Source organism: Staurois parvus, unplaced genomic scaffold (genome assembly GCF_062004578.1).
Source record: "Staurois parvus isolate SC_StPar_1 unplaced genomic scaffold, SC_StPar_1.0 ptg001162l, whole genome shotgun sequence".
NCBI lineage: Eukaryota > Metazoa > Chordata > Amphibia > Anura > Ranidae > Staurois > Staurois parvus.
In genome coordinates, this window is record NW_028318958.1 from 5,347,046 (window position 1) to 5,419,134 (window position 72,089).

Genomic DNA, 72,089 nt, shown 5'->3' on the forward strand with positions numbered 1-72,089 from the left:
CAGTCATCTTGCTTACATTTACATTAAAGAGGCACTTGTAGGTCAGACAAATATAACATAACAGTTATAATGAAATAACCACAAATGTCTTTTCTGTGCTCACAGCATTATCAGTTTTATTCAACCCCCAAGTGACATTCAATCTTAGTACTTAGTACAGCATCCTTTTACAGTTATAACAGCTTTTAAACGTGAAGCATAGCTTGACACAAGTGTCTTGCAGCGATCTACGGGTATCTTCGCCCATTCTTCATGGGCAAAGGCCTCCAGTTCAGTCACATTCTTAGGCTTGCGCACTGCAACTGCTTTCTTTAAGTCCCACCAGAGGTTCTCAATCGGATTTAAGTCTGGTGACTGCGATGGCCACTCCAAAATGTTCCAGCCTTTCCTCTGCAACCATGCTCTAGTGGACTTGGAGGTATGCTTGGGATCATTGTCCTGTTGAAAGGTCCAACGTCTCCCAAGCCTCAGGTGTGTGACGGACTGCATCACGTTTCCATCCAATATCTCCTGGTACTGAAGAGAATTCATGGTACCTTGCACACGCTGAAGCTTCCCTGTACCTGCAGAAGCAAAACAGCCCCAAAGCATGATTGACCCTCCACCATGCTTCACAGTAGGCAAGGTGTTCTTTTCATCATAGGCCTTGTTCTTCCTCCTCCAAACATAGCGTTGATCCATGGGCCCAAACAGTTCTAATTTTGTTTCATCAGTCCACAGAACACTATCCCACAACTTTTGTGGTTTGTCCACATGGCTTTTGGCATACTGCAGTCGACTCTTCTTATTCTTTGGAGACAGCAAGGGGGTACGCCTGGGAGTTCTGGCACGGAGGCCTTCATTACGCAGTGTGCGTCTTATTGTCTGGGCTGAAACTTCTGTACCCACATCTGACAAATCTTTTCTCAGTTCCTCAGCAGTCACACGGGGACTTCTCTCCACTCTACGCTTCAGGTAGCGCACAGCAGTCGAAGTCAGCATCTTCTTTCTGCCACGACCAGGTAGCGTTTCAACAGTGCCCTTTGCCTTGAATTTGCGAATGATGCTTCCTAAGGTGTCTCTTGGTATGTTTAACATCTTTGCAATCTTCTTATAGCCATTGCCCTTCCTGTGAAGAGAAATCACCTCTTCTCTTGTCTTCCTGGACCATTCTCTTGCCTTCACCATGTTTGTAACCACACCAGTAAATGTCTAGAAGGAGCTGAGTATCACAGTCATTTTAAAGCTGCCTAATTGGTGCTTATTATGCTTGATTGCTGCTCGGTGACATCCACAGGTGTTTTCAATACCTGATGGAAAGCACCTGTATGAACCTCTGTTCTTCAGAGTGGTAGTCTTTAAGGGGTTGAATAATTGTGGCAATGAAGAAACCACATAAGAACCATTTACTACTGTATTACATAAACAATTGATGTCATTTTAGTTGCATTTGGGTAGTTACAACGTCCTTGTAGGATTTGATTCTGAATACAATTCCAAATGTACACTATAGTCCCTAAACCCCTTTACAGCATTGGGGGTTGAATAATTTTGGTCACAACTGTATTATCCCATTTAGGGTGCTTTTTAACTGTCAATGTACTTTAGAGGGAAATTAATTTTTAAGTGAACCTTTGTCCAAGATATACATATTAAAGCATTTACATATTCAAAATAAGCTGTTTAAAGCACTTTATGGGTCCATGCACACTTAAAAAAATAAAAAGCCAGTTACCTTGCCAGAAAACGTTGTAGAAACAGCGCTCATATTTAGCGTATTTGTGCTGGCATTTAGCAGCATTTGCATTTATAAGCATTTTGACAACAAAACATAAGGGGAATAAACGCCGGGCATCAGTGTTTAGGAGCATTTAGGAGCATTTAGCATTGTTTAGTATTTTTTTCTGCCAAAAAATGCTCTGAAAAAGGCAAACAGAAAGTTTTTTTTTTGCTTCTAAATGCCTCTAGACTACCTAATGTACATGGACACATAGGATAACATTGTGCATTGAAATTTAACTGGTTCCCAACCACGCTATAGCTGAAGGACGGCTACAGTGTGGTTGTGTAATCCTGGGACGACGTCCATGAACGTCATTCCAGGACACGCCCCCCTGCGCACGCCTAGCGGAGCGCACCTGGCCCCTCCGGTGATCGCTGTGTCCTACGGACACATCTGATCATGTGGTATGGTAAACTGCCAATCGCAACGGCTTTTTACCATGTGACCAGCTGTGTCCAATGACACAGCGATCATCGGGTAAATATAGTTGCCGGTTATCGGCTGCACTTTCATCACGCTGTCAGCGAAGAGATCAGCACTGATCATCAGTGACCTGATGATCAGTGCCCAGCAGTGCCACCCACCTGTGCCCAGCAGTGCTGCCCTCCTGTACCCATCAGTGCCACCCACCTGTGCCCAGCAGTGCCACCCACCTCCATCAGGGAAACCCACCTGTGCCCATCAGTGCCACACACCTGTGCCCATCAATGCCACACACCTGTGCCACTCAGCAGTACCACCCACCTGTGCCCATCAGTGCCACACAGTTGTGCCACTCAGTGCCACCCACCTGTTACACTCAGCAGTGCCACCCACCTGTGCCCTGCCATGCCACCCACCTCTGCCCAGCAGTGCTGCCCATCATTGCTGCCCAGCAGTGTCACCTATCAGTGCAGCATCATCAGTGACAGCTCATCAGTGCCGCCTATCAGTGCATCCTATCATGGCCGCCTATCAGTACCCACCAGTCCTGCCTATCTGTGCCACCTCATTAGTGCCCATCAGTGATGCCTATCCGTGCCCATCAGTGCTGCCTATCAGTGCAGCCTAATCAACGCAAATCAGTGAAGATGAAAAATTACCTGTTTGCAAAATTTTATAATAGAAAGAAAAACTTTTTTTTTCTAATTTTTTGCTCTTTTTTGTTTATAGCACAAAAAATAAAACACCCAATGGAGATTAAATACCACCAAAAGAAAGCTCTATTTGTATGAAAAAGTTATAAAAAAATTCATATGGGTACAGTGTTGCATGACCGCACAATTGTCATTCAAAGTGTGACAGCGCTGAAAGCTAAAAATTGGCCTGGGCAGGAAAGGGGTATAAGTTCCCAGCAGTCAAGTGGTTAAACAAGCTCTTGCCCTCCTCCCCCCCATAGCTTTAGACATTATGGGGAAATTAATCAGTTCAAAGCTTTCTTGGAAGCTCAGACGAATGAACATTAGAACATGCACACATCTTTTGGTATGTGGTTCGGTTGGTAATCTCAGCTGTAAAGGTTTAAGGTTAGGTTTAACCACATCCCCTCCAGAGGATTTACCCCCCTTCCTGACCAGGCCATTTTTTGCGTTACCGCACTGCGTTACTTTAACTGACCATTGCACAGTCATGCAATGCTGCACCCAAATGAAATGTACGTGCTTTTTTCCCACAAATTGAGCTTTCTTTCGGTGGTATTTGATCGCCTGTGTGTTTTAAATTTTTTGCGCTATAAAAAAACAATTTTGAGAAAAAAAATATTTTTGGGACTTTTTGCAATTAAACATGTCCAGTAAAAAAATAAAAAAAAATAATTTCATCATAAATTTAGGTGAAAATGTATTCTGCTACATATCTTTGCTACAAAAAAATCTCAATTCGTGTAAATTAATTGGTTTACGTGAAAGTTATAGCGTTTACAAATGGCGGTATAGATACTGGAATTTTTATATATTTTTTATTTTTCCTAGTAATAGCGGCGATCAGTAACTTATAGCAGGACTGTGGGACTGTGGCGGGCATTCTGACACTGAGGGGAACTGACTTGGTGTCACTGACAACAATACAGTAATCAGTGCCAAAAAAAAGCACTGACACTGTACTAAGGGCACTGGGCAGGAAGGGGTTAACATGAGGGGCAATCGAAGGGTTAGCTGTGTGCTGTTTTACTTGTGTCTGTGTCCATGTGCTTCACTGTAATCATACTGCTGTGCACAGTCATCCAAAGCAGTGTGCACGAGCTGACAGGGAGGAGAACTGTGTTGTTTACAAACAGTTCTCCTCCACGTCAGAGATGCTTGGCAATCATCGGGCGCCGGCGAGTAATCACCAGACGGGACCCAGTGATTGACAGCCGTGGGCGTGAATGGCAGCGTGGGCAAGGCGCTCCTACCCGGAGATGCAAAATCACTTATATATACAAGATTTTGCACACCCGTGATGCCCTGTAGCAGTATATCTGCTATAGGGTGGTCGGGAAGTGGTTAAATTGCGGCTTACAATCCTTTAAATGCAGTAGCTGTGTTATTTTTCTTTTTTATGCTTTTCTTTCCTTTATTTCCACCTGGTGATCTTGTCAGTAACACTCCTCCTGTCTCAAACCTGATACACATGATGATGAAAAAATCAGATGAAAAATACCTCTTTCAGAGTGATTGTCCGATAATCTGATCATTAGTACACATCTTTTGAGGGCTGATCACGACAGTTCATACAAAATTATCCAAAGGGACAAGCCTAAAGCTTTTCTCATATGATACCAGAACAAATTATTTTCGTTTAATAAGTACAATATCCATCCAAAGAAAATCAAGTAACCAAGACCGCACATGCTTGGAAAGAATACATTACAATACATTGCAATACATTATATCACTTCTGAAGTTCTACAAGAATTTCAGAACTTTAGTAACCTATTCATTTTAGACATGAGACTAGCATGCAAAAAAAAAAAAGGACGATCAACCATCCAATATTCTCATCATGCTTAGGAGGCTTAAGGGTGTCTCCACTCTGGATGGAGGAACAATGAAGACACCATTGGATAGCAACAATGTCAGTCTAGGGGGTGGTAGTGTTAGATGTGCAGAATTAGATGGATTTAACTAATAAATTAAAGCTGAACTCCAGCTTACCATTTTAACCACTTCAAGTCCGGAAACTTTCATTCCCTTCCTGTCCAGGCCAATTTTCAGCTTTCAGTGCTATCACACTTTAAATGACAATTGCGCGGCCATGCAACACTGTACCCATATTAATTTTTTAGCATTTTTTGAGATAGATAAAACTTTATTTTTGTGGTATTTATTCACCACGATATTTTTTTTGCTATATAAATGAAAAAGTCCAAAAATTTTGAAAAAGGTGTTTTTCTTATAAAATTTTGCAAATAAATAACCTTCTTCATAAACCTTGGCCAAAATGTATTCAGTTATCTTTTTAGTAAAACAAAAAAAAATAGTTTATAACCAAAAATTATAATTTTTCAAAACTTTTTTTTTTACATTTTTAGTTTTTTTTTATATTATTTATGTTTTTTTTACATACTGTCACCCTAGCAGTACAGTGTCACCATAGTGACAGTGTACTACTTGTGGGGGGTGGTGAAGATTTTTTTTTTTTACACTGATTGCTTTTACACCCATAAAGGCTGTGAAAGCAATCATTTCTCCTCTCTGACTGCATTCTTGCAGCCATTGAGAAATACTGTGAGAGATGTGATTGGTCACAGCTTCTCACATGGTACAATGCTGTTGTGAATAGCCTTGTACCATGTGACCTTTGTGATCATTTACAGATTTCACACATAGTAAGCAATGATGTCAGAAGTGACATCTTGCTTACTACTATTCATGTGATCACTGATTGGCCAATCAGTGATCACATGATCAGGACCTCACACAGAGGTCCCGGACAGAGTAGGCACCGGATCCCAGGGAGCAAGCACAGGCTGTAAATGCGGGCACCCTTTACAAACGGCAATGCGCTCCTGCACTGCTCCTGTCTGGCCATTAATGTACTTGGGCCAGACGGGAAGTGGTTAAGCAGTTAATGCACTAGTTTTTTCCTTTTGGGATAAAGATTTTACATAAATGAATAAAGCGCTCTGTCCAATGTTTTGCCATGAACTGCCAGTTTTGCTGGGAAGCTTGGTCATTTAAGGAAAGTTGAAAAATAACAGACTTACTGGCCTGCTGATTAGGTGACAGCTAAAAGGAAAAAGCCTAAAATAGGAAAACGAAAGAAGCCACCACATCTAAGGATTGGTAAGCTGCAATATATTACGTTTTTCTGTTGGAATTTAATGCCATTTTAAGCATTTTTTAAAAGTGAAATAATGACCAGTGTTCTAGAACATTTATTTTTAAATCTATTTTTAAGTGTAACTAACTTTTCCTAGTTGAGGACAATTCCACAGTTTTTACGGTAAAAAACAAAACACATCTGGAGTTTAAATTTCCTTTTTACCGAGTTTGAGGGATGTCCTCTTTTTATGCTGACCTTACAATGTACTGCTGGCCACAATAAACCTGTTTAACCATCATAAACTTGCAATACTTGCAATAGCAGACATATCCAAGTGCCTGGAAGTGCCTGTTATGACATGTGAGTGGCAGGTGAATATTTTTATACGACCGCAGGTTAACTTTAAGCCACTCTCGAGTTCTGAATTTTTCATGTGGGCCATCTATATATGTATGCTTCTTAAAGCAGACTAATACTATAAAGCTATGCTAACAATCTTACTATGATCCTCCTTCTATCCTGCTCCCTGGTCTCCTCCTCCCATGCACGACTGCAGGACTTCTCCAGGTCCTCCCCCATCCTCTGGAACTCACTGCCACAAACCATCAGACTGTCGCCTTCCCTATTCACATTCAGGCGCTCCCTCAAAACCCATCTCTTCAGGGAAGCCTACCCCACCCTCACCTAACGGCCATCCTCCCTCATTCCTCCCACCACTTCATCCCCCTCAGCCACTTCCTACTGTACCTTTACCCCCTCCCTCCTAGATTGTAAGCTCGTAAGAGTAGGGCCCTCTTACCCCTCGTACGTTGTTTGTTGTTGTTGTACTGTGCCATGTATTGTCCCCCCTATTGTACAGCGCTGAGCAAACCCTTTGGCGCTATATAAACTCGTAGTAATAATAATAATAATAATGATAGACAGATAAAGAATAATAGAAGAGACTCACCTATCCTGGAGAAAATGCTGCTCCAGGCCCTTTCAAGTGCTGGTCACATGACCAAAAATCTAGACTTTTTTGGGCTCTCTGTTGAGTTCATACTGGTTGATCCTCCTCTTCAACAGAGATCATGAGGCTATTTGCAGGGATCTCCACACATTCTGTTGAGGTGTGGACCTGTAAAGTCATCTATAGATGGATCAAAATCTGGCCTGTTCATCAGGCACTGGTAGAATTTTGTTCCATCTATGGTCATTCCTACTTGACAGAAGACATCTAAGGATCAGCTTTTGTTAAACTGGATGTTGGAAAATGTTCATTCAAACAGCAGCTGAAGCCAATTGTCTGCAGTGCGGATCAGGGTGTAGCACCCTCCTAGTCAGGCTGATAGGAAAATTTCGTCCACTTTAGTGGTGGTTAACCACTTCATTACCAAGCACTTTTACCCCCTTCCTGTCCAGGTAAATTTTCAGCTTTCAGCGCTGTTGCACTTTGAATGACAATTGCACAGTCATGCAACACTGTACCCAAAAAATTTGTATCATTTTTTTTAGACAGATAGAGCTTTCTTTTGGTGGTATTTCATTAACACTGGGTTGGTGTTCACTGATGAGCCTGCACTGATGGGTACTGATAGGCTGCACTGATGGGTGCTGATAAGTGGCACTGGAAGACACTGATGAGGCATCGCTGGTGAGGCGGCACTGATGGGCACTGATGAGGTGGCACTGATGTGGCTGCAATGATAGGTGGAACTGATGGGCATTGATTGGTGGCACCGATGGACACTGATAGGTGGCACTGGTAGGCGGCACTAAGGGGCAACACTCATGGGCACTGATGGTCACTGATTGGCAGCACTGATGGGCAACACTGATGGATGGCACTTATAGGTGGCACTGATGGGCACTGGTAGGTGGCACTGATGGGTACTGATAGGTGGCACTGATGGGCACTGATTAGCAGCATTGATGGGCACTGATTGGCACTGTCAGGGCTGCACTGATAATCAGTGTACATGTCCCCGTTTACACTTGCTACTGGCTCTACTCTCCTCACGCTGTGACAGCACTGAGGAAAGGAAAAGCTGATAACTGGCAAGTGTGTTCACACTGGGATCAGCTGTGATTGGACATAGCTATTCACATGGTAAAGGGACGCTGTGATTGTCCCATTACTGCAATGTGTGATCACAGAGCGTGCCGGGTGCACGCTGCAGTAAGCGGGCTGGGGGCATGGTTCTGGGAGGACATCCATATGTACCCTCCTAGAACTGGAGGACTGCACTATAGCTATCTTTTGAATGTAGCGTGGTCAGGAAGTGGTTAATTGGTTTGGTCTGATCGGGGTTTCTAAGTTGAGTTTGTTTGTTCCCCCTGCCTTCGGAAGAAGCTTTCAGAGCATAAGGAGGGAGATTCAAATGATTATCTAAATGTTTATCATGCACTAGCCAATCCCTGGAATGGGACATCCAGAAAGTGGCTGGGGAGGTAATAAATAGACAGGAGGCCTGAGAAGATTGTTCTTATCTCGTCAGGAAGTTTGGAGCTCAGCGGTTGCTGGGGAGGCAAACTTGCTGAATGACACCGTTTCAGAGTCCTGATCTGGAAAACGATTTTGTTAGATATGTGTGATTTGTTTCGTTACTAATCACAATTCAGACTAAATTTTTGTTATTTCGCAATTCGGATGTGTCCAGAATTTCAGAACCACAATATTGATGTATTTCAACTAATTCAAAATAAATAATTAGAAAAAAAATTGTTCAAATTCAAAATTAATTTGAATTTGAAAATTAATTTAAATGCAGAAATGTATTTTAATTTGAATTAGAAAATGAATTTGAAAATGAATGTAAATTCAAAATGGAAACATATTGCAATAAATAGAGTAATGTTTAAAGTTGAAATAAACTGATGATTCCTACCTAAGCTGCTTTATAGAATAGAATAAAATAGAACAGAATTGAATAAAAATGGATTAGAAGAGAATAGAATGAAAAAGAATAGAATAAAAAATAAATTAATAATACAGAACATAATAGAAAAGAAAAGAATATACTAGAATAGAAGTAGAAATGAATAGTATAGAAAATAATGAAATGAATAGAGTAGAATATAAAAAAAAAATTAAATAGCATAGAATAGAACAGAATAATATAGAACGAATACAGCAGTTTCTCAAAATTTCAAATTTCGTTTTAGATTTCTAAACTATTTGAAAATAAAGAATATATGAAACAAATCTGAATATATGAAACACATTTCAAAAACAAATCATTCTAAAATAACGAATGTGACAAAATGACATTAATAGCTTAACAAACTTAACAAAATAATCTGAAACTAATCAAATTTTTCCACCATGCATATCTACAATATTTGTTATCTCTCTACATGAAAGATCTACCTGTAGAGGCGGAGTGACAGACAGTTCCAAGGACGCTCTTACTTGGAACTGATAGCTGAGCAATGCAGAAGGGATTAGTGGCCAGAGAGTGCCCTGTGGTCTGCAGCTGGTGGTTCTTAAACATTCCTACTATCCCCTGCAACCTCCAGAAAGCTGCTCTTGGGAAACAAGAGAAAAGTTTGCCCCCTCTTGCTGTTGCTGAACATATTGGAGTATCCCGTGACACCAAACCCCATCCTCCTTTTAAAGTAAATCTTGAAAAGACATCCATTAGACTGAGATTTAATTGTCAGTGGGCTTGTTGACTGGTGGCTTCTGTACTACTATGGCCTCATGGCCATGTTTGGCATTTTTTTTGCCAAAGCCCCTGAACTCAACTCAATAAAAGCCTATATGTCCATGCAAACATAGGCTTTTACCAGAGTTGAACTTTCTCTGCCGAATTTTCTCTTACAGGTCCTCTTCAGCCTGTGACTGAGCAATGCAAAGAGAAACAGCACACTAATGAGCTCATGGTAGGAGGTGGGGATCTGATGTCACAGACTGCACAGTATAAACCAGGGAGCTGAGTGTATTCTGAGACCTGAGTGGAGGGAATAAACACACCTCCCTCTACACAGTTCCATAAGGGAACATGCATAGCTGAAGCTGTCAATCACCCTCTGTGTACTGGGGTGAGGGGGGTGGGGGTGGCAGCCTTCCAAAATTGTCTGGTGTTGGCATAGGATACCAGAAGTGACTCATGGAAATAGCAGAGGAATAAGAGAGCAGATAGAAATCACCTTTGGTGCTTTGGATAGATGTAGCTACATACTATAGAAGGATACTGTATGCTTTGTTCATTTTTCATTTCAGAGGTTTACAACCACTTTAATGATTACATAGCCGTAATTATTTGTGTCTTTTATATTTACTTCTAGTTCAGTTTTAAAGTGTTTATTATCCCAACCAGGGGCGGACTGACAACTCATGGGGCCCCCGGGCAATAGGGGATCATGGGACCCTGTGTCCTTGCCCAAACTCAAAAAAGCCTATGAAAAAGGTACCAGGGGCATCTCATGGGGCCCCCTACTGACCCCGGGCCCTCGGGCAGTGCCAGAGTTTCCAAATGGTCAGTCCGCCCCTGATCCCAACATTTCATGTTCTTGGTGTGTGCCTGCTGTACTTGCGTTAAAAAGTATCCTGTTCTCCTTGCATTGATTTCTTTGTGTGGAATATCTGGTGTTCCCTGCAAGTCCCACTGCTTTCATATTTCAAGCTGCCCGCACTAGGCAGGAGAGCACATCCTTCCCAGCGTGGTCAGTTTTCTGGCCGTGCTGGGAGAACAGTCTGCTTGTCCTCCAATGACTAGACTTGTGTTGACATGCACCTCTGCTAAGCCAATTTACTGGAAATTTCAGTGTACTGCTGTTTCTCCACCCCCAGCTCTCCAAACCACTTATGTAAGTGAGAACAGAGATTATGTGATGAAAAAAAAGAAATAAAAGGTGTTTATACTGTACATATATTTTTTTCTTAAACAAATATTTTATTTTTTGTTTCTATTTTAACCGCTTGCTGACCCTATAACTTATTTACATTTCGGCAGAACGGCCTCCCTGCACTGAATCACGTACCTAGTACATGATGCACGCTCTTGGGCAGGGGGTGCGCATGGCCTGGTTATGCTGAAATTTGTCACAGTAAATGCTGATCACCAGGTTCCGGCCAATGATTGACCGCCGGCACCCGGTCATTGGCTCTGAGCTTCAGGGAACACAGCTTTGTGTATGTAAATAACAAAGAGCTGTGTTCAGTGACAATGAATCTGAATGTTTGTTTATTCCAACTAAGCAGGGAATGAAAACAACTAGGTCCCAAGTAAAAGCAGCACACATTGCACACATAAACACTTGATCTCCCTAGATGTTAACCCCTTCCTGCCCAGTGTCATTAGTACAGTGACAGTACATATTATTAGCACTGATCACTGTAACGCTACTGGTGATGTTAGTCGCAGTTAGTCAGTTCCCTCCAGCATCAGTTAGTGTCAGATTGCCCGCCACACTCTCAGTCCCATTATAAGTCACTGATCACTGCTAATAGTAGCATAAAAAAAATAAAAATTTCATCATATATCCCATAGTTTGTAGATGCTCTAACTTTCACAAAAAAACAATTAATATACATGTATTCGAATTGTTTTTACCAAAGATGTAGCAGAATACATTTTGGCCAAATTTATAAAGAGATTTGATTTTTTAAATTTTTTGATTGAATGTTTTATAGTGGAAAGTAATTTTTTTTCCAGTCTTTGTCTGCCTTGTTTTAATTATATAAAACCCCTGTAGTGATTACATTAGATTCAACTTTATTGTCATTGTGCAAAGTACATGTACAGAGCCAATGAAATGCAGTTATCATCCAGCCAGAAGTGCATAAATGGCTCATTTACAATAAATAACAATATAACAAAAATCGGGGTATGGGATATACAGTAATACCATAATTGGTGCAATGAGTAGTGCATTATTGGATGAAATATTCAGTAATGCAATGGTGAATAAAATATACAGTAATGCAATACTGTCTAATGATTAGCTGTTCAATGCTTTAACAGCCACAGGGAAAAAAATATTTTTCAGTCTATTTGTACGGGCTCTGAGACACCTGTATCATTTGCCCCGATGGAAGGAGTATGAACAGTCCATGGTTAGGGTGAGAGACATCATTTATGATGCCCCTCGCCCTTTGTACACAGCGTTTTTTGCAAATGTCCTCCAAGGTGGAAAGCTGAATGCCAATTCGTTGGGCGGTTTTCACCACCCTCTAAAGGGTTTTGTGGTCTGAAGCAGTGCAGCTGCTGTACCACACTAAGATGCAACTTGTGACTATGCTCTCAATAGTACAATGATCACATACCACCAAAAGAAATCTCTATTTGTTTGAAAAAATGATAGAAATTTTGCTTGGGTACAGTATTGCATGATTGTGCAATTGCAAGTTAAAGTAGCTTAGTGCCATATAGTAAAACATTTCTTGGTCAGAAAGGGGGTAAAATCTTCCGGATGCCAAGTGGTTAAACTGAATAGGTTGTTTTAGAAAGTAACGGTTCACATATACTTTAATACATGTAAAGATACATTTGAGAGCCGCTTTAGTTTTGTATTTTGAGTGATGTTCTCTTTTGAGATCTCTGGAACTCTCTTGAGTCAAGCACAGGTTTCATAGGTTCAGACTGGCATCACTTGCCTTTCAAACAGCATTCTTATTGGAGGGAATACATTCTTGTGGTTACTTATGTGTTTTCTTTGCTTTTGTTATATAATTGCTTTGGAATGATAATCACTTTTGAAGGACCCATGGAGGCTGTACATAGAACCACCTTCTGCTGTGATGGGAACAGGCACATTAACATCTGCAAAGTATCAGTGAAATGTGTTTACATGAATACACCCATTGTAGGTCACCTCTCAGACATGCTGTATAATGGAACTATACAAGTGCTTTGCATGGCGAGTTACACATACAGGTCCACAAATAATGAAAAACGTGTGCATACCAGTCAAGGCGTGCACAGACATTATGGGTAAATGTAAACAACTCCTTACCTTCTTCTGCATGATGTGCTAGTAATGAGTGATTTTGCGCAAATAATGGTTTAATATACATTATATAGCTAATTGGGAGGCCAAACGGAAAAAAATACTAAAATGAAAGAAAAATTCTTGCTATTTGGATAGGAAAAAAAAAAGGAATGTGAGAAAGACTCTTGCTTTGCACGATTATTTTTTTTTTTTGCTTTATTCATATTAACCTATTATGCAGCACTTTAAAGCCCAACTCCGGGCTATTTTTTTAATTTAAAGTGGTTGTAAACCTCAGACATGAAATATGAACAAAGCATATCCCTATATAGTGTGTATTTATCTCAATTAAAATGTTACTAAACCCAGGACTCTGCATTCACTATTTCTGGTCTCCCACAGTACACAGAACATGGAAGTGCAATTATTTTAGTAAATATAAACTGCTAAATACCTTTTCGCATCAGTCTACTGACTTCTATCAGTGTCCGGCCGAGCACTGGTTGAAGCTTGTAGGAGGAGTTTTCATTCTTATGACTGTCCTATGAGGCTGCATAACCCCTGACTCTGTGTGGACAGTGCTGATTGGCCCTTTGCTGATCACATGCACATTCCCAAAGAAAAAAAAACTCTCTAGCCATACAAACTAAACCGAGCATGCAGAGGGACTTCTAAAGCTCTGTACTTTCAGCAGATGTACTAGGGAAAATAGAAGAAGGCGAGAATCAGAGAAGACAGGATCAGCCTTTTTACAAACTGTAAAGGATTAACCCCTTAAGTTCCCTTCTGAATATCAAAATCATGCATTACAGCATATACAGACTGATTTTACTGTTGTGGGTTTAGTAACACTTTAGGAGCACACAAGTGTCATTTCTATCTGCTGATTCATTCCTTTGCTACCAGCATGAAAAATTTCTTACACGTTTTCCTGACACCTGGAGAAAAATGGTGACAGGAGAGGGACCTCCAGCAGATTGACATCCTCAGCTCTGTTCCTGTGAGCTGTGTCTCTTCCCCCCAATCAGCTCTCAGAGCTCTCCTGACTGGTGTAATTTCAGGTCTCCACCCCTTCTTTCTAGAGCTGAGTGATCCTCTGTAAATCCTGCACTTTGGATGCAGGGGAAAGACAGCTATAGATAAACAGGTACAACTTATGTAGGATGATTTGTTCCATTTCTGTGTATCACCTGAGGCCAGTCACTTCACTGGGTATAAGTAAGGGTTTACAACCACGTTCATGTCTGTTTTATCATGGTTACTTAATAGTTTGTTTCGGGTTTATTTTTTGAGATGTGCAAAGAGAGACCACACAAACATTTGCAGATATATAACATTTAATTGGGTAATGTCAGATATAGTGATAGAAATAACTGTAATAATAACTAAAGAATATATAAAGGAACAGGTAGAATACAAATGCTCTCCCAAGGAGTCCCTGCACATCAATGGCTTAGAAGATGATCAGGGCAGACACATGCTTGTAGCAATTCTGTCGAGAGACTAACTATTCCACGTTTTGGCTGTAGTATATATAGGAGTAGCTGGTAACATTGACCAATCATAACCCCCTGGAAAACAACCTCACCTTTTAAGGAAGATAGCACACACCTGAAGGTCATTTAGTCAGTTCCTAATGACATTCCTATAGTATGAAGTCATCTAAGATAACTGGGCGTACAATGCATTTTTTGTATTGTTAGCCACAATAAAGAGCATTTCTCCATCACTGTTCCCCAGGTGCTAAAAAAAATGAAAAATATAGTTAAGACTGTAATGCTCTATAGTACCCCATAAACCATGAAAGATTAGCTGTCAGAGCCTGCATCTGAACCTGGGCCTTCTACGGTGAGTGACAATGTTTCTTCTTGCTGAACCACCTGGAATGCTGGACAGCTCTGTTGACAATTATGTGGATGATCCTACCTTGACCTTGTTTATCATGAACCTTGAACCCCTTCCTCCTCCCATGAATTTCCTGATATAAGCCATGTCTCTGCACTTCCTGTTTGCCAGATTATTGTGCTCTCCAGCCAGTATCGTGCTCCTTATCGTCTCTGTTTTTATTTATATTTTGCTACCATTCGTTATTGACCCTTGTCTTGTTCTCGACTATGCTTCTGCCTGATCCCAACCTCCAACTGCTCCTCACCAACCTTGGCTTGTTTACTGACCACGCTTCCATTTGATCCTTACCTGCTTTTCATGATCTGTTGGACCAATTTGTAATTGCTTATCTGGATGATATTCTTATCTTTTCCGATAATTGGGAGGAGCACCTCAAACATGTTTGTACGGTCTTTGAAAGATAAAGGAAGAATAGACTTTACATTAAATTAGAGAAATGCGAGTTTGAACAAACCCAGATCTAATTCTTAGGCTAATTAATTTCTCCAGAGGGAGTGAGCAAGGATCCCGAGAAGATCAAAGCAGTGGTAGATTGGTCAGCACCTGGAAATGTTAAGGAAATTCAATGTTTCGTCGGGTTTGCCAACTTCTACAGAAAATTTATAACACATTTTTCTAAGGTGATAGCTCCAATTACACAGCCAACAAAGAAAGGGGTACCCTTCGTGTGGACTCCTAAGGCACAGGCTGCATTTGGAAAGCTTAAAACTCTTTTCAATTCTGCACCAATTTTGGTAAATTCAGATCCTGAACTACTCTTTAAAGTGGAAGCGGATGCTTCTGACTCTGCCGTAGGAGCTATCCTGTCTCAGCAAAGTGATGAAAAAATGCAGCTTCATTCTTGTGCCTACTTCTCTCGTTTGATGTCCTCAGCCGAAAAGAATTACAACATTGGGAATAAAGAGTTACTGGCAATTAAGGAAGCCTTTTCTGAATGGAGGCATCTGCTAGATGGGGCTAATCATCCTGTAACTATTCTCACTGATCATAAAAATCTGGAATTAATTCGCTCAGCTAAGAGATTGTCTTCTAGACAAGCACGTTTGGTCTTTATTCTTTTCCAGATTAAATTTTATTATATCATATCGACCTGGATCGAGGAATGGTAAGGCTGATGCCTTATCAAGGATGCTGTCTGAACCTCCCCAGGAAGGCAACTCTGAATGTTCAATCCTAAATCAAAAGAACTTCCTAGGGGCCACAAGTACGAAGACATTCTTGAGTCTTCTCAAAGAAGGGTATGAGAATGACCCACTTCTCAATGATCCTCCTAAGGACATTAACCTTGATTACAAGAATGGCTTTTGGACTCAAGCAGATTGTCTCTATGTACCTGAGTCTGCTTGGGTCGAAGCCCTCAAATTCGTTCATGACTGTAAACTTGCAGGACATTTTTGGATTTCAAAAACAGATTAACTTTTGTCACGTTCCTTCTGGTGGCCTAGTTATAGGAAAGATATCAAACGCTATGTGGCCTCCTGTCTGACGTGCACACGCCATAAAACACCCCGAGCTTCTCCTTTGGGGTTGCTCCAGCCACTTCCTGTTCCATCAAGACCTTGGGGGTCAATTTCTATGGACTTTGTAGTCGGATTACCTCCCACAAAAGAAATGAGCACTATCTTGATAGTCGTCTTCCGTCTTACTAAGATGGCTCATTTTATACCTGTTAAAGGGATACCTTCTGCTGAACAAACTGTGGAGTTGATGGTTCAAGATGTTTTTAAACTACATGGAATTCCTGATAATATGGTATCTGACAAAGGAGTACAGTTTACATCAAAAGTTTTGAAAAGCTTATGTTCAGCTTTAGGGGTAACAGTTAACCTGTCCTCTGCTTTTCATCCTCAATCTAATGGTCAGACTGAGAGGGACAATCAAACTTTGGAGCAGTACCTTCGGTGTTTTGTCAGTTATCTTCCGGATGACTGGGTGGACTATCTTCCTACGGCAGAGTTTGCCTATAACAATGCTAAACATAGCTTCACCTCCCAAAGCCCTTTTTTCCTCAATACGGGGTATCAACCAGTTTTTATTCTTGATTTCCGTATCACAACTCAAATTCCTGCTGTTGCCAACAGATTAATTACATTGGAAGAGATTCAGGCGAAGTTGATCGAGACTTTGGGGGAGGCTCAGGCATGTTATAAAAAGGCTGCCGACAGACATAGCAGATCACTTCCTACCTTTCAGGTGGGCGACAAGGTTTGCTTATCTGCCAAAAATCTGAAGGGTCATGTTTCATCTGCAAAGTTGGACCAAAGGTTTGTGAGACCTTTCCAGATTTCTGCTTAGATCAACCCAGTCACTTTTCGCTTAAAACTTCCTCACAATATGAAGATTCACCCTGTTTTTCACGTATCGCTATTCAAACTATTTCATGAAAATCCTTTCTCTGGAAGAATTCTTCCACCTCCTCCACCTGTTAAAGTACAGGGTGAAGAAGCATATGTGGTGGAAAAGATTCTTGACTCTAGGATGTTTAGAGGAAAATTGCAATATCTTGTCCAATGGGAAGGATGTGGGCAAGAGGAGAATTCTTGGGAGCCTGAGGAAAATGTTCATGCTCCTAGATTAACAAAGAGAATTCCACCAGAGGTTTCCCCACAAGCCTGGTCCTAAAATGTCCTTGGGACGTCCTGTGAGGAGGGAAGTACTGTCAGAGCCTGGGTCCGAACCTGGGCCTTCTGTGATGAGTGGCTATGTTTCTTCTTGCTGAGCCACCTGGAATGCTGGACGGCTCCCATGAACTTCCTGATATAAGCCATGTCTCTGCACTTCCTGTTTGCCAGATTATTGTGCTCTACAGCCAGTATTGTGCTCCTTTATTATCCATATTTTGCTACCACTCGTTATTGACCCTTGGCTTGTTTTCGACTACGCTTCTGCCTGATCCCAACCTGCGACTGCTCCTTACCGACCTTTGCTTGTTTACTGACCACGCTTCCATTTGATTCTTACCTGCTTATACGCTACTGGACCTCCGGTTGCTCACCTCCTGGTGGGGTGATCCTGAGGACCGCGACTTGGTACTAACACGCAGCAAAATCCATCTCCACCATCAGGAACTCTGGTGAACACCGGTTGGTACTTAGACTCTGCACCTCGGGTGATCCCACTCCTCCACCACGGTGACCTGCCTGTGTACCTATCCTGCTGGTTTCAGGTGAGCCTTTCCACTGCTATAGCAACTGGTCTTTGAGCCTGACCCCTGATCGTGACATTAGCTAAAGGAACAGCACACCAGACACTGCCTGAACTTCAGCCTGAAATGCCCAATAAGGAGTCTAATAAGTCATTGCAATGAGTCATTTAGCTGTGCATGTAATATCAGCTTGAGCTATTGAGGTCTGTAAACATCAGAGGTTTTTTCCCGGCAAACTGTAAAGAAATAGATAAATACATGTAAAGGTGTGTCAAGAGTTACACCTGACTTAAAAAATATAAATATATAAAATTGTATATGGTTACTGTTGGTGCTACAGCTGGTACTTAATTTAGAACACACATACAGGTATTTATGGCACCTGTCCCTGTGACCTGTATTCACTTTTTGGCATACTTGGAAGAGACATATATATCATTTTGGGGTGATCCCTTCACTTATTTACAATATTTACAAGAAACATATATATATCACTTAGGGGCAATCCAGGACATGTGGCCCCCATCTCACCCACATGTGTATTATACACATATAACCATCTCCTATCTACATAGAACCAAGCTATTTAATGGTATTTGCCAACGATCCTCTTTGGGGTTTCCTCACAGGCTAGGAGAACCATATGTTCCCGAAGGGGACCTTTTTTTATCTTTTTTACATTTTTTTATGATTTGCTTTTGTTAATTTGGCTTTCAGTTTTTTGGCACACAGTCTAACTACTGTTTTACTTACTTGCCGATCCAGGGCTACCATCATTTGAGACTGAATCGTGACTGTAAAAAAACAGATGCGTGGTATTAGCAGTACCTACCTGTTGCTTTGACATATTGGGGTTTATTTACTAAAGCTGGAGAGTCCAAAATCAGACTCCCTTCTGCATAGAAACCAATCAGCTTCCAGGTTTCATTGCCAAAGCTTCATTGAACAAGCTGAGGTTAGAAGCTGATTGGTTTCTATGCAGAAGGGAGTCTGATTTTGGACTCTCCAGCTTTAGTAAATAAACCCCATTATGTTTACTAGTAAGTACAATATATTTGTGAGTTTTGCATATATGCTTGTATTTACTATTATATTATGACATTGTTCTTATTTAGATGGATCTAGCTTCTGAGAACTTTTGGAAGAGTTTTAGTAAAATTGGAGCACTCGGATTATGGTATAGCTGTGCATGATAGCCAATCAGCTTCTAACTTCAGCTTGTTTAATTAAGCTTTGACCATGAAACCTGGAAGCTGATTTGTGTCTATGCAGAGCTACAACAGATTTTTGCACTCTCCCTTAAAAGTAAATTTCCTCCATTGTGTTTTCTTTTTCACCCAGTCCTGAAGAAGTGGTTAAATCGTGAAACGTGTCAGAAAGTGGGCATTATGGTATATTGGTAGCAAATGGACTGATTCAATTAAGAGAAAATACATGTTTTTATAAAATTATTGCACACGTTTTATAAATCTAATAATTTCTGGTATGGAAATTGTAATATTAATATGTGAAAAAAACTGACTTTTGTCTACATATCTGGTATCCACTGTGTTGTTAATTTTTCCCTGTGGGCACACTTAACCGCTTTCTCAAAATCATGTGTGTGTGTGTGTATATATATATATATATATATATATATATGATTTTGCATTTCTGGGTAGCGGCCGCCATAGACGGATTCAGCTGTTGATCACCAGGTCCCAGCTGGTGACTCCCCCACGATCGTCAAATATCACTGATGGGGGAGAGGTCTGTATGTAAACAATACAGATCTCTCCCCTGTTAAAGCAGAGCCATACAAAGCAGTGTGCTTACACAGTAAAACACACAGCACACAGTAAAACACACACACAGCACACAGTTAACCCTTTGATCTCCCCAGATATTAACTCTTTCCTGCCCAGTGTGATTGGTACAGTGTCAGTGCTTTTTATTAGCACTGATTACTGTGTTAGTGTCACTGGGGATGTCAGTGACAGTTAGTCAGTTCCCCTCCAGTGTCAGAATGCCCGCCTCAGTCCCGCAGTCCCACTATAAGCCGCTAATTACCGCCATTACTAGTATTAAAAAAAATCCACTATATATACCGCCATTTGTAGAATCTAAAACTTTCACATAAACCAATTAATGTACACGTATTGGGATTTTTTTTAGCAAAGACAGAATACATTTTGGCTTAAATTTTTGATGAAATTTGATTTTTTTAAATTTTTTGTTTATAGTGCAAAGAATAAAAACCACAGAGGCAATCAAATACCACCAAAAGAAAGTTCCATTTGTGAGAAAAAAAGGACATACATTTCATTTGGGTGCAATGTTGCATGACCTCTCAATTGTCAGTTAAAATAACGCAGTGCAGTATCGCAAAAAATGGCCTGGTAAGCAAGGGGAATACGTCCTCTGGAGGGCGAGTGGTTAACGTGCAAAAAAAAAAGGTTTGTTATTCCTGACCATATTAAATGACAAAAGAAAATCTCTGGAATTCATAAAGACTGGCGCAGACAGATTTTGTTTCTCTCTCTGCACGCCAAAGAGAGTTGGTCCTTATTAGTTCCATTTGATGCAAGGCAATGTAAAAGTGGTGTATTTTAGAACTATTTGAATTTGGTGCACGAGTTGGTGTCAGAACCAAATGTGTCACAAATGCTTCATGAATTTGGAGTAATACATTACCAAGAAGGAATAATGCCAGAAAAGTGCCACAGCAGTCTTATTAAATACCCCCAGTATGTACAAAGCTACTATATTTACTCCTACAGACATTGTATATGAGTCTTCAGAGCTTCATCTGTGTATGTGCAATATAAAATATTAGGAAATGTTGTGGCATGCAACAAAAAAAGTTCTCAGAATAAGGGAAAGTATGCAGATTTGAGATGCCTTAAAGTATTTGCCCTCAAGAGGATTTACCACCCCCCTTCATGACCAGGCCATTTTTTGCATTATGGCGCTGCGTTACTTTAACTACATTTGCGCGGTCATGCAATGCTGCACCCAAATAAAATGTATGTCCTTTTTTTTCCCACGGATTGAGCATTCTTTCAGTGATATTTGATTGCCTGTGCGATTTTTATTTTTTGTGATTTAAAAAAAAAATTGCCTACAATCTTGAGAAAAAAAACAGTATTTTTGACTTTTTGCTATTAAACATGTCCAGTAAAAGAATTAAAAAAATCTAATTTCAGCATAAATTTAGGCCAAAATGTATTCTGCTACATGTCTTAGCAAAAAAAATTCCAATTAACTGGTAAATTAATTGGTTTACGTGAAAGTTATAGCATTTACAAATGGGGGTATACAGTGAGGAACAGAAGTATTTGAACACCCTGCGATTTTGCAAGTTCTCCCACTTAGAAATCACGGAGGGGTCTGAAATTCACATTGTAGATGCATTCCCACTCTGAGAGACAGAATTTAGAGAAAAATTCAGGAAATCACATTGTATGATTTTTAAACAATTTATTTGTCTTGCACTGCTGAACATAAGTATTTGAACACCTGAGAAACAGCAAGAATTCTGGCTGCGCCTGTTACTGTGGCTTTAAAAAGTCCACCTCTACTCCACTCATTAATCTAACTTAGTAGCACCTGTCTGAGCTCTTTAAAGACACCTGTCCACCCACAGTCAGTCAGACGCCAACTACTACCATGGGCAAGACCAAAGAGCTGTCAAAAGACACCAGAGACAAAATTGTGGACCTCCACAAGGCTGGAAAGGGCTACGGGGCAATTGCCAAGCAGCTTGGTGAAAATAGATCAACTGTTGGAGCAATTGTTAGAAAATGGAAGAGGCTAAAGATGACTGTCAGTCTCCCTCGGACTGGGGCTCCATGCAAGATCTCACCTCATGGGGTATCACTGATGATAAGAAAGGTGAGGAATCAACCCAGAACTACAAGGGAGAAGCTGGTCAATGACATGAAGAGAGCTGGGACCACAGTTTCAAAGGTCACTGTCGGTAGAACACTACGCCCTCATGGTTTCAAATCATGCATTGCACGGAAGGTTCCCCTGCTCAAGTCATCACATGTCCAGCCCATCTGAAGTTTGCCAATGACCATCTGGATGATCCAGAGGAGGCATGGGAGAAAGTCATGTGGTCAGATGAGACCAAAGTAGAACTTTTTGGTCTAAATTTCACTCGTGTTTAGAGGAAAAAGAAGGATGAGTTGCATCCCAAGAACACCATCCCTACTGTGAAGCATGGGAGTGGTAACATCATGCTTTGGGGGTGCTTTTCTGCGAAGGGGACAGGACGACTGCACTGTATTAAGGAGAGGATGAATGGGGCCATTTATTGTGAGATTTTGAGCAACAACCTCCTTCCCTCAGTCAGAGCATTGAAGATGGGTCGTGGCTGGGTCTTCCAACATGACAACGAAGCACACAGCCAGGATAACCAAGGAGTGGCTCCGTAAGAAGCATATCAAGGTTCTGGAGTGGCCTAGCCAGTCTCCAGGCCTAAATCCAATAGAACATCTTTGGAGGGAGCTGAAACTCCGTGTTGCTCAGTGACAGCCCCGAAACCTGACAGATCTAGAGGAGATCTGTGTGGAGGATTGGGCCAAAATCCCTGTTGCAGTGTGTGCAAACCTGGTCAAGAACTACAGGAAACGTTTGACCTCTGTAATTGCAAACAAAGGCTTCTGTACCAAATATTAACACTGATTTTCTCAGGTGTTCAAATACTTATGTTCAGCAGTGCAAGACAAATAAATTCTTTAAAAATCATACAATGTGACTTTCTGAATTTTTTTTTTAATTCTGTCTCTCAGAGTGGGAATGCACCTACAATGTGAATTTTAGACCCTTCCATGATTTCTAAGTGGGAGAACTTGCAAAATCGCAGTGTGTTCAAATACTTCTGTTCCTCACTATATACTGGTATTTTTTTTATTATTATCACTAGTAATGACGGCGATCAGCGGTACTGTGGGACTGCAGCGGGCATTCTGACACTGGGGGGAACTGACTTGGTGTCACTGACATCCCCAGTGACACCAATACAGTGATCAGTGCTAAAGAAAAGCACTGACACTGTACTAATGGCACTGGGCAGGACTGGGTTAACATGAGGGGTGTTCAAAGGGTTAACTGTGTGCTGTTTTACTATGTGTTGTGTCCGTGTGCTTCGCTGTAAGCACACTGCTTTGCATGGTTGTGCTGTGCTGTGCACAGCCATCCAAAGCAGTGTGCACAAGCTGACAGGGAGGAGAACTGTATTGTTTTCAAACAGTGCTCCTCCCCATCGGAGATGCTCGACTATCACCAGGTGCCAGTGAGTAATCACCAGCCAGGACCCAGTGATTGACAGCCAAGGCCACGAATGGCGGTGCGGGTAGGGCACGCACTCGGCTCACACGTGCCCCATACCCGGTAATGCAAAATCACATATATATACGTAATTGTGTGCACCCGTGCCGCCCTGTAGCAGTATTTCTGCTTTAGAGTGATTGTGAAGGGGTTAAAGGCAATTAAAAATAATAAACATGTTATACTTGCCTGCTGTGTGCAGTGGTTTTGCACAGAGCAGCCCCGATCCTCCTCTTCTCAGGTGCCCCATTGGTGCTCTGGGCCCCCGCTCTCCTGGAGAGTGTCCACAGAGCAAACAGCTTGCTATGGGGTTACCCAAGCAGGTTTGATCCTGAGCACACAGTCCATTCACACACAGAGTGCAGCTTGGCCCCACCCCTTCTGTCTCCTCATTGGCTCACTGGCTGTGAGTGACAGCAGAGGGAGCTAATGGCTCCCACTGCTGTCTCAACCAATGAGGACAGGTGCTCTCATGCACATTGTTGGATCGCGGTGGGGCTCAGGTAAGTATTAGTGCTGCACACAGAAGATTTTTTTAGAATAAATAAAGGTAAAATAACCTTGAGCCTTTGCGATTACTTTAAATTGTGCTATCTCAGCCTCTTGTATGTGTTATGTACAGGTATACTTTAATATCATCAGCCCATTGCTTGCTTCATGGTTGAGGGTTCTTCAAAGGAATATTAGGGTTGGGTGCTGTGATGTTTTCAGTTAGCTATGTACAACACCCTGTTGGCCCCTACCATTAGCCATGATCTGCCTGCATTGCATATTGAACCACATGCATCCAGTAATAAAGGTGTATATTTAAAATGTAATCAATATGTTTGTTGGAAAGGGTGGAAGGCAAAATATAAGCTAGATAAAATTTTGCTTTAAAAAAGATGCCAGGTTTAGAAGCATAAATTAAAATATAGAGGGGGGGGCTGGCAGGTCTGCAATCTCATGTTATTGAAGTAGTATGGCCAGCTTTGCTTTCCCATATGATGACCCTGGAGGCTGCATGCAGATGATAAGAGAAGAACATCACCATCACTACTAACACATAGAGAAAGACAGGCACAACAGAAAAAGCCAAGTTTACGTTTAATCCTGGGACATCTCTATTAATAAGTCAAGGCTTTGTACAACTTGAAGTTCCTCTTTAACAGCGTTGAGATTAGGGTTCTCTTCTGCCATGGGTTTGTGGCAAATCCCAGAGATTCACAAAGGTCACAAATAACAATGTTTTCAACCACTGGGGCCTGCTGACTTCATTTCCCAATGACTGAACAGTTCCAACATCTGATGGAATTGACCGTATACCCCGCATGACCGTTATCTGTGTTTCCAAGGCTTTCCTTGTAAGACTATCATGGGCCTAATATCTTAGAAGATAAGGTGATGGATGGGGTGGCTCATGGTGAAGAGACGAAGAGATAGCTAAGAAGTTAATCTCTCTCCCTCCACCCTTTTTTTTTTCTCTCCTGTCTTCTTCATTCCCTTACTCCTCTTCTACCTTTTGCCTCCTTCCCTTGTTTTAGTTAGTGATATCTTATGAGATAAGATGACAGATGGGGTAGCTCATGTCCAAGAGACAAAGAGATAGCTAAAGAGTTAATCTCTTTCCCCCACCCCTTTTTTTTCTCTCCGGTCTTCTTTTTTTCCTTCTTCTTCTTCTTCTTCTACCTTTTGGCCTCTTTCCCTTGTTTTAGTTATTGAATTCCTTCTCCCAATTTGAGATTATATTACCCATAACCCAACTTCACCCCCACAAAATACCCCCAACAGGAAGGGTTTGCTTGGTACCCATATCTTCCCTGAGACTCCCTTGGGCTTAGTCATATCTCCCCTTTTTTTTAAGCACGAGGCTCCAGATATCTTACTGTCTCTACTACTGCTCACCTGACCCTCTCGCAGGTTTTATTACTGTTAATAACTACCAGGGGCGGACTGACAACTCATGGGGCCCCCGGGCAATAGGGGATCATGGGGCCCCTGTGTCCTTGCCCAAACTCAAAAAAGCCTATGAAAAAGGTACCAGGGGCATCTCATGGGGCCCCCTACTGACCCCGGGCCCTCGGGCAGTTTCCATATGGTCAGTCCGCCCCTGATAACTACATACTTTTAGTATTGGCAGCTGGGAACAGTCACCATTCTGAGTCGTACCTTGTAAATGTGTCTCTCTATATAGAAATGTTTTGGCTAACTGTTTTCACAAAACTGCTGTAAGGTAAATGCTGTTCTTGTTCTTTTCTCAATAAAATGTTATTGGGAAATAAATAAAGTTTTGACCAAGATCTTTGCAGATTTACCACCTGAAATAGTGAACAACTCATAATGCAGTACATAGCCTTTGCCTCTAGTGAACTTAGTCACAAGAGCCAATAGTTTTAATAAATGGATAACCTGGCCCCCTTTGTATAAATGAGGGGGTTTAAAGCAGCCATATTGTCAGTGTGTGCTGGAATTGTCAAGGAGACTAAAAATTCTGTGTAGAGAGAGATGGTGGATTTTAATATTTGTATATATTTATATTTTAATTTTGGCATTGTTACATGTCCATCATGACCTGGCTTCCCATACCTTTTGTTTGACAATAGCTTACCTATTAACCCATCAAAAGGACAAAACTAAATAACAAGCAACTCCCTACCCCCTTCCCTTTCAGACTTTAGTGGGGATTGCTGCAAAGTTCACTAACTTGGTTTGAGAAACTGTTCACTAATTAAAACCAGGTAGCATCTTTTAGCCCTGCAGTTATTAAAGTGGTTATAAAGCCTAATCATTTTTTTTTTACCTTTAAAGTGGTTGTAAACCCTTACATATATCCAGTGAAGGGACCATCATCAGGTGATACACAGAGATTAAACAAATCCTCCTACATACGTTGTACCTGTTTATCTACAGTCATCCCTCCTCTACATTTGTTCAAAGTGCTGAATTTATAAAACCTGTCTGAGAGGTCAGAAAAAAAGGGGCAGAGAGCTGAAATTACACACTGAAGAGATAAGTGAGGAGAGGTCTGAGAGCTTATTGGAGGGAAGAGACACATCCCCTTCCACACAGCTAACAGGAACAGAGCTGATGCTGTCAATCTGCTGGAGGTCCTTCCCCTGTCACAATTTCTTCTTGGTGTCATGAAAACCTGTCAAAAATTATTCATGCTGATAGCAGAGGAACAGAACAGTAGAAATGACCCTTAGTGATTTTAATTGAGACAACTACACACTATAGAGAAATATGCTTGTTCATATTTCATGTGACTCAAGATAAATGCTTAAGAGTCCCTGCTTAGGCTGTCAAAATCCAATAAGTTGGATGTTGCTGACTAGTGAGTGTTCAGGCTGAGAAAAGGTCCATCCAGACCCAAAGCATGCATGTAAAACCAGCCTCCAAGGGCATGGTCTGGATGAAGCAAGCTGAGGCTGCTTTTACCTGCTAACCAGTCGAGCCAAGTGAGCTGTGTGATGGCCAGGCTATCTCTTTCTATTTCTGTAGCTTGTTCATATGTCATGTTTGAGGTTTACAACCACTTTAATGCATTCTATGCATTAAGGTAAAACATGTATAGGCATCAGTATACCCCCTTGCCCCCCCACCCCCCTCCCCTTTTACTTACTTGACCTCTCATTCAATCCAGCACTGTGCTGTTTGCAGTTCTTCTCTCTCCTCACTTCCTGGTCTCTCAGGCTTTTCTGAGGCAGCAAAGCCATTGGCTGTCAATCGAAGCTAGTGGCGAGGTAATGGGGGAGGGGTCAAGATCCACTATCTGTGTCTATACACAGATAGCGAGGCGCGGGAGTGAGCCTGCACAAGTACCCCCATAGGAGGCGGCTTCCTATGGGGGCGCTCGCCAGGGAGGAGGAGACAGGAGCACTCGTGGGGGACCCAAGAAGAGGAGGATCAGAGCTGATCTGTGCAATTCCACTGCAGAGAGTATGTATGTATAAACCTGTTTGTTTGGGGGTTTTTTTAATTACATTAGCAATCACTTTAGGTCCTGTAGAAGAATTGAATACACTCAACAGAAATTGTTAGCTGTACAGCTTAACAGAAATATATGCTATAAGTATCTGTATGTGAACATTCAAACATACTTTGACCACCCAATTCTTAATTTATTAGTTCCTGTTTGACGTCTAATTCTACCAAAACAGAAGTTTGGATTTGCAATATTAGTAACGTTTAAGTAACAAATACTACCTCTCACGGAAATATGTTGAAGTTTCCATGTTCCCCCTTCTTCAAGATAAATATACATTTCAAAATGTTTTTTACATATGAATTCAGGAGGGAATTTTGGATACCAGCCAGACTGATGGATTGGTGGCCAGACACAACTGGAATTTCAGATCTGGAATTTGCATATAGATAAATGTTGCTGACTTACACCCGGGCAGTTGGGCCCCAAGTCACTGGTGTATTTATTTCTATATTGTGCACTCCTACATGTTCAATGTCCCTGCAAATTTCCAAACCCTGAGAAGGATTTTCCCCCAAAGAGTATTTTACGCTGCTCTGTAGATCTGAGTTAGACATAATAATAATATACAGGTTTAATTAGATAAACTTGCTAGAACATTGTATGCAGATGGGAAGGTCAATCTAAAGTTAAACGCCAAACAAGCAGCGAAATACACAGTTGAAATACTTTTAAGAACCACCAAAAGGATTTGTAGTTGTGTTCAGTTAATCTTGTGATAAAGGCATCCTGACAGACCAATGGTCCTTGGTCTACACCAGGGTTTCTCAACCAGGATTCCTCCAGAGGTTGGGGTTCCTTGAGCAACAAGCAATATCCGCCTCTCAGATAGGTTCCTGCTGACACCATTGATATTTTTAGCTATCTATAAGGGGGTAATTCTTCTCAATGACCACAAGTGTAAGGAACATTCTTCCCACTGACCATCCCATGAATGCATCACGAGCTGTAGACTCAATCGTTTTTAGCAGGGGTTCCCCGAGACCAAAAAGTCATTTCAAGGGTTCTTCTGTGTTGAAAAGGTTGAGAAAGGCTGGTCTACACCAATGTTTATCAACCTTTTTTTCAGTCCAGGCACCCTTTAAAATTATGGGCAATCTTAAGGCACCCTTTAAAATTATGGACAGCCTTGAGGCACCCCATTCTAAAATGTAAAAAACTATTCTAATAGTTTTACATAATGCATCAACATTCATACAGGTACAGTAGGACACCCAACGATTCAGGTGGTTTATTCTTCCAAGTTAAATACACTTTCGCACACTGGTACTGACTAGTATTCCAGTGTTTTTCTCTATCACTCAGCTAATATGACCCCAGTGATGATGGAGAGAGGCAGGGGAGGGGCAAACAAGGATGATGTGCAGGTGCCCACTGTCCTTATCAACTGCTGATATCATTGGTTTTTGGGATGCCAGTGGCTAGAAGATCGTAATGGTGCACAATGAAAACCTGTGGCTTCGTGTAACTAAAAGGCAGGTGTAATCCACCTCTGGCTTGTATACAATTTTTGGGTAATTTTTAGGCATTGTGCCAAGGCACTCCTGAAGAAACTTCAAGGCACCCCATGGTGCCTGGTCACCCTGGTTAAAAAAGGCTGGTCTACACTGCTGCAGCACAGCACAATCGAGTTCCCTGTAAGGGAAGGGAGGACTGGGAACCTTTAGCCTGGTGGGAGCAACTACAACTAAGAGGCCATTTTTGCAGTAGGGATAGATTGCTCTTGGCTAAAAAAAAAATAAAGAGTACCGCAAAGAGTGTGCCACAGATTGTGGTGGACATAGTGAAAGGTGGCAGTTCCTATAAGATGGGGCTTATTGCGGCACACCTTTTCACATTTACCAGCATCAACTTCCTTTGCAGCTTTCAACATTTAGTGCTGGTTCACACTGAATCAGACTTTGAAATTGTGAGACTTCACTTGAAGTTGCACAATTTCAAAGCTGCATGTCAATGCAACTTCAAGTGTGACTTGGCTGACATGTGTGCAACTTCATGCACAGATGTCTATGCAAGTTGCACCTGAAATCACAAAAAATGTTTTTCAAATCAGTGCAGCACCGCAAAGTTGGAGTCACACCGATTTGAACTGTTCTGTTGCAGACAATAGGGTTCAACTTGTCATGCGATATGAAACTGTGAAATTCCATAACAAGTAGCACCGGTGTGACCCCACTTCATAGCGTCACAATGGGAGTCAAGGCTGGAAAATTTCCCTCTGACAGGCATTGTGATTACAGGTGTAAACAGGGAAGGGGGGTAGCTATATAATGCAGAAAGTGTCACAGACTGTGGGTTCTATTGAGATTGATGTCCAAGGGTGGCATCACAGTGTCCGGGTGTTGCCCGCTGGGCAAAGGGCAGCTAACCTGCAGGTTTAATTTGAAGCAAAGGTAGTTTCTACTCCATCTTTCACATCCAGGGGCGGACTGACCTTTTGGGCACTCGGGCACCACCCAAGGGCCCAGGGACAGTAGGGGGCCCCATGAGATTCCCCTAGTACAGTGATGGCGAACCTTTTTGAGCCCAAGTGCCCAAAACTGCAACACAAACCAACTTTTTTATTTCAAAGTGCCAACACTGCAATTAACCACTTGCCTACCTGGACGCATTGACAGACGGCACTGATCGGTGGCACTGCTGGGCATCATTGATGGGTGGCACTGATGGGCAGCACTGATGGGCGACACTGCTGGGCACTGACAGGTGGCACTGCTGGGCAGCACTGACAGGTGGCACTGCTGGGCAGCGCTGACAGGCGACACTGCTGGGCACTGATGGGTGACACTGCTGGGCACTGATGGATGACACTGCTGGGCATCATTGATGGGTGGCACTGATGGGCAGCACTGATGGGCGACACTGCTGGGCACTGACAGGTGGCACTGCTGGGCAGCACTGACAGGTGGCACTGCTGGGCAGCACTGACAGGCGACACTGCTGGGCACTGATGGGTGACACTGCTGGGCACTGATGGGTGACACTGCTGGGCACTGATGGATGGCACTGCTGGGCATCATTGATGGGTGGCACTGATGGGCAGCACTGATGGGCGATACTGCTGGGCACTGACATGTGGCACTGCTGGGCAGCACTGACAGGTGGCACTGCTGGGCAGCACTGACAGGCGACACTGCTGGGCACTGATGGATGGGACTGCTGGGCATCATTGATGGATGGCACTGATGGGCAGCACTGATGGGCGACACTGCTGGGCACTGACAGGCGACACTGCTGGGCACTGATGGATGACACTGCAAGCAATCTCACCTCTGGCAGCGTTGGTGTGGCTTCCAACCCAGCAGCTCATTCCCATCCACGCTGAACACGTTGCCCCTGGCCCCGGAGCAGTGTGGGAGCAGTGTGGGAGCCTCTTCCTCTCTTCCACGCCCATCCCCGGGTACATCACCCCTGGTGCCAGAGCCGCATTGGAGCCGTTTCCTCTCGTCCACGCCCACCCTGGCCCCAGAGACATGTGGGAAATGTAGTTTGATGGGGATCCAGTGTGGACGAGATCTGGATGGCCGGTCCATGCGCGCTCATCATCCTCTTCTTCCTGGCGTGCCCACTGAGATGGCTCTGCGTGCCATAGGTTCGCCATCACTGCCCTAGTACCTTTTTCATAGGCTTTTTTTGGGTGTGGTTTGAGTGTGGATGAGGACACAGTGGCCCCATGATCCCCTATTGCCCAGGGGCCCCATGAGTTGTCAGTCCGCCCCTGTTCACACCATATCCAAAGATAAAAAATAAATATGTTGATCATCTTTGATATTTTAAATCAGTGTATGACTGTATTAAGTGCTGGGATTTGTTCTACATTGTACTTGGATGTCAGTTTTATGGGCTTTTTCTCACTTATGAGCTTTTAGCAAAGTGTCTTTGTGTAATGTGTTAATCCATATGCTTCCAGGCAAACTTAAATGCCTTTATGTGCATTTTATTTTATTGTATTTTTTATAGGCAATTGAGAACCTTTAACATGGCCCACTCTATAAGGTATAGAACATTTTGTTTTTGGGCTGCTCTTTCACCTTTCTGATTTAAATGACCTGAGACTGATGAACAATGGTGGCCTCACACTGCCTGTTGTCCTGCTGGGCAAAGCGCAGCTAACCTGCAGGTTTTTTGCAGGTTAGCTGCACTTTGCCATAGGCTTCTATGATGTCCCGTGGTTTTGGTGCTGTTTCAGAAAGCATACCAAAACTGCAGGATCTCAGAAGTCTGTGTAAAAATGCAGCTAACCACACAAAAAAACAGGAGTTAGCTGCACTTTAGCAAAAATGCAGGGGGGCTATGTAAAGCCGCCCCTAAAGTGACTGTAAACCTCAGACATGAAATATGAACAAAGCATATAATGTGTATTTGTCACAATTAAGAGTCACTAAGAGTCATTTTTGTCTGCTGCTTTGTTCCTCTGCTATCATCATGAATCCCTTTTGACAAGTTTTCCTGACACCAAGAGAAAAATGGTGACATAGGAGGGACCTCCAGCAGATTGACAGTCTCAGCTCTGTTTCTGTGAGCCGTATGAAGGGGGGGTTATCCCTTCCCTTCAATCAGCTCTCAGAGCGCTCCTCACTGAGCTCTGTGATGTGTAATTTTAGCTCTCTGCCCCCTTTTTTCTGAAATCTCAGACAAGCTTTATAAATTCAGCACTTTGAACGGATGTAGGGAAGAGAACACTGCACATAGGCAGGTATAACCTATGTAGGAGGATTTTTTTCTTTCCTGTGTATCACCTGAGGCCAGTCACCTCACTGGCTATATGTAAGGGTTAACAATCACTTTAATAATGATACGTCTGCACTCAGGACCACTCCAGGAAATACTCCCTGTTCCCCAGGCCTGCTCCTCCCCCCCTTGCTGTTGCACTTTTAGCACATGTGTACAGCTGCAGTGCTTGATTGGCTCCTAGGCTGGCCCATCCCTATCCCAGCAGAAGTCTGCTGTGCAGGTGATTAACAACACATTCAGGTAATACATGTAAAGATAAAGGTAAAACTTAAATGTAAAGTTTAATTTGAAGCAAAGGTTTTTCTACTCTTTCTTTCACACCATATCCAAAACTAAAAGGTAAATGTGTTGAGCGGCTTTAATAGCGTCCATATTTTAGATCAGTGCATGCCTGCATTAAATGTTGTCATGTTTTTCTGTATTGTACTTGGAGTTCAGCTTTAGTGGCTATTTCTCACCTATGAGCTGTTAGCAATGTGGCTTTGTGTAATGTGTTAATCCATATGCTTTCAGCCAACCTCAAATGCCTTCATGTGCATTTTATTTTATTTCATTTTTTATAGGCAATTGAGAACCATGATCACTCTATAAGGTATAGAATATGTGGCTTCTGGGCTTCTCCTCACCTTTCTGATTTAAATGACCTGACAGTTAAATAGACTTTTAGCAACAGTTTATTTAAAGACCAGGGGTGACTCTAGGAACAATATATGGGGGGAGGGCACATAAGATACCACAGTCAAAACTGGGGGGGGACTAATAATTTTCACCACTAAATCAAACCACTGAAAAAAACTAAATCAGTATATATAAATAGGAGTACAAAATATGAGAGTAATGGTATGCAATGATACCTTTTTATTGTACTAACCTACGGTAACACTTAAAAGGCAAGCTTTCAAGAGTTTTCCTCTTTCTCAGGTATTGCTTCAGACATGAGAAAGAAAGGAATTTTTCAAAAGCTGTTCTGTATAGTTTAAAGCAATTTCAGCAAACACCGGGGCTGTGTAAATAATTTAATAACGTTAAAAATGTCACTAATGAAGACCAATGAACAGACCCTGAATACTAAGTACCATGTACCAATTTTACACAGCTGGCCACTTTCTGCCTACTTCAACTACTTTTTGTGTCTGGGTGAAGATGCCGGCTATGATGGGGGGGCTCTATTTTTTTTTCTTGGTGGGGGGGGAGCAGCCCTTACTTTATACCAGTGATAGCCAACTGCTGAGATTTCAGGGACTGCAGACATACTACAGAAGATGGTCAGAGACTGCAGACATACTAGAAGAGATGGTCAGAGACTACAAGCATACTACGAGAGATGATCAGAGACTGCAGACATACTACAGGAGATGGTCAGACTCAGAGACTATAGGCATACTACAAGAGATGGTCAGAGACTGCAGACATGATACAGGAGATGGTCAGAGATTGCAGACATGATACAGGAGATGGTCAGAGACTGCATACATACTACAGGAAATGATCAGAGACTTCGGACATACTACAGGAGATGGTCAGAGACTACAGCCATACTACAAGAGATGGTCAGAGACTGCAAACATAGTACAAGAGATGGTCAGAGACTGCAGACATACTACAGGAGATGGTCAGAGATTGTAGACATAATACAGTAGATGATCAGAGACTACAGGCATACTACAGGAGATGGTCAGAGACTGCATACTACTACAGGAGATGATTAGAGACTGCAGACATGATAGAGGAGATGGTCAGAGATTGCAGAGACACTACAGGAGATGGTCAAAGACTACCGGCATACTACAGGAGATGGTCAGAGACTGCAGACATGATACAGGAGATGGTCAGAGACTTCAGACAGTCTACAGGAGATGCTCAGAGACTGCAGATATACTACAGGAGATGGCCAGAGACTGCACACATACTACAGGAGATGGTCAAGGTCTGCAGACAGAATACAGGAGACGGAAACTGTGATTGAAATAATGAGCAGCGGTTACATTGTTGCAATCTGCCAAGTTTGTAATGCATAATGGACTCCATCTCAAAAAAAGTAATCCACCTTGATCTATCCAGTCTTTTACTGAAGGCACTGTAGGTGTCTTCCATATTTGGGGTATCAAGTTGCATGTTGTATTACGAGAATCCTATCATGTATGAGACAATTTTAAGAGGACATTCAAGATCTAAGCAACAGAGTGGGACGAATAGGGTAAAATATTGGAGAATTTGCCTCATCCTACAACAACTTACTTGACTCTTATACCAAAAAGGCGGATGAATTTCCTAGAATAAAGCTAAGGTGGCAGATCTTGCCATAATAACCTTAAAATCAGAGGTATCGCTGAGACTATGCAACCAGTCCATCTGCCAGCTTATGTTCACATTCTTTTTCTTAATGTCCTACCCATGGAATTGATGATTGATCGGTTTTACCGCACTCCTAAGCCCTCACTTCTATTTGACAATGTATCAAGGGACATGTTATCGAGAATCCACTTCATCATTAAAGAAAAAATTCTGGCATTATTTTACAAACCAGAAATCATCACGGAACAATAGTCTGTTCTACGAGTGTTTTCGGATCACTCCCAAAGTTCCCTTCATCAAAGAAGAAATTTGTTGCTGGCTAATAAAACCTTAAAAAATCCACAAAATTCTATATTGTTGGGGTCACCCAACTAAACTTATCATTACCCAAAATGGCACAACAGCTTCAAGGCTGGGAATTCTCTCCAATATGTTCAACCCTATGCCTCCTACTGCCATTACACCTGACTGGCAGGTGGTCACTCATAACTCATATTAATCAGTGCTCTCTCTGTGTCTGGAGCAATTCCACCCTAACTCCACAAACCAAAGAATATATGCGCAGAGCTTTCCACATTCATATCTTCCTCTGGATCCTCCTTTTTTACCGTTCTGTTCCTAATTTTCTATTTTGAGCTGTTTTTTAAGTTTTTGTCTCTCTCTATACCTGCAGCACAAGATTGCCTGTGGGACTCCATCTGTACATATGCCACACTGTCAACCTTTCCTAGCAGATTCCATCACCATCCAACAGCTGTGCCAGAGGATGTTCTTACTCTTTGGTTCTGGGTGAGCTCTCAGTACTTTTGTATTTGAAGTACATTTGAAATACATTTCCTCACTAAATGCCCAGGGACTGAACCACCTGGCTAATATGTTCTGTGTATGATGTGAAGCACGCCAACTTCAGCGTGATACCTTCTAGGTTCTAGAACCCCATTTGCAAGCTTCTGCTACCCCAAAATGTTCAACTATTCTTTTATCTAGCTGGCGTCTGCCCTGGTTATGAAGGGATGTTCTAATTATTAGAGATTTATCCTTTCCGCTGGTAGAGTCGATATTAGATCCAGATGGAAGGTACACAATCACAATCTACACCTTAAATGGACAATGGGGGGAATTTACAGATAGAATTGCTGCAGCTGTACTGAGTAACCATTCGGCTTCTAACTTCAGTTTGTTCAGTTAAAGTGGTTGTAATCCTCTAAAATGAAATATGAACAAAGCATATCTTTGTGTATTTGTCTCAATCCAGAGCACTAAAGAAAATGTATCTATGTTGCCTCATTTCTCTGTTATCTGCATGAGTTACCTTTTTAAGTTTTCCCGACACCAAGAGAAAAAAGGTGACAGGGAGGGATCTCCAGCATGCAGCCTGTGACTGACAGCCTCAGCTCTGTTCCTGCATGCTATGTGAAGGGGATGTGTCTCTTCCCTCCAATCAGCTCTAACTGCAGAGTGTAAATTTAGATCCCACCCTTCCTTCTTGCCTAAAGCTCAGACAAACTGTATATATTTTGCACTTTGAATGGATGTCGAGAAATGTGAGGGTGAGGAGTTAAGATCAGTAGGTTTTTTAGATGAAACATCTGCTATGGCGGAAGATTCGTTAACACAGAAAGGAATTTTGAAAAGAGTAGTAAGCCCAGGAATAGACGGAGGAAGAGGAAAAGGGAGTTTGAAAGAAATCCACAATATCAAGCAATTAGAGGGAATACGCACCCGGAGCCAGAGAGACCAGAAACAGTGAATTCAATGGAGTCCCCATTGGGGCCACATCAACTGGATTTGAAAGTTATCAACCTATCTGATTTCCAACTTTTCTCTACATTCAAATGCAAAATTGAAAAAATGCTAAATATTTCCTAATTGGCACCTGTGCCGAACAAGCAACCTCTAATGCAGCAGGGCAGCCTTTCAATAAATGACCTTGAAACTAGAGGAGAAAACTGTACTAGTCATGCCTAATAAAGTGATTTCCAGCTTTCATGGGGCTCCTACATGTATGGCACCATATTGCACTTACAATGGTCAAAATTGTCATACTTAAACTTCAGCTTTAATGCCTAAATTATTTGTGTGAAGCATTAGCTGTTGGCACCTTTACACCACCAGGCAGAACAATTCTTCCTGATCAAACTACTTATCACTTCCTGGAATGATGGACAGCACCGGAAGAAGAGGCTAACAAAAGGACTTAGATTACCTGCTGGTGCTGACGGAGGCAATGCTCGCCCAGCGTGAGTTATTGGCCCTTATACGGGCAGGACTGGCCTGTATATCCCACTGGACATTGGTCTAGTCAGGACCTTTACATGCTAGATATGCCTTATACTGTAGATATCATCCATCTGTGCATCATGGGCCCTGATTCTCAAGATTGTACAAATTGGTCTTGTTATTCTTGCATGGATTACTGTTGTATCTCCTTGTAACTTTTTTTCCTTTTAGCACCTGTTAATGAAGCCTATTTCAAGAGTTTCAGGTGTGTCAGTATTTTTTAGGTTCAGGTGCAGTTCAAGCTCAAGTCCAATGTTTCTATGGGTCAACACTGAGCAGGGCAGAAGGAATCAACAATCCTGTGACTCCTCCTGGGGTAGCCCTTCATGCACATATGGAAAAAAATGAGCTTAGGAACTGTTTTGTGCAGAGAAAAAAAGGGATTTACTAGAGCAAGGAAAATCAAAGCAAAAGTTTAACTTTAGTGCTTATTCTTTTTAATTTAGCCAGGGAAGATAAAACATGACTAGTTGCCACAGGCAACATTTCCACTTTGTTCTAATGTCTGTTACTCAGCTGTGGGTGCAAATGCAGCAATCCATTCCATTCAATTAAGTTTTACTTTGTTGTTGTTGGGGAGATCATTGAAAGATGATTGTTATATAATTCAGTGTTTCTTTGCCTTTTTTTCTGTCAAGGCACCCTTTAAAATTATGCACAATCTCAAGGCACACCATTCTAAAATGTAAAAAAACGAATAGTTTTACATAAAATGGTGTGCAGTGGCATCTGCACAAGTAGGACACCCAGTATTATAGGTGATTAATTCTTAAAAAGCAATGTACCTTTGCACACATTTAGTGACTAGTATTCCTGCTTTTCTCTTCTTCCTCAGTTTCTCTATCTCATTCAGCTAAGGTGACCCCAGTGCTGATGAAGGGGCAAAAGAATGTCCTCAGGAATCCATCATATCAATCTATGACATCATCAGTTGTTGGGACACCAGCAGCTGGCCTGCACAATGGCCAAGCTTGTCTTACTGCACATTAACCTCCCTAGCGGTATTCCCGAGTGTAGCTCGGGGTACAGTTTCAGTACCAAAAGCGGTAACCCCGAGCTACACTCGGTCTTACCATGCAGCGTTGTACAGGGATTCCCTGCAGCGCTTACCTTGTCGTTCGCTCCCGTGATGCGTCCCCTACAGCGTCCCCGGCCATCTCCTCCGGCCGATGCCGGCATCCGGCTTCCGTGTTCCGGTCCCTGTGACGTCAGGATGTACCGGCGGCAAATTTGAAAATTTAAAAAAAATTAAATTTTTTTTAAAAAGATTATTACATAGTAAAACATTACTGTTTAAAAGCATTTCACATACATTTTGTCCCTACTGCTTTGTCCTGTGCCCTGCCTGCATTTTGACTGTTCTTTCTGCCTGGAAACTTAGAAAAGTCAATGGCGTCCAAAAAGCAACCCTCTAGGTCAAATTTGGTTTTAGACCAGCTAGAGAACAACGATAGTAAATCAGAACCACTTGCAGAATTGAGTGATAATGATTCGTGGGGAAATTTGTCATCAGACACTGAAAACGATTCTGCAACTTTGCTAAGTGATGTGCGAACTTGGCGCTATATTTCAAATTTCAGTGTTTTTGGTTTGATTATATTATTGAATTAAATGTATTAATATTATATTATTATTTTTTATGAGTATTTATTAAATTATAATTTATGATTTCGTGTTTCAAGTTTTATCCTACCCGGGATGTTTACTAGACTCTTGTTCGGACAGATTTCAGTGAGTTATTCCAAAATTACAGGCCTACAATAAAAAAACTACATAATTCCATGCAAAAAAATGGTACCGCTTTCAGTACCAAAAATCTGAAATAATCATACCGCTAGGGAGTTTAAAACTCTGTGGCTTTGTGTAACAAAAAAGGCAGGCTTGGGAGGCGTTTCCGAGCTGTGGATCAAGATGACCACTTATAACAGGAGCTCAGGCCGCACGAGGGTAACAGCGCTTTCACAAGCCAGGATCCTGACACCCATGCTATGCGGAAATCCTCTCGCGGCAGCTCTACATCCCTCTCGTCGTTCTGACCAGTCCCTTGGGACACGGGGACACAGCAGAGTCTGCATATCCCTGAGCTCTTTTGCACTCAGCAGTGTAACATGACGATGGCCATCCCTCCTGCAAGGTCACAGGAGACACGCACACAGGAACCAGCTCCCACACCTGCTGCACAGGAAACACATTCCCCGCCTGGATCAACATCACAACGCCCGCTCAACCTTAATGACCTACAATCTATTGCTTCTGATATTAAGGACACCCTTTCAGCTGCTATCACAGATCTGTGCCATGACATAAAAGCAATAGTAGACAGAGTACAAGAAGTGGAAATGATCACTAGTCATCAGGAAACTCACATACACAAGCTGTTTCAAATGGCAGATGCTCATACTTTCCAGATGCGTGAATTGCACGGACACCTGGCATATTTGGACAATCGAGGTCGCCTCCCTGAAACTATTGACCAAGATCAGCTCTGCACTACTGCTACTCATATTTTCAATGGGCTTCTCGACAGACCCCATGACACCGTGATTGATATTGAGCGCATTCACCGTGCTTTACGACCAAAAGGTAGAGAGGTCGATCCACCACGAGATGTGATCTGCTACTTAAATAGCTTTCATTTGAAGGAGGAAATCTTGCAAAAAGCATGCAATAGAATACAGATTACTCATGATGGGGCGGAAGTTAAGATATATCAAGATCTGACCAACATAACTTTGCAACACATTAGAGATCTTTTCCTCCTGCTGGAAATTTTAAGATCACGCGGCATTCACTATAGATGGAAGTTTCCATTTGGCATATCGGCTACCTCACTTGGCTGCACTGCGCTGCTTCAGGTTCCTGAGGATCTCCTGCATTTTATTTGAAGTTCTGGACATACCATTTCCCCACATGCTGGAATGGTACATTGAATTCTGCTCTACCTCTGCTCAACAACCACCTCCTCAGGATGGCAGGATGGGCTTTCAGCTCTATAGACAATGATGTCAGCAATCATCCAGAACCGACTCCCCATCTCCAGATGACAGCAGGGGACACCTCATTCTGAGTCCTTCTAAATTTCTGGCCCACCGCAGACCATGGCAAGAGACATGAAGCTCCTTATTCAGCAACATTTCCAGCTTCAGCTAAGTTATATGGACAACCTTCTCAAGTTCTGTCCCTTTTGCTCTGCTTTTTTTTTTTGCTGTTCCCTCTCTCGAGTTGCCCCTTTATACATAGACACCTGCCTCCATCTCATACGCACTTCTTTTTCTTCTTCCATGCCTGGCCTGTTTCCAACCCTGAATAACCCTTTGTTATCATGGTTTACCTTAAGTAGGCTCCCATTTATGATTTCTCATGTCCTTATTGACCACGTACAGTTGTAACTTCTAACCTTTCAGCTGGTATTTTAATGTACTTTGGGTTTTTTAGCTATGTTACTATACTCAATTGGTCTTTTGGTATATTGCACATGTGGTATGACTTGAATTTATTTAACAGGAATGATCTAACCTATTATGCTACTTCCTAACATCCTCTACTCCCTATAATCAATCCGGACACATTTATGATTTCAAATCCTGTCAGGATTCCACCTTTACAACAATAACCCCCTGTCAGTGGCTTGCCATTTCCACATCTAGATGGACTCTCTAATTTTATTCACTATTAGACACACATCGCGAATGACACCCCCCTCCCAGCAGTGCTCTCTAACACAAACTCCTTGAACCCAAATTTCATCCACTGACCTTATCCGGACACTCTTGGTCCTACCTTTGGCAGGTCTGCAGGTACTTCCCTGCCCCAAAATGTATTCCATCCCCCCCCCCAACACAATCTCGATTTTCTTGCTCCCACCAGCACTGGGGTCACCTTAGCTGAATGAGATAGAGAAAACAAAGCAGGAAAAGGGAAAAAAAAAAGAAAACCCCCTGTCCCTCCCCCCCTTTTTGGAACTGCTCTGTGCCAGCTCTTAGTATATTGAATTGTCCTCTGGTCTACCACTCCTACCCATTACACTCATGGCTCCACTGACACAAAGGGATCTCTCGCCCACATTGAAAAGAGGCCTCAACATCCCAGAAAAGAGATACCAGTTATTCCTCTTAATAAAGAGGGTAAAAAGTTGATGTAATATTTCTCCAGGAGACATACAGTACATCCGTACCAATAATATCCCAAAGATGATGAACCCATACTACACTACCATGCACCATGCTACTACTCCACAGTTCAAAACCAAGGGTGTATCCATACTTATTTGAAGCATGTTCCCATCCACATTACAGACTCTTTGGTTGATAACAATGGCAGATATTTATTTTTGAAGTGTACACTCCACAATAGACCTATTACATTGGCAAACATCTATTGTCCAAATACAAAACAAGCTGCCTTTCTTAAATCTGTTGTAAATCAATTGATTCCCTTTCAGTCCAGCATCCTCATTCTCAGAGGCGACTTTAATATACAGTTGCACCCCTTGCTTGACACGTCTACTGGCACATCTGCATTGCCCTATAAGGCTCTTCGGTGTATTAAGCTTCAACTCAAAAATCTCCTAGTACATGACACTTGGTGCACCCTCCATCCTAATGTAAATAACTTTACCAATTTCTTGCCTGCACATAATTGTCACTCTAGGCTGGATTATCTCTTTATGTCACAATCGGACCTTTCTTTACTTATGAAAGCTACCACTGAACCTATGATAATTTCTGACCACAATCCAATCACAATTACGTTCACTTTCCTTTTGAACAAACTGCTCTCTTCCTCTTGGCAAATGGACACATCATTTGTCACTGATAAGTTACACACCTCTCATATACTTTCTTGTCTCCGCTCATATCTCACAGAAAATTCAGGCCCGAAATGTTCTCCTATCACCCTATGGGAAGCACATAAATGTGTTGTTAGAGGTGAAAACATTGCCTTGATGGCACACAGATGTAGGGATAGATAGGCACGCCTTGATACTCAAACTGATTCAGGAACTTGAAACAGCACACAGTCACAAGCTCAAAAGTCTCTACACAAACTACATGAAGCTCGAGCACATTTACTCAAGGAACTCAACCAAATCACTAAATGCAAGTACACCCTTACCAAGAATTTACTCTATGAGCAGGGCAACAAGCATGGCAAGCTCCTGGCGAGAGCAGCCACCACGATACATGCTATCAAGACCTCTGATGGCCACTCTCTAGTCACTACTGGTGATATCACACAACACTTTGCCCAATACACAAAAAATTATGTAGTGCTAATACCCAATTTGCAAGATATAAACCATACATATATAAGTGAAAAAATGAATATGAGCAACTGATATAGACATAAATGAATAAAATATAAATGAACATATGTGACATATGACAAAGTGTATAATGTGACTATATCTCATAGGCTCTGCCTATACGCTGTGAAATCTAAATATAAAGCATGATGTCTCAGGGATCAAGAATAAGTGAAAAAGGATACCGTGAAAAAACAAATACGTGAAGAAGAAAATGTACTCAATATTGACCCAAATGTGTGTGTGTGAATTGATCCTAATTGGATCTAATGGTGGTATACAGTTGCAAGAAAAAGTATGTGAACCCCTTGGGATTACGTGGAGTTTTGCATGAATTGGGCATAAAATGTGCTCTGAACGTCATCTAAGTCACAACAATAGAAGAACACAGTCTGCTGAACATAATACTACACAAACATTAGATGTTGCCATGGTTTATTGCACATAACATGTAAACATTCACAGTGCAGGGAGGAAAAAGTATGTGAGGCCCTAGCTTAATGACTTCTCCCAGAGCTAATTGGAGCCAGGAGTGAGCCAACCTTGACTCCAATCAGTGTGATGATATTGGATGTGTTGCTGACAGCTGTCCTGCCCTTAAAAAACACACACCTGTTTTGGGTTTACTGGTTTCAAGAAGCACTGTCTGATGTGAACCATGCCTCGCAGAAAAGAGCTCTCAGAAGACCTACGATCAAGAATTGTTGACTTGCATGAAGCTGGAAAGGGTTACAAAAGTATCTCCAAAAGTCTTGATGTTCATGTGTCCACGGTAAGACAGACTGTCTACAAATGGAGAAAGTTTAGCACTGTTGCTACTCTCCCTAGGCGTGGTCGTCCTGTAAAAATGACTGCAAGAGCACAGCGCAGAATGCTGCATGAGGTAAAGAAGAATCCCAGAGTGTCAGCTAAAGAGCTACAGAAATCTCTGGCACATGCTAACATTTTTGTTGACACATCTACAATAAGGAAAACATTAAACAAGAATGGAGTACATGGGAGGACACCACGGAGGAAGCCATTGCTGTCCCAAAAGAATATTGCAGCACGTTTGAAGTTTGCAAAAGAGCACCTGGATGTTCCACAGCACTACTGGCAAAATATACTGTGGACAGATGAAACCAAGATTGAGTTGTTTGGGAAGAACACACAACACTATGTGTGGAGAAAAAAAGGCACAGCACACCAACATCAAAACCTCATCCCCACTGTAAAACATGGCGGAGGGAGCATCTTGGTTTGGGGCTGCTTTGCTGCCTCAGGGCCTGGACGGATTGTTGTCATTGATGGGAAAATGAATTCCAGAGTTTATCAAGACATTTTGCAGGAAAACGTACGACCATCTTTCCGCCAACTGAAGCTCCGCAGAGGATGGGTGATGCAACAGGACAATGACCCAAAGCATACAAGTAATTCAACAAAACAATGGCTGCAACAGCACAGAATACGCCTTCTGGAGTGGCCCAGTCAGAGTCCTGACCTCAACCCGATTGAAATGCTGTGGCATGACCTTAAGAGAGCGATTCACACCAGACATCCCAAGAATATTGCTACACTGAAACAGTTTTGTGAAGAAGAGTGGTCCAAAATGACTCCAGATCGTTGTGCAGGTCTGATCTGCAACTACAGGAAACGTTTGGTTGAGGTTGTTGCTACCAAAGGAGGGTCAACCAGTTATTAAGTCCAAAGGTTCACATACTTTTTCCTCCCTGCACTGTGAATGTTTACATGTTATGTGCAATTAAATCATGGCAACATCTAATGTTTGTGTAGTATTATGTTCAGCAGACTGTGTTCTTCTATTGTTGTGACTTAGATGACGTTCAGAGCACATTTTATGCCCAATTCATGCAAACCTCCACGTAATCCCAAGGGGTTCACATACTTTTTCTTGCAACTGTAAATTATCCAAAATAGTCCGAATGGGACTAGTGCATAAAGTGTGCCCAAATTGACCCTAATTGGATCTAATGGTGATGGTAGAACATCCAAAAAGTCCAAATGGGACTAATGTATCCAGTGTGCCCAAATTGGGACAATCAAAAACGCATGTAATCACATACCAAATTATCCCAAAAAAATAACTATACACAAAACAGTGTAAGCAAACAACACACACATGACCGCATGAGTGACATTGCTTACAAAATGTCACTGACATGAATAACATATACTATCCAGAAAAAAAATGCATGTCACTAAAAATGCGTAAAATGCTAATAGACAAATAAAGTCCAGAATGGTGTGAAAACACCTATTATTCAAATATGACAGACACCCGTGAAAGTGGGTGATAGGTGTGTATGATGACAAGAGGGTATCCACAAATGGCTGCAATGCACGTTCACCTCCTTGACTCGACCCGCAAAAGGGCCAAAACACTTTTAGGATCACTACACTGGCTCCTCCATGCATGAGACTTCTCTGGAATCACGTCCCTCTGAAATAGCTTCCCTCTCCCCATAGTGGTCTCCCCTCAAGGACAGGCTTAGTAGTAGTAAACCTCCTCTCCAGGCAGATACGCAAGATGTGGCCAGTTATCTCCTTAATGTGAAAATTGTGACCCAGAATTGAGCATCTCCATGGGTGATGAGCTGTAACTTAACACACAGCTGGTGTAACCAATACTTTGCCCAATACTACACAGATCTATATAACCTACACCAAAATACCCCTTCTCTCACTGACTCTACCCACAGACAACACATTATTAATGATTTTCTAGCCCAAAACAGCTTGAGATCGATATCTACCAACGATGCTAAAACATTGAACAATCCAACTTAATTCAGCCCTAAAGCACACAAAACCGGGAAAAAGTCCAGGCCCTGATGGCTTAACTGCGAGCTTTTATAAGACTTTTGCTGATGTCCCTGCAGACCCTATTCTTAGGCATTTAATGACTTGGGCTTTCATCCGCAATACCTGCAAAACTCATTAGAAGCTCATATATCCGTAATACCTAAAGAAGGTAAAGATCCCACTCTAATTCCCAATTACAGACCTATCTCCCTCCTAAACGTCGATCTCAAGCTTTATGCCAAAATATTAGCAAATCATTTACTTCCACTCTTGCCGTCTCTTATATCGATGAACCAAGTAGACTTCACACCCAGAAGGGAAGCCAGAGATAATACTTTGAAAGCCCCAAACGTACATCATTGGCTGACCTCCTCCAATCAACAGGGTTTTTTTCTGTCCCTTGATGCGGAAAAGGTATTCAACAGAGTGGCTTGGGACTACATGCAAGCAACTCTGAAAGCATTTGGCATAAACAACAGCATGCCAAATTACATCCTTGCCTTATATTCCAAACCGACGGCCTGAATCTGAATTAATGGTCACCTGTCGGATGCCTTCTCCATTTCGAACGGCACCAGACAAGGTTGCCCTACATCTCTCCTTCTTTTTGTTCTTATCCTGGAACCTTTTTTGCGTGGACTAAGATCCAATACCAACATCTCCGGCATACAAGTCGCACGGCATATGCACAAGACTGCAGCATTTGCAGATGACATTCTTTTGTTTTTAATTGAACCTGAGTTATTAATTCCTAACCTACTGAAAGACTTTGCTCATTATAACTCCATTTCCAACTTGCAAATTAATTTTTCTAAATCATATGCCCTCAATATATCTTTACCCCAAACAGCAGTGGACGCATGTAAATTACGCTATCCATTTTCCTGGCAAGCAAAGTCAATCACGTACCTAGTTATATAACTTCCACAACACACATCAGACCTTTATGACCTGAACTACTTACCTGTTTTACGTGATAGTCAACACGATCTTCAGTCTTGGCATGGAGGCCTTTTCTCTTGGTTTGGTAGAGCAGCCATTATTAAGATGAACGTCCTACCCCGCCTTCTATATACAATGTTGGTGATCCCGATTAAATTATCAAAATCTTTATTGCATACAGAAGAGCTTGTATTGACTTTATTTGGGGCAAGAAACACCTTAGATTAAGCTATGACCTCCTTACTCTACCTTATACTCAATGGAGGCATCAGACTCCCAGATGTTTACAAATACTACTTAGCATGCCATTTGACATGCGTAGTAGACTGGAATTTACATGAGAACACAAACGCTTGGATCAAACTAGAAAAACTCTGGAGCCCACATCAACTACACATAGCCCCATGGCTACCGCAACCTCACTCCCTCCGAGAATTTAAAGACCACCCTTTTGTCGGCCCGTCCTTACACTGCTTCTACACGGCCTGCAGAACCTTTGCACTTTCCTCGTCTCCTGGATCTATCACCCCACTCCAATACAACCCCGATTTTTCACCTGGCCTATCCCCCAATTTTCTCTCCTATAGCTGGCCATATAAACGCATCGCTGCGTAACATTTTTTCCACAAAGGGATTCTGTTGACCTATGAACGGCTAAAGCTTAAACTGATCAATCAATCATTTCCTTTTTGGTATGTATGTCCAATTGCGGCTCTTTTTTCAGTACCTGAATACCCCCAGTGACTGGTCCAGATCAACACCACAACAACATATGATCTCTAAGATCTACTCCCTTCTGCACCCTAAAACTTCACCAAAGTCCAGTAGACCATGTCAGCAATGGGAACGACACCTGTCTCTAGATTTTTCCGAAGACGAATGGGAACGTGTCCTGTTTCATCTACACAAAGGATCTGTGAATGTGAGTACACAAGAAATAGGATACAAATTATTTTCAGCCTGGTACAGAACTCCTGAACTCCTTCACAAAATATCCCACTCTCTTTCCCCCTTTGCTGGAGATGCGGTTCTGCACTAAGCTCTCTATTGGATATTTAGTGGTTATGCCCCAAATTACAACCATTTTGGAAAAAGGTACATGATCTTACTGCTAAACTTAATATATACACTCTGGATTATACACATGCACAATATATCCTGCATCATTCATCCCTCCCTCGCTCTGTATACCATAAATCTCTAGCTATGCACTTAGTAAATGAGGCAAGATGCTACATTCCTTTAAGATGGAATTCAGAGCACCCCCCGACCATTGTGGAATGGTTCCAATGTGTCCGACACACAGCCAAAATGGAGGAGCTTATCAACATAGGGCATGACACTCCAACTAGATTTACTTGCACATGGGCTTGTTGGCTACATTATTTAGACTCAGCAGACTATCTGCAGGACCAATCTACACACAACTAGAGGGACAAGCGATGGACCACTTGATGTTCTGAACATCCTTTCCCCACAGGAGCAGGTGGATACCGCCCATTTCCACATTTCCATACTTCCATTTGTCCAATCTCATTCTCACCCCTAAAGATAGATCAGTTCTTGCTGCATACTGAAAAAGTTGGATCATGTTCTTACTTTAACTGTTCCCCTTGACAGGGGATTTACACCTTTAATGTTGTTTTGAATATATTACTATGTCTCCCCCCCTCCTTTTTTTTCTTTTCGTTAAATGATCTCCTTTGCTCATATGCTTGGAGAGAAATAAGTCACCTTCTGGTTGAATGTTCAAGTGACAATCTGATTATGTTAAATTTTTGTTTTCTTCTTCTTCCTCTCTCTTACTCTAGGGAAGCATGTTGCCTCCCTTTTTGTTACTTCTGTATGATCGTTATGTGATACTGCTGTACATGTCTGAACCGTTGTACATTTGAAACTGAATAATATCCTTGAAATACAAAAAAGGCTTGCTTGATCCACCCATCAGTTCGTTAACAACTTTCAGCAGTTCTTAATGTTTTTTTTTCCAAGGCTCCCCAGAAAAACCCAGAAGACACCTTGGTTGAAAAGGGCTGATGAAATTGCTTGTGGTTGCCTGTAGGGCTAAATCCCTAGTTTTCTTTATGTAAAGGGTGGCAAGAACAGATACATAACTAATCAAAATGAAATACTTCTTCAAGCTCAGTTTGAGCATCTACACAAATAAGGCTTAGTTTGTTGGCTAGGTGCAGCATGGTGCAGTGGCAATAATGACACTGAGGACCAGGATACAGAAACTGATGTATTGGAGAACTTGCAGAACAGTCACAACAATCCAGGGGGGAGACAACGCTTTCCGAGAACTCAAAGTCAATATAGCGGAGAGTCAGCAATAGTAGGCCCGAGCTGAAGACAGCTCCTGGTGAGGGAGTTGGAGTGCCCCGTGGCCGGCCCAACCCAAGAGGGAACTTGCGAAACTGAAGATGCAGGCCTTACGCTTTCCCTACTCCTTAGGAACCTCTCTCTACTGCCAGTGCTGTCCCTGACAAATGGGATATTTCTCTATACTAGCCATTTTGTAAATGCAAACCAAAACCTGAGGGCAGGTACTTAAAAAGGCTCTGCTTGACCAAAGATGGTTGCCAGGGCCAGCTGGATGCAGCATAGCCAACTGCTCCAGGGGACTGAGGAAATCAAGTTTCTCTTGACTTCTTCTCCAGCTGCAGTACCACTCCAATTGAGAGCCAGACTGCACCAACCTACATGTTCACACATGCACAGTGCAATTTCAGATGAGACTTGGGTCACATGAAAATGGAAATCACATTTGAAGGTTCATGTACTATTTTGGTGCAATTCCAGTATGATTTTAGCCTAACAGAATATGCAAACATCATCCAAATTGCTTCCAAGCCTCGCTACATAATCACACTGAAAATCTGATCAAAATTGAATATAGCAGTAGTGTGAACCTGGCACGAAGGCACAGACAGTTATTGCTTTCATAAAGAGCAGGGGTCCTTCTTTGCAATATACTGACATGGGACAAACTTTTCTACTCAGGCTGCTTTTTGAAAAAATAAGAGCTCTAAGAGTTTGAACACCTTTTGTTTTGATGCACCTGGAATGTATTTAGCTGGTTTAAACTTGAAGTTCATTTGGGCTTTACATAATTACAATTTTGTTGATTGGTGGTGCTTTTTATCTATTGCATTTTTGGTGTGTTTTTGTTCTGTTTGGTTAATTGCTGCGATTGCGTTTTCTTGCTGAGATGTTCAGCTTGATGAAGCTTTTGTTTTGATGCCCCTGAAATGCATCTTGCTGATTTTCAAATGCAATTTTAATTTCAAATGAAATTTGAATTTGGCTTTAAAATATTACCAACCACATATAAAATAAGTATAAATATGAATAACATAAAAAAAATCTAAATGTAATTATTTATGGCTTTTTAAATGTATGATTGTTGGAATGTGTTTATAGTCTTATTTTAAATTGGAGATGTGTATTGGTTGTGCTGTAAACAGGACATTTTGACCTTGGTGACACAAAATAATAACATAATACGGTTGTAAACTATGATAGAAACAGGGACGTTTCTTTGCTTAGGGCTATCTGACACCAGCAGTGGCAGATTCTGTCTTTTGTTTTTTTGGGTAAAGATATATTGCAGTTAATAAAAGGTATTTGTCTGTTCCAGCAGTCACTAAGGGATGGCTTTTTAAGGAGCAGATAGACAACTTGAATGTATTTATGCTCAATCAGCCAAAATTCAAGCTGTGGGTGACCCTGTAAGCACTACTGGGCCTAAAAATAAAATGTATTTAATTGTTTTTTTTTATGGTGGAAAATTATTGGCTAAACAGTAACTGCTTCCATTTAGATGCAGTCACTCTTTAGCAGTGCCATTGTATTCAGGCTACCACAAGGGACATGGCAGTAGAGCTGGCAGTGAAGATTCCTCCATCCATAGTCCATGGAAATTGAGCTGTCTCTAGTGCCCCTTAGTCACTCAGTTAAAAGCAATTGTTCAGCCTTAGCTCACAAGTTCTAGTTTATAGAACATTAGTCTCAACAAGCATTTGAATAACATTTATTAAGATTTAAGAGCTCTCTTGAAGCCATTAACCCTTTGGATGTCAAAGCCATTTTTGCCTTTTTGGCATGTGTTCGAATATACAGTACATTTTAGGCCTAAAGATTAGTTAGATGCTCTACGCTCTCAAACATTATATGTTTTATGAAATTCGGGACCTTGGAGAATAAAATGGTGGTAATTGTGATTTTTTTTTATGTCACATGATATTAGTACAAATCTTTATCAAGCCCATAGTTTTAGTAAAAAATACCCCCAAATTAATTTTAATGTACACAAACACAATAAATTAACCAAGCATTAAAATTGTACATGCCTGTGAAATGGCAACCAACTTTGTTACCCAAAATTGTCCAGAGGAAACTTTAAAAGACCTTACTGTCAAGGTCCTACCTTTTCCCAGAGGTTATGTTACTCCATGTGCTGGCATCCATCTTGGATTTCTGCTGAGCATGGTGGGAAGCTTTTATGCCTTCAGGTCTCTGAGGTCCATCCCCCAGAGGGGTGTGGCTGAGTACATATAAGCCTGTGATCCGCACATGCTCTTTGCACTTGTGTCTTGTGTCTTTGTCTTGCTACAGCTCTGTGTATATGCTCGTGACTCTTCTGGTATTCTGACTCGGCTTGTGACAAAGAACATTCTCTGTGTTTTCCTTCGATCTGACCTTCCGTTGCTGAACCCGGCCCGTGACCTGTGATTCTCTGTCTACTGTTCTGTACTATTTTGTCCTGTTGTTGTCGACTCGGCTTGCCTGACTACGCTATTGTCATTCTCACCAGCTACACGCCATTGGCGGCGGCCATTACCGCAGCCGGGGTGTCTCGGGGGCCGCGATCTGGTTCCTGGCTGCGTCAAGTCCATCCCCACCATCAGGGGCCCTGGTGAAGGGCAGCCAGGGACTTAGACTCCGCGCCCTGACGGACTTCGGTCTGTTGGTGGTGGTTGTCGTCAGCCAGTGCCTTACCCTGCCACTAGGCCTACCTGTCCGTTCCACAGCCCTGCCCTGACATTACACAAGTGCCATGAATCCTGACGGTGCAGGTACGCCTTCGCTTCCAATGTTGGTCGCCAGACTGGATCAACAGGATCTCCTGTTGGATCAGTTCGCTCAGGCGTTGCAAACTCTGCTGGCACGCACCGCGCACCTTACTCCTGGTGTTATTAGGCCGGTTGTCACTCCGGTGGTTGCTCCCGCTGCTGTTCCGCTTGTTGCGCCTACCGCCGCGACTGCTGCGGCACCCGCGGCGCCCAGAGGTATGACTGGTTCAGCCCCTCTTCCACAGTGCTTTGGGGGTGAGCCGAGTCAGTGTCGTGGGTTCCTCAACCAGGTGGGGATTTACTTCGAATTAATACCCCACGCTTTTCCGACTGAGAGGTCAAAGGTGGGTTTCCTAATATTGCTACTCTCAGACAAGGCCTTGGCCTGGGCGAATCCCTTATGGGAGAGGAATGACCCAGTGATTCACGAGTTTTCCGGTTTTGTCGATGCCTTCCGTAGAGTATTCGACGTACCGGCTCGCTCCGCCTTGGCTGCCAAGCTGCTCATGTCTATGCATCAGGGTTCACCGTTGCCGAGTACGCCATAGAGTTTCGTACCCTGGCAGCAGAGGTGGGTTGGAACAATGAGGCTCTGGTGGCTGCGTTTTCTCAGGGTCTTTCTGATGCATTGAAGGACGAGATTGCAGCCAAGGAATTGCCTGTGGAGCTGGAAGCACTAATTTCCTTCCTGATCCTGATTGATACCAGGCTCAGGGAGAGGCCTTCACTCAAGGAACGCCTGCGGAGGCCTTCCAATCGACTGGCACCTGCGTTTTCTGTCCCACCCATTCCTCCCTCTCCTCCCACGCCTCCTGGGGATAGATTGTCTGGTGGTGAGCCCATGCAGCTGGGGTTTGCTCGCCTTTCCGAGGGAGAGCGGGCCGCTCGGCGTCAGGAGGGTCGCTGCCTGTACTGTGGTCTTGGTGGGCACTTTCGGCAGTCCTGTCCGGTCCGTCCGGGAAACGCTCGCACCTGAGATCCTGTCGGGGACAGATCTTGAGTGGAGTCTCCTCGTCCCCGGCGTTCCGCAGAGATAAGCCACTGATCACCGTTGTCCTCTCTTGGGCGGAGGGCTCGGTGACGGCCCAGGCGTTGGTAGATTCTGGGGCCGGCGGGTTGTTTATGGACAGCTCGTTTGCTGCCCAGCACTCCATTCCCCTGCAGGCTCGAGTTACCCCATTGGTTCTCGAGGCAATAGATGGCAGGCCCCTGCAACCACCGCAGGTTACCCACAAGACTATGCCAGTTGAGGTAGCTATTGGGGCTCTTCACAGGGAGTTGGCCTGTTTCCAGGTGATTTCTTCTCCACACTATTCGGTGGTTTTGGGGTATCCCTGGCTCCAGATGCACAATCCAACCTTCAATTGGCAAACTGCTGAGATTCTCTCGTGGTCTCCACAGTGTGGGGCCGGGTGCATCCGTGGGCCGGTTAAGGTGTTGTGTGCCTCCTCGGACTCTGCGTTGCCTACTGATTATGGAGAGTACCAGGACATGTTTGATAAGGTACGCACTGGTGCCTTACCTGCTCATCGTCCTTATGACTGCGCCATATCCTTGCAACCCGGTGCCACTCCTCCACGTGGCAGGGTGTATCCTCTCTCGGTTGCGGAGAATAAGGCCATGGAGGAGTACGTTGCGGATGCGCTTTCCCGGGGGCACATTCGTAAGTCTACTTCCCCAGCAGGAGCGGGCTTTTTCTTTGTAAAGAAGAAGGGTGGGGAATTGAGGCCTTGCATTGATTATAGGGGTCTCAATCGAATCACCACTAAGAATGCATACCCGATTCCCTTGATTACTGAGTTGTTCGACCGCCTTAAGGGGGCAACAGTCTTTACCAAACTTGACCTTAAGGCTGCGTACAACCTCGTACGGATCAAACAGGGGGATGAGTGGAAGACCGCGTTTAACACCAGAACCGGCCACTACGAATAGCTGGTGATGCCCTTCGGGTTGTGTAACGCGCCCGCAGTTTTTCAGGAATTCATAAATGATGTCCTTCGTGACTTGTTGCAGCAGTGCGTAGTGGTTTACCTGGATGACATCCTGGTTTACTCTACCTCCATGGAGTCCCATATCCAGGATGTCAAGCGGGTGCTGCAATGATACGGGAGAACGAACTCTTTTGTAAGCTCGAGAAGTGCGAGTTCCATCGATCCCAAGTTGCCTTTTTAGGCTACATCATTTCTGCGGAAGGATTCTCCATGGACCCTCAAAAGGTTTCGGCGGTTCTGCAGTGGCCTCGTCCCAATGGTCTTCGGCCCATTCAGCGCTTTTTGGGTTTTGCCAACTACTATCGGAAGTTCATCAGGAACTTCTCCACGCTGGCAAAGCCTCTCTCAGACCTAGCCAAGAAGGGCAGTAATCCTGTCAGGGATCACGGCGCCGGAATCCTGCATCACGGCGCTGTCCCCCCGCGCATGCGCACTGGCGGCAAGCCGCGGCTGACAGGACGCCGCGCATGCGCAGTAGAGAGTCGAGGGCGCGCCTCAGGCGTCCAATGACAGCCGGGGGCGCGTCCCAGCCAGCCAATGACAGTGCAGGGCGCACTATTTAAAGATGCCCTGCACTGTCACCCATTGCCGCAAGGTCTTATGTGATCCTGGATACCTGCTCCTGTTCTGTGACCCTGTTTTCGACCCTGACTACGCTGCCTGCCCCTGTGTTTGACCCGGCTTGTCCTGACTACTCTGCCTGCTCCTGCGTTTTGACTCGGATATCCTGACTATTCTACGGACTGATTTACCTGGCTGACCCTGCATGTGACCTGACTACTCCTTGCCCGCTGATTTGGTACCCCGCTTACCCCCCACGGAACCACTATCCGTGCCACCCTGCTGGGGCCGTCATCCGCCTCATATCTGGCTCTCCTGGTACCTACACGCATCCCCGGAGGCCTTCCCAGCCGCTGGTGGGCCCGCCCAGAGGTCGTGACCTGGCCCGGGACTGTTTCAAGTCCATCCCCACCATCAGGGGCCCTGGTGAAGGCACAGCCCAGGCTTAGACCCCACGCTCTGGGTTGGTCTATCAGTTGGCAGCCGGAAGGCTCCGCCTGGCGGATCATAACAGTACCTTGCGGCCATGACAGAGCCAGGAGGTGGACCGGCGTCCCTAGAGGATATTTGCCAGCACCTGGCAACTTTGACCCAGGCCTTCCAGAACTTCCACAGTCGCTGCGCCCGACTGGAAGACCGCATGGAGACATTAGCCCCCCAGACTCCTCCTGCTCAGAGTCCCCCGTCTGGGGAACCTCCCGCTACCCCGACATCCGGAGCGGTTGCCACACCCTTAGCTCCTGAGCCCCGCGTTCCCCTGCCGGAACGGTTCCGTGGTGACCGGAGCCGCTTCCGAGCCTTCCGGAATGCTTGCACACTATATTTTGACTTGCAGCCCCGCACATTCTCCTCCGAGACCGTCAGGGTGGGGTTTATAGTCTCTCTCCTTCAGGATGAGCCCCAGGATTGGGCTCACCGTCTGATGGAGAGGCGTGACCCCCAGCTTGACTCCGTGACCAAGTTCTTTCAGGCCATGGCAGTATTGTATGACGACCCTCAGCGGGCTGCCTCCGCAGAGGCTACCCTATACTCTCTGCGGCAAGGCCGCCGGGCAGCCGAAGAATACGCGTCCGACTTTAGGCGATGCATGGGAGACACCAGATGGAACGATGCGGCCTTATGTCACCAGTTCCGCATCGGGCTGTCTGAGTCTCTCAAGGACGAACTAGCACGAGTAGGCCTACCAGACTCCCTGGAAAGACTGATTGAGTTGGCCATCCAGATTGACCGTAGGTTAAGGGAACGTCGGCTGGAAAGGAGCAGCCAGGGTCAAAGGGTGGCATGGATCCCACCGAGAGACACAGCTCCAACCCCAGGGAACCATCCCCGAGGCACGGAATCGGGGGACAACCCGGAACCCATGCAGCTGGGACTGGCCCGTTCCCACTTGTCGGTCGAGGAACGTCAAAGGAGACGATCGCTGAACCTATGCCTGTACTGCGGGGAAGCTGGTCACCAGGTGCGCTCCTGTCCTGCAAAGATGAGTAAGTCCGCTTCCTTTTCTTTTACCTTACCCGCAGGAAGGGATGATCAGTCCAATTACCTGGCCATACCTGTGTCTTTGCAGCTCCCGGGAAGAACACTATCGGTGACCGCAATCGTTGACTCTGGAGCTTGTAGTTGCTTTGTCGACCTGACTTTTGCCCACCGGCAAAAAATACCACTGCAGACCAAAGAAAGGGGGTTCAACATCTTCTTGGCAGATGGCTCCAGTATAAAATCAGGGGTGGTGGACCAGGAGACACCACCCATTTTTACCACAATAGCAGACCATCACCAGGAGTTCCTCCGTTTGGATGCCATCGCATCACCCCTATTTCCAGTCATTCTGGGGCTCCCTTGGCTGCGGGCCCATAACCCCCAGGTTGACTGGGAAAGGGGGACGATTCAATTTAGGTCACCCTACTGTTTGAATCACTGCCAGGTCACGGGATCCGTGGGTCCCCGGTTCCTCCTGTGCTTGGACGGTGATGCCAATCTATCCCAGACTATTCCCCCGGCCTACCATGACTTCTTGGACGTTTTCAGTAAGCGAGGGGCTGACGTTCTTCCCCCACACCGTTCTTACGATTGTCCTATAGACCTCCTACCCGGATCTGAGATCTCGTTCGGCCGGATCTTTCCCTTGTCAGAAACGGAATCGGGTGTACTGAGGGAATATATTGACGAGAACCTGCGGAAGGGGTTTATTCGTCCTTCCACATCCCCAGCCGGGGCCGGGCTGTTCTTCGTAGAGAAGAAGGACAAATCGTTACGGCCCTGCATAGACTACCGTGATCTAAACAAGATAACGGTAAAGAACCGTTATCCCTTACCGTTAGTCCCCGAGCTCCTCCAGAGATTAAAATCGGCAATGATATTCACTAAACTAGACCTGCGGGGGGCCTATAACCTTGTCCGTATCAGGGAGGGGGATGAGTGGAAGACGGCCTTCCGTACGAGATTCGGTCACTACGAATATCTAGTGATGCCATTCGGGCTCTGTAATGCACCGGCAACCTTCCAGCATTTCATCAACGATGTTTTTCGTGATTTCCTCGATGTCTTTGTAGTAGTTTATTTGGATGACATCCTAATTTTCTCCCCTTCACTGGAGGTTCATCGAGGTCACGTAGTACGGGTATTAGAACGGTTGCGTCAACACGGGCTATACGCCAAGGCAGAAAAGTGCTGTTTCGAACAGCGCGAAATCACGTTCTTGGGACTGGTTCTCTCTTCCGCGGGGGTCGCGATGGATCCCCAGAAAGTCACGGCGATCTTAGATTGGCCAATACCCGCCGACAAAAAGGGGGTACAGCGTTTCATCGGCTTTTCCAATTTTTATAGAAAGTTTGTTAGGAACTTCTCCGGTCTGGTCTCCCCGATCACGCAACTGACGAAACAAGGGGTCCGTTTTAAGTGGACTTCCGAAGCCCAGACGGCATTCGAGAAGCTCAAAAAATTATTCACGTCTGCGCCCATCCTCTGCCATCCGGATACTTCCCTCCCATATGTCTTGGAAGTGGATGCCTCTGAGAACGCGGTAGGAGCGGTTCTGTCCCAAAGAAATGGAACCAAGGAACTACTGCACCCCGTGGCGTTCTTCTCCAGGAAGTTGACGCCGGCTGAACGTAACTATGACATTGGAGATCGGGAGCTCCTGGCCATCAAATCCGCTCTAGAAGAATGGAGGTACTTACTGGAAGGAGCCACACACCCAATCCTAGTCTTCACAGATCACAAGAACCTGGAATATTTAAGAACAGCGAAACGACTGAGACCTCGCCAGGCAAGATGGGCTCTTTTCTTCTCGCGATTCACTCTCCATATTACGTACCGACCCGGTACTAAGAACACAAAACCAGACGCTCTGTCCCGCATGTTTGAGGACCCCGATGACACAGTGGCACCTGACACCATCTTACCTTCCGGAAGTTTCCTTGCTCTACAAACAGAACTTCGTTCCAGACTCCTCGACGCTTCTACAGGACTACCAGTTCCGTCGGGGTCACCCCTCCTGAACCACGGCGGGCTGTTTTGGAAGGAAGACCGGATCATGGTCCCAGAAGAGGTGCGAACCCTGGTCCTAGGGCACTGCCACGACCATCGAATGGCAGGTCACTTCGGGGTTGCGAAAACTCTGGAACTACTACGTCGCTCGTTCTGGTGGCCGAACATGAATAAGGACTGCGAGCGTTACGTCCAGACCTGCTCCACCTGTCAAAGGAACAAGCCCTCCAGGAGCCGGGCATGGGGATTGTTACGTCCATTACCAATACCCAAGCGGGCCTGGCAAATGATTGCCATGGACTTTGTGGTCGAACTCCCACCATCCCAAGGCTACACAGCAATAATGGTGGTCGTGGACCGCTTCTCAAAGATGGCACATTTTATACCCCTGGAGAAAACCCCATCGGCACCTGAAACGGCACGGATCTTCATTAAGGAAGTAGTCAGGCTTCATGGGGTCCCCGAAGATATAGTGTCAGATCGGGGAGTCCAATTCACCTCCAGGTTCTGGAACTCCTTGTGTAAAGCACTAGGAATCAAGCTGTCGCTTTCATCCGCCTACCACCCACAGACCAACGGCCAAACCGAGAGGACCAACCAAACGCTGGAACAATACCTGCGATGTTACACGTCCTACCTTCAGGATGACTGGTTGACGTTGTTGCCGTCCGCAGAATTCGCGTACAACAACTCGAGTCACTCTGCAACGGGGCAATCCCCGTTCTTCGCCAATTACGGGTATCATCCCACATTTCTCCCTGACCTGATGCCTGAAAACCCGGTACCGGCATCTCAGGACGTCTTAAACTTCTTCTCTGTCAATAACAAGACAATTCAGGAAGCCATCGCCAAAGCCCAAGGGGACAGTAAGAGGGCGTTCGACAGGAAAAGAAGAGGAGAATTACTGCTTCAACCAGGGGATCGGGTATGGCTGTCAACGACCAACTTGAAGATGCTGCATCCTTCGAGGAAGCTGGGACCCAAGTACATTGGCCCATTTCCGGTAAAGCGTGTAGTCAACAAGGTGGCCTACGAGCTTGAGCTTCCGCAGACCTTCAGGGTACATCCTGTGTTCCATGTGTCTCTCCTGAAGCCATCCAGACCGGATCCTTTCCCGGACCGTGAGTCCAGACCTCCCGAGGCAATCTCCGTAGATGACCAGGAGGAATACGAAGTGGAGACTATCCTCAGTTGCCGACGGAGGGGGAACCAGACCCAGTTCCTGATAAAATGGAAGGGTTATGGCCCTGAGGAGAACTCATGGGAACCCGCCCAGAACATTCACGCTCCCCGGCTCATCCGGGAATTTTTTCGTGGACACCCGCGGTGGAGAGATCAGTGGGGCTCCCGGAGGGTGCCCATTGGGGGGGGGGCAGTGTCAGGGATCACGGCGCCGGAATCCTGCATCACGGCGCCATCCCCCCGCGCATGCGCACTGGCGGCGAGCCGCGGCTGACAGGACGCCGCGCATGCGCAGTAGAGAGTCGAGGGCGCGCCTCAGGCGTCCAATGACAGCCGGGGGCGCGTCCCAGCCAGCCAATGACAGTGCAGGGCGCACTATTTAAAGATGCCCTGCACTGTCACCCATTGCCGCAAGGTCTTATGTGATCCTGGATACCTGCTCCTGTTCTGTGACCCTGTTTTCGACCCTGACTACGCTGCCTGCCCCTGTGTTTGACCCGGCTTGTCCTGACTACTCTGCCTGCTCCTGCGTTTTGACTCGGATATCCTGACTATTCTACGGACTGATTTACCTGGCTGACCCTGCATGTGACCTGACTACTCCTTGCCCGCTGATTTGGTACCCCGCTTACCCCCCACGGAACCACTATCCGTGCCACCCTGCTGGGGCCGTCATCCGCCTCATATCTGGCTCTCCCGGTACCTACACGCATCCCCGGAGGCCTTCCCAGCCGCTGGTGGGCCCGCCCAGAGGTCGTGACCTGGCCCGGGACTGTTTCAAGTCCATCCCCACCATCAGGGGCTCTGGTGAAGGCACAGCCCGGGCTTAGACCCCACGCTCTGGGTTGGTCTATCAGTTGGCAGCCGGAAGGCTCCGCCTGGCGGATCATAACAAATCCTCACGAGTGGCCATCCGAGGCCATCGTAGCTTTCAAGGCTCTGAAATCTGCCTTCGCTTCGGCTCCGATACTGTCTCATCCCAATCCTGGATTGCCCTTCATCCTTGAGGTCGATGCATCCGAGACAGGAGTAGGCGCTCTCCTGTCTCAACGTCGGTCACCCGATGGACCCCTACTTCCCTGTGGGTTCTACTCCAGGAAGCTTTCCTCTGCAGAGTGCAACTACCAGATTGGAGATAGGGAGTTGTTGGCAATCATTCTGGCTCTCAAGGAATGGAGGCACCTGCTCGAGGGCTCCGCGGTTCCGGTCCTCATTCTTAGCGATCATAAGAACCTGACTTATCTTTCGGAGGCCAAAAGATTGACACCCCGTCAGGCCAGATGGGCCTTGTTCTTGTCGCGGTTCAACTATGTGGTCTCCTATTTGCCTGGTTCCAAGAATGTCAGGGCTGATGTATTATCGAGGCAATACTCTGAGTTGTCCAGGGAGGACTCTGAGCCAACCTCGGTCATACCTCCGGATCAGATCCTGGCTGCCATTCGCACCAGTCTGACTTCTCCCCTTGGGGAGCAGATTTTGGCGGCTCAAACTGACGCTCCTCCCGAGAGACCAGAGGGTAGATGTTTTGTACCCGAGGGGTTGCGTACCCATCTGCTGCGTACTTACCATAACTCCAAAACTGCCGGGCATCCGGGGAGGAACCAGTTGTCTTGGGTCGTCTCTCGGTTGTTCTGGTGGCCAACTCTCCGTGCCGACATCGCCTCTTATGTAGCGGCATGTTCGATCTGTGCCCAGAATAAATCTCCACGGCATCTTCCAATGGGTCTTCTGCAACCCATTCCCAATGGGGAGCGTCCTTGGGCATGGACTTTATTGTAGACCTCCCTGTGTCTCGGGGTCATATGGTCATTCTCATGGTCGTCGATCGTTTTTCCAAAATGTGCCATTGTATTCCACTCAGGAAGTTACCAACAGCGCAAGAACTGGCCACGGTCTTTTCCAGGGAGATTTTTCGCCTGCATGGGTTGCCCAAGGTGATTGTCTTGGACCGTGGGAGTCAGTTCGTGTCCAGATTCTGGCGCGCCTTCTGCTCCCAGTTGGGTATTAGTCTCTCCTTTTCTTCAGCCTACCACCCGCAGTCCAATGGGGCTGTGGAGCGTTCCAATCAGGCCTTAGAACAATTCCTTAGGTGTTATGTCTCGGACCATCAGGACGATTGGGCCGATCTCCTGCCTTGGGCAGAGTTTGCCAGGAACTCAGCGGTCAACTCCTCCTCCGGGATGTCTCCCTTCATGGCCAACTATGGGTACCAACCCGCGGTATTACCTGAGAGGTTCTCACCACAGGACATTCCGGCTGTGGAGAACCATCTTGCTGCCCTGCGTTCTTCATGGGGGCAGATCCAGAGGGCTTTGAGGGACTCGGCTCAGCGTCAGAAGTTCCAGGCTGATCGCAGACGGTTGCCCGCTCCTTCATACCAGGTCGGCGATCGGGTGTGGTTGTCTACTCGTAACCTCAATCTTCGGGTGCCCACACCCAAACTAGCTCCCCGTTTTGTCGGTCCTTTTCGCATTCTCCACAAGGTGAATCCGGTGGCCTATGCCCTTTCCCTTCCACCTGGGATGCGGATCTCCAATACCTTTCATGTATCACTGTTGAAACCTCTGATCTGCAATCGCTTCACTGCCTCTCTGCCTCGGCCCCGTCCCATTCGGGTTGACGGTCATGAGGAGTATGAGGTGAGTCGGATCCTGGACTCTCGATTGGTGCGCGGTCGTTTACAGTTCCTGGTTCATTGGCGCGGTTATGGTCCCGAGGAGCGTTCCTGGGTTCCTTCCACGGATGTCCATGCTCCTGCCCTCCTCCGCGCTTTTCATACCCGCTTTCCTCAGAAACCTTTTGTTGAGCCGCGGAGGGGGAGGGGCCCTTGAGGAGGAGGTACTGTCAAGGTCCTACCTTTTCCCAGAGGTTATGTTACTCCATGTGCTGGCATCCATCTTGGATTTCTGCTGAGCATGGTGGGAAGCTTTTATGCCTTCAGGTCTCTGAGGTCCATCCCCCAGAGGGGTGTGGCTGAGTACATATAAGCCTGTGATCCGCACATGCTCTTTGCACTTGTGTCTTGTGTCTTTGTCTTGCTACAGCTCTGTGTATATGCTCGTGACTCTTCTGGTATTCTGACTCGGCTTGTGACAAAGAACATTCTCTGGTTTTTCCTTCGATCTGACCTTCCGTTGCTGAACCCGGCCCGTGACCTGTGATTCTCTGTCTACTGTTCTGTACTGTTTTGTCCTGTTGTTGTCAACTCGGCTTGCCTGACTACGCTATTGTCATTCTCACCAGCTACACGCCATTGGCGGCGGCCATTACCGCAGCCGGGGTGTCTCGGGGGCCGCGACCTGGTTCCTGGCTGCGTCAAGCCCATCCCCACCATCAGGGGCCCTGGTGAAGGGCAGCCTGGGACTTAGACTCTGCGCCCTGAGGGACTTCGGTCTGTTGGTGGTGGTTGTCGTCAGCCAGTGCCTTACCCTGCCACTAGGCCTACCTGTCCGTTCCACAGCCCTGCCCTGACACTTACAGGTCATCAGTTTTGAGTTTTTGTGCATACATACAATGAGGAACAGAAGTATTTGGACACCCTGTGATTTTGCAAGTTCTTCCACTTAGAAATCATGGAGGGGTCTGAAATTCACATTGTAGGTGCATTCCCACTCTGAGAGACAGAATTAAAAAAAAAATCAGGAAATCACATTGTATGATTTTTAAAGAATGTATTTGTCTTGCACTGCTGAACATAAGTATTTGAACACCTGAGAAAATCAGTGTTAATATTTGGTACAGAAGCCAATTACAGAGGTCAAACGTTTCCTGTAGTTCTTGACCAGGTTTGCACACACTGCAACAGGGATTTTGGCCCATTCCTCCATACAGATCTCCTCTAGATCTGTCAGGTTTTGGGGCTGTCGCTGAGCAACACGGAGTTTCAGCTCCCTCATAAGATGTTCTATTGGATTTAGGTCTGGAGACTGGCTAGGCCACTCCAGAACCTTGATATGCTTCTTACGGAGCCACTCCTTGGTTATCCTGGCTGTGTGCTTCGGGTCATTGTCATGTTGGAAGACCCAGCCACGACCCATCTTCAATGCTCTGACTGAGGGAAGGAGGTTGTTGCTCAAAATCTCACAATAAATGGCCACATTCATCCTCTTCTTAATACAGTGCAGTTGCCCTGTCCCCTTTGCATAAAAGCACCCCCAAAGCATGATGTTACCACCCCCATGATTCACAGTAGGGATGGTGTTCTTGGGATGGAACTCATCCTTCTTTTTCCTCCAAACACGACGAGTGAAGTTTAGACCAAAAAGTTCTACTTTGGTCTCATCTGACCACATGACTTTCTCCCATGCCTCCTCTGGATCATACAGATGGTCATTGGCAAACTTCAGACGGGCCTGGACATGTGATGACTTGAGCAGGGGAACCTTCCGTGCAATGAATGATTTGAAACCATGAGGGCGTAGTGTTCTACCGACAGTGACCTTTGAAACTGTGGTCCCAGCTGTCTTCATGTCTTTGACCAGCTCCTCCCTTGTAGTTCTGGGCTGATTCCTCACTTTTCTTATCATCAGTGATACCCCATGAGGTGAGATCTTGCATGGAGCTCCAGTCCGAGGGAGACTGACAGTCATCTTTAGCCTCTTCCATTTTCTAACAATTGCTCCAACAGTTGATCTATTTTCACCAAGCTGCTTGGCAATTGCTCCATAGCCCTTTCCAGCCTTGTGGAGGTCCACAATTTTGTCTCTGGTGTCTTTTGACAGCTCTTTGGTCTTGCCCATGGTAGTAGTTGGCGTCTGACTGATTGTGGGGTGGACACGTGTCTTTAAAGAGCTCAGACAGGTGAGACTAAGTTAGATTAATGAGTGGAGAAGAGGTGGACTTTTTAAAGGCACAGTAACAGGTCTTTGAGAGCCAGAATTATTGCTGTTTCTTAGGTGTTCAAATACTTATGTTCAGCAGTGCAAGACAAATAAATTCTTTAAAAATCATAAAATGTGATTTCCTGAATATTTTAAAAAAAATTCTGTCTCTCAGAGTGGGAATGCACCTACAATGTGAATTTCAGACCCCTCCATGATTTCTAAGTGGGAGAACTTGCAAAATCGCAGGGTGTTCAAATACTTCTGTTCCTCACTGAAGTTACATAGTTAGTCTGGTTGAAAAAAGACACAAATCCATCTAGTTCAAGAAATGAAAAGGAAAAAAATATATACAATCCCTTATAAACAATCTTATACCCAAAGTTGATCCAGAGGAAGGAAGAAAAAACAGCAAAAAATGATCTAATTAGCTCGAGCAGGGGAAAAACATTCCTTCATGATCACCCGAGAGGCAATCGGATATTCCCTGGATCAATGTCACCTATAAATGTTAGTATCCAGTTATATTATGTGCATGTAGGAAACAATCCAAGCCTTTTTAAAGCAATTTACTGGACTGGCCAGAACCAACTTTTGAGGGAGTCTATTCCACATTTCACAGCTGTGAAAAGCCTTTCCATATTTAGAAATTAAATTTAGAAATTCATGCTGTCTGTTGCTTATGTAATACTTTTTGTTAGATAGAGGCCGAGTAGCAGCCTGGAGATGAGGCGGCCTGGGGAGTGAGGTAGTGAGGTTACCTCAGCACAGGCTGGGAGGCTCTACATGTCAGGGCTGATGAAGCTGTAACAATCACGGCGTCAGACCCCTGACCTTCTCACCAAACTCGTAACCGAAGGACTAGCCAATCTGAAACTGCGATTTCACTTGCGTAACAATGCCCGCCCAGCTGCACCCTGAACAACGATTTTCCCGCTCACTGGACCTCCAATCGGTGTACCGGCAGCCTGAATGCGATTGTTACTGGGTCAGGTTAATTACGCAATTAACCCTTCACACTGCCACTACCTCCTTTTTGTACAGAGAAAGAGGAAACTCGGCAATACCAGCAATAACACTTTAATGGTTGAGATAATCATCTGTATAGCACTGTCACTGCAGCAGGTTATACAGAGGGTTAAACAAACACTCTTTTAGAGGCAGAAATTCATAAATTGCATTAAGGAGCTTTAGAAACAGTTCAACGCTTTCAGAAAGAAAAAATTATTACTAAAAGGTCAAAAGGGTGCAATAAAAATATTTACAGAAAAAAGATGTAACCAATATATATATATAAATATACAGAGAACAACAGCACAGCAAAGAGGTAACAGAAAGGAGGTTAAAGGGTTAAAGTACTTGCCAATCAGCCTTGGGTTTGCAGATCAAGTTTCAGAGCAAAAGGGCACATCTCCCAGGTTGGTTCTGATGTTAAAAGGGAGAATTCTTCAACTTAACTCTCTTAGGCCTGACAGCCTATTTTGTGGTCCCCCAGCAGGGAGTGTCTCTGAAGTCATGGATCAATGCTTCGTTTAGGGAGGGATCGTCTGAGCATATACCTAAACTAGAGCCAAAATCTCTGATAGTTCATATTTTTCTCATAACTATCCCTATGCACATTCCACCCGTGGGTAGATTCATATGCAGACACATCTGAGGAACGTTTACATATGAAATATGAAATACATATTTTAAGGGTTCAAGAGATGTAATTTTCTGCTGTACTAGGTATTCCAGTCAGGGAGTGTGACCTATCAAACTGTTTGTCTTCTCGTGGGCAATCTGAAGATAGGCCTGGTTTTTATATAAGTCTCTCATATTCCAAGATATGAGACATAAGGGAAAAAATGGATTTTAAAAGTGTTATCTAGTCTCTACTCCTCTGGAATGTGTTTGAACTCAGGGGAAGGCTTGGGTTATCTTTTTACGATGTGCTAGATTGCACAGGGAGGCCTCAGCTCCCTTGGGGGTTTTATAGCTTGGGGCTCCCTGCTGTGCTCTGGTCTCCTGTGACATGTCCAACACACATATGTCCCTGTGAACAGAGAGGGAAGGGGGAGAATGAGGGGGATATGTTAGAACAAGATGGAGGATCCTTTGCCAAGATGGAGGTTGGAGCCAAAATGGTTGAACCGCATCCATCTCTGTGGGCTTTCTGGAACAGGTGCGGAGGAGGGGAAGAGGCCCAGATTTGCATGTATGAGGGACTCTGGTAAATCCCCTGGCAGGAGGTTGGGCACGTTGACCAGGGCAACCCTTAAATGTGGCAGAGCCTGGGGGAAGGTGTGCAGTGTCAGGTGGAAGATAGATTGAGGAAAGCTGGAGTGAGGAGCCTGGGAAGGGGCCTCAGGGAGGGGAGCCTACCTACAGGCATGTCACTGGAAAAGAGGATCTCCACTGCTTCAATGTCTCCTGGGGAGGACAGCCTGTGTAGCAGGGAAGGAGACAGCCCAGCGTAAGGCCTGAAAGCAGCCCCCAACCCACCAACCTAACAGGGGAGGACAGGGTGAGTACTCTTACACCCCCTAAGACAGATAAGGGGATAGGACGGTCAAGTGAACACCCAACTAGCTTCTTATCTGGGATTGTTCAATCCGCAGCTCTTGGGCCCCTTTGCTCAGGGATACCCTTAGGGTGGAGAGAAGGAATAATCCAGGGTCTGAGGTACACATAAAAGCCTTTAGTTCTCTTCCAGAAGAGACTGTTGCTAATCCGAATCTTTGTACATAGTTGCTAAGGTGGTATCCTCAAGTTCTACAGTTCCTTGGGCATCCCATATACCCCTCTACCCTATCCAAGTTTACCTCTCAATAAAATCACAAAACCAAGCTGGAAGACTGTTTACTGACTCCAGTGTGCAAGGTTTGGGAAATGTATGTTGCCTGGCCATGCAGAGCCTAGGGGGACCCAATTCAAATCCAGCGGTCCTTACAAGGGTAGTGCTACACTTAAAATATTTTTTTAACCAGCAAGAACTCAGCTATGTGGTCTTTAATTAAACTCCCCAGTATCTTCTCAAATATAGAAGGTAAACTAACAGGTCTATAGTTACTTGGTAAAGACTTTGACCCCTTTTTAAATATAAGCACCTTACGCCAATCCAATTGTATTATACCAGTCATTTAAGATTCTCTAAAAATAAAGAAACAATAGCTTTAAAATGGCAGAGCTCAGGTGCTTTATTTACATTTATTCTGTCTAAATATTTGTGGACCATATCAAATTGGAGCCATTGTGGATCATTTGGATCTGTGTCAATACCATCCCCATTATGGGCACGAGCTCCCCCATACTCCTTTGTATACACAGAGCTGTAGAAGGTTTTTAATAAATTTTGTCTTCTCTATGTCCCCAGTCACCCACTTTAGATTATTTTGTAAAAAGCCCACATGCTCAGACCTGACCTTTACTATTAATATATTTGAAGAATTTTGGTTCTACTATCTTTCGCAATCTGTAGCTTGTTTGTAATTTTTGCGTCCCTGATTTCTTTTTTACATATATCTGTTATATGTGAGAGGCTTTACATTATTTTTTTTATGATTTAATATAGCTTCAGTTATTTAACTTTTTTTCACGTACACATGGCATACATGTACCACAGTCCTTTTATTAACAATTATACCATAGTTATTATGCCACAAGCAACAGTCTCCCAGACATATCTTTAGGTGGACAAAAGATCATTAAAAAAATAAATAAAAATATATGCTGGCACTGTTTTTTACTCACATATGTAGGTTTAAATTTTAGAATGTTTACATGAAAGATATAACAATATGCGTGAGCGAATAAATGCTGGTGCCAGAGGTTACGAACAAATAGGTTAGTGTAGTTTTTTCTGATGGGTAAAAATATGCTAAATCTGTGGCTTCTGGGTGCCACAACTACAGCTGTATTTTACTTTGTATGCCCATACATTGACAGTTACAGCTGTGTGCAAAATAACCCTTTAACAGTTATGGACTACTTAGTAATTAGCAGCAATAGACACTTTAATCAGACTTCTCAAATGTATATTATGGCGTATGTAATAAAAACATAAAGTAGAAATTAGTCTGTAGTGTAAAGTGGTCTGTACAACATCCAGCATAGAGTATACAATGCAGTGGACAGAACTATATTCAGCACGTCATGGCTGGAGCTGAAGGCACTTTATCCACTTGAGCTACTGCACACTTCTTATTAACTGAAGCAATTTTTACATTTCATCTGTGGACCTGTTAATTAAGCAATTTTTTTCATTGCTTATTATACCAAAGAAATAGCTTTATTTTGTTTGTTTTTTTTTATTTTGTGGTATTATTTTTTATTTTCTTATATATTCTAAAGACAGAGCTAAATAAAGAAAGTACATTCCTTTTTGAAGTTTAACAATAGTAATGTTAAAATAACTATTGTGACTGTAGATGAAAAAAAAAACATAACTGTTATTCTGTGATTTGGTCCATTTATAACAAAACTTCAATTGTGTTTCTCTTATACCTAGTACAAAACACAGTAAAGATATTTTTGAAGGGAATAAAAGCTTTTTAATGTGTTTTTTTTTAATACAATGCTACAATTAACAAAAAAATTAAACATGAAAGAAAATTATTGCATTCGAATTGAAAACATATATATTAAAATTAATAAAATAAGAGAGGACAGAAAAGGAGGAAGAAGCAGGTAATGAGAACTAAGAGTTAAATAAGGTAAAAAATAGAGGTTATATAGGAACAACTTAAAAAAAAGTCACTTCTTGGCTTGCCAGAGTTGAATTTATGATCATGATCTGAAATGCACAAGAGCAGGAAAAAACCACAGCAAAGATTACTGGCACATTCTTTTTGATGGTTCGCATGACTGCACCTAGCAAAAGCTGATCTCGTAAAGCATACATTCAGGTTCAATATACATATTGCAGTTCCTTTTTGAAGTGTGCTTTGATTGAAATAAAGCTTTTTGTGATATGAATGCAGATACAGTATGTTGCTTTAAAGTGTAACTAAAGGCATTTTAAAAACATTTTTAGACAGAGTCAAGATGAATTAGAATACCTCTCAGGATTTTATTGTTGTCTGTGCCACCATTAGGGAGATTCACCCTCTCTATTTGTCCTGTTTACCATTATCATAAAAAGTAAAAGAAAACCAAAATTTTGGGTTGTTCCCAGAAAAGTAATAGAGGGGAAATCTTCCAATAGTGGCACTAGTGACTTGGGGGTCCCCAAATAATTCCCTTAATTTGCAGGGATTTTCTCTCACTTCCGGTTTGGCTATGTGACAGGGAAAGAATGTAAATCTCCTCAATGGGACATAGATGGCAAAAAATTAATAATAATAATAAATATCATTTATAATGGGTTATAACCCTCCCTTACTCTATCTAAAGTGGAAAAAGTCTTGCCTATAGTTCTGATTTAAAGCCCATCACCAACTTTTTTTCAGAGTATAACTATAGGCAAAACAACCAACAACTCCCTCGCTGAAAGAGGCTGTCCCACCTATCACAGGCACACACGTCATGTCAGGCTGCTTGGTAAACCTCCATTAGCCTTGGTAACCACTTGTACTCCACACTGTGTTAACTCTCATGGAGCTCTCTTCATACTCCAATGTGCTTTACTGACGCAAGCTGCATATGACTATAATGTGCTCATTACTTGCATTACACCCCTTCTGTAACTTCAGACCAGGCACAGGACAAACAGCCTTGCTGAAAACTCTTAGCATAGTAGAACAAAGTGCACAGTCTTTCCCTAATGTTCCTTGTGGCTGCCCCAGTGACCCTACACAGGCAAGAGTCTATACATGGCAGAGTCCATAGTTTCAGATCTCCAGAACTGGTTGTGGCAGGCGTACACCCAGAGATGGACTCAGTTCAACCATTTTGGCTTCAACCTCCATCTTGGCAAAGGGGTTAACCATCCTGACAAACATATTTCCCCCTCATTCTCCCCCTTCCCTCTCTGTTAATTCACAGGGACATATGTGTGTTGGACATGTCACAGGAGGCCAGAGCCCAGCAGGGGGCTATGAGCTATAAGACCCCCAAGGGAGCTGGGGCCTAGCTGTCCAAAGAACCTGTGCAACCTCGCACCTTGTAAAAAGATAATGCAAGCCTTCCCCTGAGTTCAAACATATTCCAGAGGAGTAGAGACTAGATAACACTTTTAAAATCCGTTTTTGCCCTATGTCTCATATCTTGGCATATGAAAGACTTACATAAAAACCAGGCATATCTTAAAATTGGCCAAGAGAAGACGAACAGTTTGATAGGTCACTCTCCTTGGTTGTAATACATAGGAAAGCAGAAGAGTAGATCTCGTGAACCATTCAAGCTAGAATTTCCTATTTCATATCTAATCAATCCTCAGACGTTTCTGCATAATAATCTACCAGTGGGTGGAGTGTCACTTGTGCATATGAAAAGTTATGAGCCAAAATATGAACTACAAGAGATTTTGGCTCTAGTTTAGGTCTACGCCCAGGCCTGCCTGCCCTAAACGGGGTATTGGTCCTTGACTTCCGAGACACCCCTTGCTGGGGAACTACAAATTGGGTTGTCAGGCCTAAGAAAAATAAGTTGAAGAATTCTCCCGTTTAACATCAGAACCAGCTTGGGAGACAGCCCTTTCGCTCTGAAACTTGATCTGCTAACCCAGGATTTTGGCAAGTACTTTAACCCTTTAACCTCCTGCCTGTTACCTCTTTGCTGTGCTGTTGTTCTCTGTATATTTATATATATATATTGGTTACATCTTTTTCTGAAATATTTTTATTGCACCCTTTTGACCTTTTAGTAATAAATCTTTCCTTCTGAAAGTGTTGAACTGTTCCTATAGCTCTTTATTGCAATTTACAAATTCCTGCCTCTAAAAAGAGCGCTACTGTGTTTGTTTAACCCTCTATGTAACCGGCCTGTGGTGACCGTGTTATACAGACGATTATCTCAACCATTATAGTGTTATAGCTGATATTGCCGAGTTTCCTCTTTCGCTGTACAAAAAGGAGGAGGTGGCAGTGTGAAGGGTTAATTGCGTAATTAACCTGACCCAGTAACAATCGCTCAGGCTGCCAGTACATAGATTGTGGTCCAATTAGCTGGAAAATCGTTGTGCAGGGTGCAGCTGGGTGTGGCATTGTTACGCACTTTACATCTCGGTTTTAGATTGGCTAGTCTTTCGGTCACGAGTTTGGTGAGAAGGGCTGGGGTCTGACGCCACGTTCGTCACATATTGGTGACAGCAATCGTGGGATCGTCACATATTGGTGGCAGCAATTTTGCATCCGTCACACTGGTTTCTTCAAGGCAGACTGCAGGTCCCAGAAATCCCTCTACACGGTGGATGTGACAGAGGGCAGACTTGCTCTTGGAAGTCGAACTGCTCCCTCTTCTCCCTTCTCTGTAAGCAGCTGGAGATTATATGCTCTGGCTTGTCTGTGTCTTTCCTCCCCATGCAGACTGTCTGTCTGGGAAGAACCCGCCCCTTTTATATCAGCACAGAGAGAGAGGCAGACCACAGCAGAAAGTGTGGGAAACCAGACTGTTTCCCTACCAGATTGGGCAGCAGCTATCTCAATAACCAGCATTTCAACCTGCTTACAAACATGTCTGCAAACATAATCAGTACTGTACTGACCAGGTCAGGGCTGTAGATATTTTGTTTCTGGGGGGGGGGTTCATCTCACAGCTGAGTTGCATTTTTACTGCCCCTACCACCACCAACATCAACAACTTCTCCCCCTTGAGGGAAGGAAGGGGAGGAAGGGAAGGAAGGAAGGAAGGAAGGAAAGCAGGGAGAGGTGGGTGGGAGGGAGAAAGGAAGGCTGGATGGAAGGAAGGGGTAGATGGAAGGAAGGGAGGGGTGTGTGGAAGGAAAGAAGGGGTTGGTGGAAGGATGGGAGGGGTGGGTGGAAGGAAGGGGTGGATGGAAGGAAGAAAGGGAGGAAGGGAGGGGTGGGAGGAAGGAAGGGAGGGGTGTTGTCATATCTCACAGCAAATATAACAGTTCTTTTCCAGAGAGATACATTTAATCAGCTCAGCAACAATCTATAAAACAGAGCCACAGATAATGCAGATGAAAGGGTAATTTGAATATTCTTGCAATCATCAGACACTGTCAGAGGTCCCACTTTCTCCTGACACCCCTTTCTCCTCACCCCACTTTCTCCTGACTCAACCTCCACCTTTTCCCATTGACCAAAGTGTCAAGCCATCTGATTGGTGGGTTTTATGAGCATGTTTGATCTTGTGTGTCTAGAAATGGAACAGCTGTTTTACGAGATTACAGATTATACAGAATATACAGGTTTTAAAATGATTATCGGTTTTAAATACCTCTCTCTGATTTTAAGACAAAGATCAAGAGATAAAATAAGAAAAAAAATAATGAAAGATAATAGAAAAAAATGGTAGAAAAAAAATCACAATGTAAAGTCCATTGCTTGATGAATAAAGTGAGTCCATTATTTTAACGTCTTTGTAATTCATGTAGGTTGGTATCAACACAACATAGCTTTTCAGGGCATTCTGTTCTCCCCCACTAGCCAACAGTTTCACATAAATAGTGTAGATTTCTCATCCTTCTGTCCTTCACTTGCAAATGAGTGTTTCTGGTCACAGATTCACACCTCCTCAACATCTGAAAGGCAAAAATATCTCCAACAAGAGTTCATTAGCAAAGTCCTTTAACATTGTGTTTCAAGATAAAACAAAGTCTTCTTTCTTTAACAACAAAAACCCGACTGAATTCTGCTTTCACACTTTTACTCTTTATTTTCATTAACCACTTCCCGACCGGCCGTTGCATATAAACGGCCGGACGGTGGCAGTGCCGAGTCGAGTGGCCGTTTATAAACGGCCTCCCCGCACCCTGCTTGTGCGCGCTCCCTTGGAGCGCGCAGCACCGCGATCTGGTGCCTGCTGTGTCCTCCGGACACAGTGAAACACAGATCGTCGGACGGGACCTCTGTACGAGGTCCCGATCATGTGATCACTGATTGGCCAATCAGTGATCACATGCAAAGTAGTAAGCAAGATGTCACTTGTGACATCATTGCTTACTACGTGTGAAATCTGTGAATGATCACAGAGGCCACATGGTACAAGGCTATTCACAACAGCCTTGTACCATGTGACAAGCTGTGACCAATCACAGCTCACTCAGTACTTCTCAATGTGTGCAAGAATGCACACAGAGAGAAAGAGAAATGATTGCTTTTACATCCTATATGGGTGTAAAAGCAATCAGTGTTAAAAAAAAAAATAAAAAATATTCATCACCCCCCACAAGTAGTAGGGGGGGGGTCACTGCTAGGGCGACAGTATGTAAAAAAAAAAATAATAATAATATAAAAAAATAAAATAAAAATATTTTAAAAAATGTTTAAAAATTATA

The 72,089-nt window shown here is 43.9% G+C and overlaps 1 pseudogene; it reads left to right on the forward strand.

The window, feature by feature from the left end:
• The first annotated feature begins 15,937 nt into the window (after positions 1-15,937).
• Positions 15,938-35,053, forward strand: LOC149439054 (uncharacterized; annotated as a pseudogene).
• The last annotated feature ends 37,036 nt before the right edge of the window (positions 35,054-72,089 follow it).